The sequence below is a fragment of the Pseudopodoces humilis genome, chromosome 6 (assembly GCF_049639895.1).
Source record: "Pseudopodoces humilis isolate 2021_Gansu_Grassland_sample_001 chromosome 6, ASM4963989v1, whole genome shotgun sequence".
Classification (NCBI taxonomy): domain Eukaryota; kingdom Metazoa; phylum Chordata; class Aves; order Passeriformes; family Paridae; genus Pseudopodoces; species Pseudopodoces humilis.
Window position 1 is genome coordinate 37,064,482 of NC_142205.1, and position 72,089 is coordinate 37,136,570.

Genomic DNA, 72,089 nt, shown 5'->3' on the forward strand with positions numbered 1-72,089 from the left:
TCATTTAGATCCTAATTCCAGCTACTTCAGGGAAGCACAGAACATGCATCAATCTTTCCAAACACCTACTTGTCTCACCTATGTGACAATCACTCCCAAGAGCTCCTGCACACCACAGGAACAAAGAATTTCCCTAAATTCATATGAAAAATTAGAGTCTTGATTCAAAATTTGTAGAATCCCAAGGACACTCTCACAAACACAGCTCATCATTCATAGGCAATATTGCCTGACAAGATCTATCTATAAGCATTGGCAACAGACTATTCCTTCTTTCTTTCTCCCCAGTTCCATGATAAAGACATGGCATTAGCCAGAATTACCCTAAAAATATGGCCTGGGTGTATAAACAGTTACTTCAATGCCGCAGTGAAATTAAGGAAATCAGACATATTCTATGATGAAGATTAACTGTTTTATTGTCATCTATTGAATTTGCCTTATAAATGTTCTTGTTTTCTAGATTTAATTCAATCATTCCACAGTTCGTCTTACTTGTACCAATTTCTGCCTCAGTTTCAGTAATTAATCGGACTAATTTATATAACTTAATTCCTGAGAAGTTAACTTTTGAAGTTTAATTGATGAAAAAAGCACTTTCTAAACCCATTTTTAAACCAGTGATTTATAGCCTTAATGCAATACAAACAAAAGACAAAACAAAAGCAACTGCAGAGCTAAGAGCTTTTGGTGAATGCTAAAAGGCCATTAAAATGCTGTTCATAGTCTATATGATACAGTCAATTTTATCATTCTTTCTGTGAATGCAATTGCTTCCGCTGAATGTGCTGACAGGGAGGTACAAGTCCACAGATTGTTGGTGCTTGCAGAACTGTTTATCATTTTTAAATTTAGTGGTGTATGAAAAAATACAGAAAACAAGTGTGATTTACAAACTGAGATCATAAAAATGAACTTGGCTCAGACTGTCTCTCTGAGGATTTTGAATCATGGCCCAGATAAGCCACAAGGAAAAGGGATGAGAAACTTGTCTGGGACACAAACGCTGAAGTACAAAATACGTTAAACAATGATAGCACAATCAAGACTCACCTGACACAGGAATAAAGCTATTTTACAAAGTGAAAGTGAGGAGTTCAACATCAGAAGAGACTGGATGTACTATTTAAAAACAATATAAAATTAGCTCTCACAGAACTTTTATTATTTGATGATAAATCAATATAACCTTATTCAATCATAATCTGTCATCTTTAAAGGAGAATTTTCCAAGATTACCAGACCTGTAGAACTCATGATTTTGCTTTCATCTGTCTTGATATTCCAACAGAATATCAACATCATTCTGATTGTCCTATGAAAGTTACATTATGCATTACAGCATTAGACATAGCAGCAGCAAAACACTTTGTCACTGCCTAAGGAAGATTTCATTTAAAAAGAAAAAAAAAAAAAGAAATTACCTCATGTAGACAATAAAATATAACCTGGTTATGTCCCAAATATCTTGGTTAAGGATCTCCTCTGAAAAGAGAAGAGAAATTTGGTTTGCTTTAACTAAGAAGCTGTTCCATGTAATATGAAAGAGAATGACACAAAAGGAACTGAGACAATTTCAAGGAATCAATGAGAGAGCTGTAGGTACAAAAGAAAAGCATGACAGAGAAACAAGGGTCTGAGGAACAAAGAGGAAAAAGAAGAAAAAAATTGAGATGATGCCCAAAGATCCCACAGTTCTTCAGCATTCAGACAGATATTAATATACTTCATGAGGAAGGATCACCTTGACCACCTGCATGGAAAGAAGCCCAAGAATCAGCACAACAATACTTATTTTTCACTCTCGGAATCGCAGGACTCAGCATTTGCTTGAATAAGGATTACAGAGTAGAAAAATATGCCATAATCAAAGCAGACTTTACTTCAACCTGAATTAACAAATGAGCATTATAAGAACAAGAGCACATTCACATTTAGAAATTTCATTGGGAAAGAGCAGCCACATGTAGAAATTGTCACGAGGAGAAACTCAGGTTTTAAGTATGTTAAAAGAAAAATTAAAATATTAAGAAAATATTCTCATTTGAAAGAGAAAAGGAAAAAAAAAAAAAAAAAGAGAGAGAGATGGTCTGAGGAAAAAATACCCCTGGAATATCCCATAAGTGAATAGCAGTCACCCTCTGAGTTCTCCCCATTCCTGCCTAGTTAGGGCTTTTTCTTTCTTCAAGGACACTGAAGAACATTTAACCTTTTCTAGATATTAACCTCTTGTCAACATTACAGAGACTCTTTACAGTAAAGAACAGACTGCAGTTTCTGGAGCTTCTATCTAAGGTTTGAATCTCAAAGGCATTGGCCAACAACAAGGGCTGTATAATATTCCCAACACAGTAATGTAGTATGTCAAAGCAACATACTAGAACCTGGGAAAAGCCACTAGGGAAGTTAGGTAGAAGATGGAGTTGATCCATTTAATAAGTCTCTACAAATGAGAAATATGCTTTTTCAACAAGTTTTCCAAAATTTTTTAAGAGTCCTAGTTACATGCAACTATTATGGGATATATCAAGCTAAGTCTGCATATTATGGGATACATAACACAGGAGAAAATTTTTATTCTTCAAAGGCAAAGGCTACATCAGGCAATCTCCCCAGATTCCCTGTCTATTCAGAGTGACAGAAGCACCTTCTGGCTGTTTCAGGAATTCTGTATGATCTCTGGAGCCATGTAATGACTGAAGGCAGATAAGTCCTTTAAGACTGATTGGTATGAGGGTCTTGTTTATCTACACCTGCTTTAATAACACATGTAGACATATGTTCTCAGAAGTGATAATTTTCTTTTTACTACAGATTTGATCTGAATATGAAGAAATATAGCTCTAAAGAACAAAACCTAATGGAACAGAAGCATAATTATATTGCCATTGCTGAATGTAAAATTTGGCTTGCAATAGGATACAAAAAAATAGTCTAAACTATGCTTTAATGTTTATAAAAGCAAGGCCAGAAATTAAAATTTAATAGATAAATTCCCAACTTACTCTCATGACAAAAGGCCAAATTTTAATCAGGAATTAACAACAAAAATGTATCTTCATCAGTTTGAAGACAATAGAAATCCAACAAATTCTTTCATGTTGAATAGACAAACTTCAAAATAGAGAAACGCATCTCTAGTACTGTTTGTCACCACACCTGAAAAGCACATTTTCTCCAGGCAATGACAGGAATGAAGCAACAATTTCACTTTTCCATTATCTCATTTCACCTTTAGAATCATTCCTTTTTCCATGCCACATTTGCACCAGACAAACACATGACCTTGCTAAGAACAGAGGAATATGCAAGGCCAGGGGAGAAAAACACTTTTGCTTCCACTAAATGAAAATGGATAACAAAGGTTGAGCCCTGGGAATAACATATGTCACAAATAATAGTGAGCACCGGCTCCCTGGGAAATTTACACAATAGAGTTCACATGTCAGCAACTGTTTGCCTGTAATATAAATTCAAATTGACAAGACTAAGGTATTATGGAACAGCATTTATCTTAAGATTGTCAGGAGAAGTCATTTAATTTCTTATGATTCATTTCATTTATACGTTAGTGTATTAACTGGACACGTTATTGATCTTTGCGCCATCCAATTTCAGCTTCTACAGCATGGGCAAAGTGATCCAAAAAATATCATTCCTCCTTTGTTTTTTGGGGTTTTTTTGAAGCACAGGGAAGTCTGATTAATGTCTAAGACAAACATCTCACTGGATCAGACATCTTGTTAAAGGAACACATTCTGAAACAAGCAACTGCTTTTGAGGAATATGTTAGTGCAAAAGTCAGCATTTCTTAATATCTAGAAAACTGTTGTTCTAGATACTGTGCTGTCCCCTTTGCTAGATTAGATAAAAAGGCAATGATGAAGCAACGATGATAGTCTTCGTACACTCAAAAAAAAAAACAAGAAAGGAGAATGAAAAAGGTTGTCAATCAGAGCAAGATTGCTACATGTCTGGGTGCCACCACCCTTCAGGCAGAGAGGGCTGCTTCAAACATATTCAAGCCACAGCTGTCACTCTGCAGAGCCACACATCTTCCACTCTAAGACAGTATCATTTGACAGCTGCTACAAATATTATGAATATCACGGATGTCCTGTTATTTTCATCTGACAGTCTCTGAAGCGTAAGGAGCTAGCTATTACCAAAAAAAGGAAAAAGGGTATGCGTGTGTGTAACAACATCAAGAGCAGCAGAAAGCACATCAGGACATCCTCCTAACACTGAGATGGTCAGCAAGCATACCAGGATACTGTTTAATTTTATTCAGATAGGCAGCAGGATTTGTAACTGTGAATCAATCTTCCTTAAGCCCTTTCCCATTCTAGGAATGCATCGAATTTAAAACCCTGGAAAAAGATACTATGCTGTTGCTTAGAGTGGAGAGGAGCAAATGGAGCATTCTACTTCTTTTGCAGCAGCTCTGATTAGGCCCAGCAAGATCAGGGTCCCATTGAAAAAGGCTCAACATAAAAGAATAGAAATGTTACTTTCCCAGGAGCTTACAGTAAAGACAGACAGAAGTCAGGAAATCACTCAAGTAATCTGCAAGCCAAAGAACAACTAACTTCACATCTCTTCCACTAATTGTCTCCAGAGCCAACACACTCCTAGCAGTTTTAGCTTCCCGCAGGAGAACCAGATACTTCTAATGTCTGCAGTAATTGTGTCAGTGGATGTTCACATCCTAGAATCAAACTGTTCTGTACTGCTGAGATCTTCCTGATCTCAGTGGCTGTTACACTCCAGTGATGGTTTGCTGAACACAGGGTGTTCTGCAAACATAAAGGTGCTGCCAAAGTCAGCATTTTTCCTGGGGAAGGCAGCCCTTGGCAGAAACAATTTGCTTCTAATGTTTAAAATGGCTGATCTCACACTTCTCCATTTTCCGGTCTTATGCGATTTTCTCATAGCCAGCCGTTCCAATTCGTCACAATAAAATTCCCACCTTCACATCGTAAGGCTATTTTGACAGCGCCACTCGCCAGTTCTGTCGTCCCCAACCCGCAAGAAGCATTACCGGCAGAAATTTAACCCATTCACTGAAACGCGGGTAGCCATGCTGTTCAGGCAGGACTCTTAATCAGAACTCCAAATTACAGCCCAATAAAAGATGCCAATATGATTTTATCTGGAATTCCTTCTCCAGAGCTGCCCGCACACGCGGTGCTCACGCTCCCCCCTGCGGCCGCCGAGCGCCGCTGCAGGCGCGGCTCCGCCACGGATCGCGCTTGGATCCCCGGATTTTAACCCTTCGGGAGCTGCTCCGAGCCCCGCTCGGGCCTCTGCAGACAGCACCGTGTCTGTCACACGCTCACATTTAACCGTGTGAAATGATCGCTTCAAATAGGGCACTCAAACACTGCGGAATACATGCTATAAAACTAACAAATGTAGAGTATCCCAGGCTACAGTGCAGCGTCTTGGAGAGATTTACACTTACAAAAACAGCAACTGAGTTATTTTTTTTTTGTGTTTACTGTCTCAGTCCTTCTTCCTCCTCTTAAAAGAAATAACCTGAAGTCCTTAGAGGAGAAGGAAACAGCGAAGTAACAACATTTACCTAGTCTCCCTGTTCTTAAATCGAATTGCTTTAGGCTTTTTTGTTCTGCTTGTTGTTTGGCTTTGTAACACATAAGTGGACACAGCACATAGCAAGTTTAGAAAGACATAGTACAGTTCCAGATGACAGGAGACAATAACAACCATATGTAGACCTTACCGATGCTTCATGAAGTATGCATGACTTCCAGCAAATCGTTATTGTTCTAAGTGTGCATGTAATAAAGACAGCAAAGACAGAACTTCTTACACAGTAGTAACAGAGCACTCGACTTGTGGTTGCTAAGGAATATAAACAGTGATGCAGAGAACTGCCAGATTAATCCAGCTGGGATAAGCATCCAAACAATTGTACACTAATTTTTTTATTTTTTTTTTTTTAATTTGTTTCAATAGGATGACACCATAATTGGCTAAGAGACCAGACAAAACCCACAAAAATCAATGGAAAATGGAAAACTTTCCCTTGACTTCCCTGGGCTTTGGTCTGTGTCACAAACTGAAACAGTGACAGCCAGGAAATGAAAAAACAGAATTACACAAAAAGCACTTCAAATTCAATCAGTCTTTCACAGCCAGAACCCCACAGAAATTCAATATCTCTCCACTTGCTATTTCACATTTATATACCCATCTTTTATTTTTTGTCAGTACATCATACAATTAGAAGGCAATTAACTAAATTATAAATTCTTCAGATCATTAAAGCTATTAATAAAATTTGATTTTCAGTCTAAGAGCATTCACACACCAACCAAGGAAACAATTCTTCCTGACTGCAAACCGAACTTGATAGGAACTCCATCTCTATTTCAACCTACTCCATCTAATTAGGAAGCCTCTCAGTAGATACAAATACTGCATAAAGTCACCCAAATTAAAGAAGGGAGGAGAAGAAGAAGGTAACTTGTTAGGGCACCTCATCTTTTTTGTAGAGATGTCTTGCCCTCATACCTCAGCTTTGCCTTCAGCAAGCTTCAGAACAATCCAATTAAAACATGCTTTGAGCACTAGGCACCACAAAACCCGGTGATTTTCTGAAATAAGCCTAGAAATGCTTCAGTGTTCATCCCATCCAATCCTCCTGCCTCCAAGTTAACTACAAAGACCTGTATGCTGCAAAACACAGCTGATTTTGCATGGTCTTGCACTGTTTTTTTTCAGACTACTTGGCACCTAGACCCCTTTGTAGCATTTTATGCCCAGGAGCAAGGGCCATGGCAACCCCAGAGTGAAGTCCAAAGCCATGGCTAGAAAATGACACTGTGTCTCTGCACCTTTCCAAGCAGCAGAGCTACACCAGCAGTTACATGTGTTGCACAAGCCACAGCATGTGACACCCACCCAGCAAGGAGGGACATGTCACACCACCATCCTGCTTTTCCTTCCACTGAACCTACTCATCATACATGGGGAAAAAAGTTACTTGTTGATGTCACACTTACACTTTGCGTCCTTTAATGAGCAAAACCTTTAGTGGAAACATCATAAAGTTGATTAGGATGTGTGACTGCTATCTTTACAAGGGAGGTGATTCTGCCCCTCTACTCCACTCTTAAGGGACGTCCCATCCAGAGTGTTCCCAGCTGGAAGTGGGAGGAAAGGAGGTGCAGAGGAGGGCCATGAAGGCTGGAGCATCTCTTCCATGAGAAATTCTGAAAGAATTGGGGTTGTTCACCTGAAGACTCCAGGGAGACCTTAGAGCACCTTCCACTACCCAAAGGTGTGCTGGAGAGGGACTTTTTACAAGTGCCAAGTGGGAATAACTTCAAATTGAAAAAGAGCAGGTTTAGATTGGATAACAGGGAGAAATTCTTAACTGGGATGAGGGTGATGAGACACTGCCACAGGTTTCCAAAACAAGTTGTGGATGCCTCACCCCCGAAGGTGTTCAATGCCAAGCTGGACGGAACTCTGAGCAACGCGGTCTAGGGGAAGGTGTCCCTGCAGGGGGGCACTCCCGTGGCAGGAGGGTTGGAACTAGAGCATCTCGAAGGTCCCTTCCAAGCCAAATCATTCTGTGATTCTCCTCCGTTTCCCCTGCTTCGCCCCACCGCTGTCTGGCGGGCCCTGGCCGCACCCGGGGCTGTCCATCCCCCGCCTCTCCCCGCACAATCGGCCTCCAGCCCTCGCTTCGCTGGCAGTGTACACACGGAACCGCTGAGGAAGCCGCTCGTTTTCGGGCTTTCGCACGGACCCGCACAGGATCGCTCTCGGGTCCGCGCCGCCCCTCGCTGCCGAGCTGCCCTCAGCGCGCAGGCGGCAGCGCCAGCCAGGGCCCCGTGTCCGCTCTCCGCCCAGCCCGGCCCGGCACAGGCCCACAGCGGGGCCGCCGCTGCCCGCCCTCCCCGCCCGCCGGCTCCGCGCCCTCCGCCGGTAGGTGCCCGCGGCCGCCACCGAACCCTCCCCACGACAGCGGGACGGCGCCGGTCGTGAGCTCGGGATGGCCCTGAGGGCTCCGTGCCCCTTCCGGGGGAGCTGGGGGTGGGCAGCAGGTGGACGTCTCGGAATCGCCTCGGGGAGGGCTGTGAAGCGGTGCTCAGCTACCCCCTTAAAACACAGCCCCAGCCCGCCCTTGTGTACAGCCAGCAGCGCGCCTGTGCCGGGCTGCTGGGGAAGCGAAGTTAAGGGAGGTATTTTTAGAAGGCACGAGATGTTTTTCTCAAAGCGGCCTGGCTCGGTAGATCGTTTCTAGTCACTGCCGGCACATGCGTGTTGCTGTGGTTGCTCTTTGCCCTTCCATTTCATTTCTGTGCTCTCTTTCCCTTCGAAGGAGATGCCTTCTTTTGGCCTTACCAAGCCTTTGGGCTTCCTGCCAGACTGTAGTTCACTATCCCCTGAATCTCTATGTGCACCAGGGAAAAGGAGGAAAACACTCATCAAATGCATTTGAAAGATGTTCTTAATTATCCTTTCCAAAAAAACAAACAAAAAAAAAAATACCAAAAAATACAAAGCCTCTAACTTGACAAGTGTTGTGACTTATAATGATGGCTTGCAATCCTAAAAGCACTTCAAATGCAGTGCTTAATACAGCTAAATAAAGCTGGATTCTCATTAAATAAAAAAGAACTGATGGTTGTTTAAGATCCATCAAATCTTCAGATTTGTAATTTGCCTTTAAAACTCCAGAGCTGATAGTAAAGGGAGGGGAAAGGGGCTTTTTCCTGGTCACTGGCATACCACAAAATCACCCAGATCAAAAGCATTACTTGTAGGAGATGCACATACTAAAAGCACACTGCAGTTCTTATTCCCTTTTCTAGCTTCATGTCCAACTATTTGCTCTTTCTCCATAGATATGAATTACTCTAGGTTCATCACCACTGTGAGTGCAGCAAGAAAAGCATCTCCAATAAGACTGCTGAGTGAGTACATGACCCTTCTTCACAGTTTCTCTGAAAGTATCGTTCTGTGTTCTGGTCTGTGCTGGAATATCATGGCTTAAGACTTGAAAAGCTTTGCAAGAAAACCATGCTGTAAGCTGACAAAGCAAGGCCAGATAACTAGACTTTTGTCAGGCAGAGATGCCAAGGAGCTGTAAAGAAAAGTGAATAGCCTCAAACCATTTCAGAAACCCATCCGGACAGACAAATTAGTATTACCACTTTAACAAGTGTCTGAAAAGTCTGCTACTGTCTCTGAACGCAGGCTTTTGGCACAGTTTGCAACTGAGTTTATGTTGTGTGTCTAGGAACAGGCTACTGCTAATGACTTGAAATTCAGTCCCAGTCTTAAAAACGAGATTTACTTAATAAATTATAAAAAGAATTTAATATAAATAAAAGACAATTAGGAGACATAAGAAATAAAGCAAAGGGTTAAAACGGCCGGGTGCCCTGGCACCTTGCCAGGAACACACCTGGTATCCTAGGGATACCCCTTTTATCCCATCCTTGCTGTGAGGGGTTAATGCATATTCAAGCATGTCCCCTCCTTGGTTCCGCCTTCTTGGATCATGCTCTTGCACAATCTCATTTTCTGCTGGTCAGCATAATTTTTTTTTGCTGGTCATCATTATTCTAGCTGGTCAGCATTCTTTTGGAGTCTGGTTTCCTTTTTTCTGCAGATGGTCAGTTGTTGATAAGGGTCTAGGCCCCTCATCCTTCTTCTGAGGGCAGCTGAGCTTATCTTTCCCCCCTGCCCACGTCCTGGTACCAGTTTTTTGATAACAGTTTGCTCTCCATTTCCTGCTGCTGATAACAGCCTGTTTTCCACAGCTTGATCCTCCCATTGTCTTGCCTTGTCCGGATGAAACACATCCTTACCATTCAGAATTCCTATCTAAGCCTATAACTTGCTAAGAGAGAAAAGAATATAGTGAAAGCATATAATATATATTTATCAGAATAATTGTGAAAAGCCAATATTTACAACATGAATTCACAACACCAGCATGATTCTTTCCACCTCGTTTTCCTGTATCCTGTTCATGCCCATAAATGCCTCACCACCCCCATCAGTATTACTACACTTTCCTTTTCAATATTAATCTATCTTTAGGCTTCCATATTACATTGTCTTCCATGTGTCAGATGGAAGAGCTTAACTGCCTGCTTGTTTACTCAGTTGAAACCCACAGAGACCTGACAGAATCCAAGCATGAGACATACATCACTAGTTAAGCCTTCAGGGGTCAATTTCCCCTCTTGGTAAGGGGCTGGCAGTTGCTGTTCTGCTTAAAATGCCTCATACAGGTACAGCTAAGTCAAGTAATTCACTCTAGGCAGCCTCTTTTTCAATTCATACATTACTATGCATCATAACAAAAGTATTAAGTAGCACAGTTCCTGTAGAAAAACACATCGAGTCTGAAGTTTTGATGACAAAGTAAATCTCTCTTTACCAGGCCAAAAGTCACAGGCATAACACAAATTGGTGAAATAACTGATAAGAATTAACTCCCATGTTCAAGTCTGCTAATAAGTACTGGAAAATAAATGATAACAGGCCACTTTTAAGCCAGATCTGGTGTCATCTGTCCTCTCATATCTGATGTAAAACTGTCAAGCCTGCATGAGTGCCATATTGTGAGTTCTTACATTTAACACAATCAAGTGCCCTTGCTGGATTAAGGTCTGGTCTGCACTGCATAGATTGGATCTGAATGATTGTGAAACTGACTCAAAAGCAGGAAGATTTCTTCATAGCAAATTACTTATTCAGTGCCTCTGCCACTAAAACTGGGCTGCCAGAAACATTTCCATTCCCTTATAGAAAAGCTATAATCATCTGTCAGTATAGATGCCAGATCAGCTGAAGTGAGACTGAATGAAAAACAGAGCAAAAAAACAAAGCCATTAATTTCAAGTCAGTATAAACAGAAGATCATTAAGATTTTAAATTCTTGAAGCTCAAAAGACACCAGTCACGACTGTTTTTATAGTAGTAGAACTGTCCAGATTGTTTCAAAATAAATTACAAATAGCTTTTTTAGCTTAAAATATTTTTTTGTTTTAGTTTGTCCTAACAGTATCTCCCTCCCTGGGCCCACCAAACACCTATTTAATCCAAGCAGAAAGGTGAGTTTAAGAAGAGTTTTCCTTTTGAATTCATGATAGTTAAACACGTAAAATGAAAAATAGAACAAGTTCTCTGGGCCATTATTAAATATTGATTAAAAGATATGATCACCATTGTAATAATCAAATTGTAACCAAGGTGTTTTCCTTTTACTCTAGCTGAATTGATGCAGAAATCACCTCCATCTCTCATCTCTCTGGCTGGAGGGGCACCAAATCCTAACGTTTTTCCGTTTAAGAGGGCAACTGTTGACATTGGACATGGAACTCCTATTCAGATTGGGGAAGATCTGATGAAGAGGGCCCTCCAGTACTCAGCCTCAGCAGGGTATCTGTCACAGCTGCTTGCAAAATTCCAGAAGCTAAGGATCATAATATCCTTTATTATTGCATTAAGTCACCTGTGTTTTTAAATGCTCATAAAGCCCTTTTTTCAAAAAATAGCTTCTTCTCAAAACCCATGGTTCTTTTCAATTTCCCTCACTATTTACATTTGAGTCCAAGTGGAAAATTTTGCAATGAGTTACGTAAAAAGAAAAAAAATACTTAATAAAACCCTAATCCTAGTAATTCTCAAGCTAGATCATTTCCTAGCTGTTAGTTTTTGAAATCCAGACTCCCAAATCAGATATTTAAAAAATATCATTGCATTCATTACAACACACAGTTTCTATGGTTTGGAGCATTTATTTTCATTTGGCAGTATATACTAAAGTTAGTATGTAGAACTTCTGGTAGAGTGGAGGCATTTATAGAATTGTCATTTTTGGTACAAAAATTGCATATCATTACATTACTTTAGTGCTTATGTAAACTCCTCAGCAGACAGCACTGAGTCAGGTGAGGACAGATTTGCAAAAATACTTGGGTACCTACAGAGACACATGGGACATCAGTTAAGAGTTTTCTTAATATTTAAATGAACCTAGCCATTTGTGAACATCCTACAAGATCTTAAGACATTTTTTGGAAAACATGTTTAAGAAATCCATGTTATCTGCAACAGGTTACAAATGGCAAGCATTAGGAGCTTTGTCACACTGCCACATTCAAGTACAGAATGACCATTTCTAGGAGTGGGTATTGTTCAGCCTCCACCTTGTTTCATCCTTGGCAAATAATTTCTGCCCAGATTTCAATATGATAAGTTGGTGTATGGACCACAGATGCCCATCACACTGTCTTATTTTGATAAAGCAGTCATAGCAATTGCATTTAAATATATCTGTGTGACAGCTGAAATCTAACTCAGGACTGCATGCTAGATTTGGCAGAGATTTAGAGGAACAGGCTAGCTTTGGCCTATATAAAGTCTTAGATATGCCTTCTTATTCACATTTCAGGATTCCAGAGCTGCTGTCTTGGCTAAAAGATTTCCAGCGGAACTTACATGATCCCCCCACAGCCAACTACAGTCCTGAGAAAGGACAGATGGAAGTGTGTGTCACAACCGGCAGCCAGGAAGGCTTGTGTAAAGTAAGACCAAAAGATTCATATGTTAGAAGCATTTCATTCAGAGAGATATTTATTCTTACATCAGTTCAGCTATATTCAGCATTAACTGCCCTCTGTTCAGCATTAACTGCCCTCTGTAACTATATGCAGGGTACAGTTTCATGTACTCTTTCTCCATAGATATTAATTACTCTAGATTCATGTACAAGGGAAATAAAATCAGAGTGGCGTTCTAGACTGTCAGGACTGCATGTAAGTTCAGGTAACCGAAGAACCTGTGTAGAAAATATGCTATAAGGTAAACTTTTCATGTTATTCAAGTAGTGCAATAATAAGTGCATAGATGCTTTACCATAACTATTCTAAATATGCTGCTTCTTTTCTTTTTACTTCCTGTTTTTTTTTTTATTTTTACTTCCTGAAATAATTACCCTTTCCAGTCCACTCTCACGGCTGCTTAGTTGATTCTTTAACTTATACAGTAGAAAGAAGGCTTCAGAGCACTGTCTTACCCTATGTCAAGTTGGTAACCTATCTTAATTTGGCTCTAAAGCAGATTTTTCATCCATTTGTTGCCTTTCTTATGGACAGGATAATTACATGGTTAGGGAATTACTAGTATCTAATCAAGATTTTTAATCTCACCAAGTCAAAAGTATGAAGTGCATGTACAAAAACTGAACAATCTTTAAAACAGAATCTTTTCTTTTACAGGTGTTTGAAATGCTCATTAATCCTGGAGACAACATCCTTTTGGATGCACCCACATACTCTGGGACACTAGCAGCTGTAAGTATTCCTTACCTACAAAACATTGTGAATGTTAGATTTGAGCTAAACAGCAGTTTAGTGCCTGGTCTGCAGTCTTATAAACACTGTGTGTATTTGCCATAAAAGCATATCTAAACTCAAGATTTTAGCATCCGACCAGTTACATTCATAAATATTAACTCATAGATGATTTTCTACTAAAAGTTGTATCAAAGCTATTTCAAGTTCCTCTTCCAACCACTAGTTCATTCAGGGGCTAAGATTATATAGGGGACTGGAAAGAAAGCAATCAGGATCTAGTTTGGTTGAATTAAATTTATTACAAGTGGGTATGTTAACATGTCAGCACGTTTACCTGAAGTATTTCATGATCAGAGTATACAATAGCTATAAACAGTATAATATTGAAGAATGCCTATGTGAGTATGAAGAATTAATGAGAACTATACAAAAGCAGCAAAGTTTACTTCTGAAAAGTAGTTTAATCAGTATAAAATTAAGTCAGCTCAAAATCCATAAGAGCTGTGAGAAGGGTTAGCGTAAATATACCACAAATTCCCCTTCCATCAAAATAAATTGTTATTGCTTGCTGTCCTAAATTTGAAAATATAGTCTAAACAGCTGTACTTTTTTGCAAATGTATTTTGACAATGCATCAGCTTGCAGTTTTACTTAAAAATGCAGAGCACTACATGGCACAAATTGAAATTCCACAGAGGAGAGACAGCAAGCTTTTTCATTGGTATTTTACCTATATTTTTTCATACTGTTGTCAACATGTCACTGCAGTAACATCATTTCTTTCTCCTTTGTATTGCTGAATATATCTATTGAGAACAGATTCTTTGCCCTTTGTCAGTGAAGAGTAGCTTAAAGCTCTGACGTTTCTACCAAAGTAGAATGTAAATTGTCAGTAGGAAAAAAAGGTGCAGTGACCTTAACTGCCTGTGGTGAGAGCATGAGAAGTCCTGAGAGAAAAGTTGAGATTTACAAACTCCCTTTCCGCTTGAAAAATCAACTCTGATTTCCTAGAGAAGAGCAGCAATTGAATGTAGGAGTTAACCATTTCTTCTGAGTTGGCTTAGTAGGACAAATAAAGAGTAATGTGCTAAGTTTGGTAAGTCTTACAGCAAATTTAGGCAAACTTTTGACTTAAGAGCAAATGGAGCTTGAGATATCTATAAAATCAAAAAGAAATACTTTTTATTGATGATATTTTAAGGTGCCAATGACAAAAGGAATGCCTTTGAATTGCACAATTATGACAGTTTTGTTCCTTCTATCAACAGCTGAGACCCTTGGGTTGTAATATAATTAATATTCCTAGTGACCAACATGGCATTATTCCAAAAGCTTTAAAAGAAATTCTGTCTGCTTGGAGCCCAGAGGATGTAAAAAATTGTAGCAATCATGTCCCCAAATTCCTGTACACTATTCCAAATGGATGCAACCCAACTGGCAACTCACTGACTCCAGAGCGCAAAAAGGAGATTTACCAGGTATGGAGCAGTGGTCTTGTGAGTCTCATAGGTGGAAATAGATAAATATCAGTCTTCTTACAGTTGAAGATATCCTATGTATGGTATTTGTGCCCATTATTGGTCCAGTAGACATTCCTCCTAGAACTTGTTTCTAGCAGAATCTCTTTCACAACAGCTCTTTAGAGGTACACTATGCCTTAGGTAAACTGTTTTGCAATGGTAGCCCATTGGCAGCTGGTACCTTTGCCATGGGCTTCTACGTGGACTTACTGCACATTGCACAGTTTGAATGCCATATGGAACAGAGCTTCAGTTGCATACAGGTTGTACTACAGGTACCATGACTACTCTTAGAATTTTTTGCTGATATCTAAATTGGGTACTTGAGACCAATTGTCACCATGTCACCATGGGGGCTTCTATATAATGAATGACCAATCATAATATGATGCTATTTGAAAAAAAACACACAAAAAAAACCACAAAAAAAACCTGACTGAATTTGCAGTCTTTTTAACTTTTGTTCCTTTTGTTCCTTTTTATTAATTTATTTAGCTTGCAAGAAAATATGATTTTCTCATAATAGAAGATGATCCCTACTACTTTCTTCAATTTGAAAAGGTAATTTATCTTTCATAGTCCTTAGTAACACCTTATTTTCTGGGAAAAAAAAAAATAAGGTTTCAGGAGAGAACTAAGGTTTGAGCCCTGGGCCTTCCTGCATGCCTCTTCTTCATATCCTAGCACCCCAGGTAGGCCTTTCAGTCATTTTCCCCTTTGTGGTATTTTATATCCTGTTAATTAGTGGTTCAAATTTCTCAAGCCTCACACAGAATAGAATTTTTCAGGAGTCAGAAAATTACTGTTACAGAAATTACAGAAAAAAGACTTTGCATTCAGAGCAAAAGATGTCACTGAAGCAACACTTGAAATTTGCAGCCTCTCAATGTTTCTTTCTCCTTGTGTCTTCTTTCATTCAGCAGAAGACTGCCTACTCTGCATCAACTATACCCCATTTTTATCCCTTTGCCTTTTGGAGAATCTGGGAGTTCTCCCTGATACCGCAGATAGTGGTACTGGATAAGCAGCTTCCTTTCTTTATGTAAATTTTCCACAGATTTCATACGTGAATCTACAGTTACTCAATCTTTAAAAGTAGCTAACTTCAGGAATCAAAACAGGTCTCACAAAGCAGAAAAACATTGGTAGAAGATAAAGGTCAGCACTTTCTCTTTTGAAATATGTTTTTATGGAAGGAGGCAGTAAAACTGCTTCACTTACTCCTTGCATAATGTTGTGAAGCTTTGTAGGAAAATGTAGGAAATGTAGGTGTAAAAACAAAATTCTTGATAAGGAAAAAGTATGCCGAACTCAGATCTTCACAGTTTGGTCATATCTTCTGATTTCATTTTTTAATATAGCAAAGCAAAATGCAACAAGGCTCCATTGTAGAAGTTGCAGTCCCTCTTTCCTCCACAAGAAATCTTGGCAGAAAAATCATTATTTCTCTCTCCTTCTTATGGCATAATACTTAAGTTTAATACTTAAACTGGACACTTGTATGCTGAACAGTGGGCCAAGCAATCATCAAAAAATAACAAAGCTGTTTTCCTGAAAATATTCACAGAATATTATAGTCGTGTCTCAGAAAGCTGGCCTGAACAATCACTTGTCAGCAAGTTACTGCAACGTTTTCCTTGGAATACACATTTGAGAAATTAATTGTGTCTTCATAGTAAAGAAAATAATTCCATTATAATCCTTACTAGCACTTTGAATTTTATTTTCTATTTTTTATTCCAAGCCGTGGGCTCCAACTTTCCTCTCAATGGATGTGGATGGCCGAGTTATCAGGACTGACTCTTTCTCTAAAATTCTCTCATCTGGGTAAGGCCAGCTGCAGACCACACAGCATTGCCTATTCACAAGAATTCATATGAAGTAATGAGACTTGGCATAGTGTTTTCTCATTTATTAACTATCCACTTCCAAAGTAGATAACTATCTTAACTATAGTTAACTTACTATCCATTTCTGGAATAAACTTCTGAATCAACAGCTCTTCGCAATCTACTCACTTTTCATGTCATCTCTTGGCAGTCATTTTACTCCAGGTTCTCTTTCTCTTCTGATGCATATAGTTAAGCTTTTCCCCCCAGGCAGCCCATTCTTACATGCACCATCTAGGTAGAAATACAGGTGCTAGATTCCAGCTCTGTTCCTGAAACTCTTGGGAGCTTCTCTCTTTTCTTTCTTCCATTAACCTTTTTATCTATCTCTTACTATTCCTGCAAGCTCCTTGAATTTGTAATACAGAAAAGAAAGAATGATTCTTCACAAACTGTACATAGAGTTGTAGTGATGTCTAGCCTTCCTGTTCTTTCAGGTTGTTTCCACCTGCCAGAAAAAATAATTTGGCTGTTTTCCATTTCACACAAGTCAATGTATTTGATTCTTAGCTTGCTTTTGTCTGTTAACCTAATAGATATAAAAAATTAATGTGAATTCTGCATTGGCAGCCAATGGATTATAACCCATTCTAGAGAAAGTGAGGAGACAACATAACAGTAAGCGTGATTGCATTTTCAGAAGTGACACTGCAAAATGGCATGATACAATATTATCTTTTCCAAAGACACATATGAGTTTACTGGTTCCATTTTTCCTAAAGTAGAAGCTTCAGCCAGTCTGTAAAGATAGGTAATAAGAATTGAAGCATAAGTAACCATCTAGTTTATCAATTTAAATTCCATTCCTTCTGCAGAAATGAAAGGGAGTAAAAGAGTAAAGCCATATGCCACTTACCTGTTTGTCATAAAGCCTGAGCATTCACAAACTTTCATTGTGGGAAAACCTATCTTTCCTTCCCTTTGATTCATGTAATCTTTATGGTTGCAGAGGACAGTGTCCAAACACAGATTTTGTCCTGAAGCCTCATAACTAAGCAGCATCAAAACCTCTTAAATGTTTTTATTTCGTGACTTTGATACTCAGCTTCTAAATTGTATAACCAAAGGGAAGTATTAAGATACAGATAAATTTGAATACATAAGAGATCCTTAAACTAGCAATAAAATAGTTGCATGTTTTCCCACTTATAACTCGGACAAAATATAAGCACACTGCATTTCTGTAGTAACTCTTTGTTTGTTTGGTTTCCAGTTTAAGAATAGGCTTTCTGACGGGTCCCAAGCCTCTCATCGACAGAGTTGTTCTACACATTCAGGTGTCAACAATGCACACCAGCACTTTCACACAGGCAAGTACCAAGTTACCAAATATTTAGAGAAGACAACCTATCCCAAGTTATAAGAAACCACAAGCAAATTTCTTTGTACTTTCACAGTTGCTCTGCACTTTTGTAGTTTTGCTTATGCACATTCATTGTCAACTCTGCCAAAGGAAAAGAGACCACCACAGAACTCAGCACTAGAGTTAGAAGGTTGTCTCAGTGCATGGATAGTACAGCTGATACCCCTTAACCTTCAGATTTCAAGAGTCAAGATTTGAAATACTTTATCTCTTCCTGGTAGGTTCATTTGAAAAACCTCAATGTAAAGCATAGCATGGAAGAAACATTCATTTATTTTTTATTCTACTTTTCAATTAAAACTATACTGGCAGCCCACAAAGACATTTCAAAGCAAGCTGACAGCTACAGCCCCTTTATGGTTAGTAATAAGGAAAGGAGACACTGAACACATCCAAATACGGCTTCCATCTTCCAGCTCCGTTAGTTCGTCACAGAGATGCTATTAAAGCGGAGAGGCCGATGTGGACAGGAAGGTAAAGCAATATACATTGCCTTCCTCTTTCTCCCCAGTTATTATATTTAGCTCTTCATCCATTTTTCCCTCCCCCTGCCCCAACTTCCAAATACTGCTATGATCCTTGGAGACACCAGTAACATGGACTATAATGACCTTGGCACCTCTGTTTATAAAGGGCTCCAAGAGGCACCGCATGCGATTTCATGTCTGGGGATATGTTGAATAATGCATCTGGCTATGGATCTTTTGATGATTGTGGAACAGTCCTGTTTAAAACATGGTATTGATGATGTGTTTTATTTCTTTAGATTATGATATCACAGCTGCTTCAGCAGTGGGGACAGAAGGGTTTCTTGGAGCATATAGACAGGTAGGATTATGTCATATGCTGAATCGCATCATCTGTCATTCTGCTACTTGTTACATACATCAAACTATCTTTGTAGTAAACAAGTCAGAGGAGGTGCACCAGTATTAGGTCAAGTAGGTAAGGCGGGTCACCAAGACTGTTGGGTTCACACAAGAGCCCTGAAGAGACAGTGTGAAGTTCCACACAGGCAGGTCAGGGCATGTCACCTACTTCTCCAGGCAGACAATCCACTAGTCCACTGCCACAGACATCATGCAACTCTCCCACCTGAAAGGAACTTGAGAGGATCCTGGAAGCTTCAAACCAGTGAATAAAGTTTTGATCCCTGCTAAAGTGTTAGCTCTCTGAGCAGCATAGCCTTTATAAAGGGAGTTCTTGCCTCACTAAATTAGTAGGAATTCACACTTTTGCCATCCTTCATCTCCTGATTTTGGATACTGGTGGGAAAAAAGTGAGGTTTATCTATTAACACTAAACATTGCCAGGACATTGCCTCTCACTCATAGAGAGCACTGGGCTACCATCTAACTCATAAGGCATTTCTCACATAATGACTGACACACATTTAGTTTCATTTATTATGCAGGAGGAGCATAGTTCCCCTTGACTGTCAGTGCCTCATTTTATATGCTCTACTTGGATATCATTAGAGTCCCAAGTTTCTCACTTCAGTAGGAGTGTGCTATACTCTGCAAAGGACTGTAACAACAACATGAGCAAAAAGTTCTTAGATCTCACTGTAACAGCCACTTCTGTCCCCTTGATGTTCATACTGTAAACCACAAAATTTGAAAAAAAAACCAACAAACCAGGCACAAAAGCCTTAGCATTACTTTGTTTTAAGACTTAGGAGCATAAAAATAAGTCTCATGGAGGAACTGGGACCACACTTTATCTCAACTTTGAGTAGTTACCAAAATAAATCCCAAATGTATCTCTTCACTTATCTCTTTCTTGTTGGTCAAAAGGCAGCCTTGCTCAAGCCCAAAGGCCATTCTTGTACTTTAACTAATGAAAATAGGGTTGGAAGGGAGCAGCTGCACTGCTTTATAAGCTTACTGATGAGGCACCACAGCTGGCTGCAATCTCTTCCAGCTGATTTCATTTGTTCAAGGGTGAGTTGTTAGATTAGGCTTTGGAGAAGATTGACTGTTTTTTGGAGTAGCTACATTTTTGGGGAAGTTTTGTCTTGCTAATTGTTTTGATTTCAACATGCAATTAACATGGTAACAGGTAAAAACTTTGTAACAGAATTTGCAATTTTGGTAAAAACTGCACAAAGGAGATTTGCTCTTTTATAGAATGTAGCAATAGATATATCTGAGCCCAAAAACTGTTTAAGTCTCTGGAGGTATTGGTGTTTGTGTATCAGATGTAATAAAATATATCCAGAAATCAAAGCTATTAGTTCAGGGAGTATTTTTAAAAATACAAATGTAAAATTATGTAAATTATGCAAATTACTAAGGATGTTTTCTCAAGGCATGGGAACACATTTGCATTTGAATTATGAGCTCAGTATCAGGCATTTCTCCTGTGTCTTCCATTGCACAGCTGTGTCATTTTCTGTCAACAAAAGCCACTGCACATGACTTGTCCATGGTGAAACTTGCGTTAGAATAATTTTTCCCAGTAAGAGATTAAATTATTTGAAAGCTTTACTTAAAGTATGAAGGAAGTAGGTTTAAAAGTTTAGAAAAGGGGAAGGTGTCAAATAGTTATGACAGTTTTATCATATTATTTGCTTTTTATCTTGTCAAATGATATTTCCATATCAACCCAAATGCACTGTGCTTTTGCATATGTTTAAGTCCCTAATTTTCTTCAGTGTGTGCTTTGTGCAGTAAATACTGTTAACAGGACTTGTATCTACTGCTATAATAGACAGAATGGTTGTAATATATAAAAGGTTTCTATGATATGTGTAAAGCTGAAGAAGCAGCCACACAGGGACTTCCTCTGTCTGGTTGATCAGTGCCTTTTTGGAGATGCAATGAAGCAGTAAAGGCTTTTTTGGATACATACACAAAGTTTTATACACACAGTATGTGTTGTGCCCACCTAGGATATGCCTGTATTTCTATTTAATGTGCAATTGAGTTGTTCAAGTAGAAAAGCATTGTTTCAGCCTTCAGAAACAAATAGACTCTGAAATGATACGAGTTCATGACTCTCAATTGATAATTTGCTTTCAGAGTAGTGGACTTCTACAGGATCCAGCGGGATGCAATGCTCACTGCTGCTGACAAGTGGTTAAAAGGTCAGAGTGCAACACAGATAATCACTTAAATTTTTTTGCTAGCTGTTTGTCATCGTTGTCCTCAAGAAAAATCACTTGTCTCTTGACTGAAGTGACAGATAAGCACAATAAGCAAATCAATTGCATTAAATATTAAGCTTAGGATAAATTCTCTATTGCTGCGTTTTTATGCTTTCTGGTAAGACAGGGAGATAGATGGTAATGAAGAAAGCTCACCACATTACTATTTAAATGAATTTTAATAGCCTGTATTTAACTTCATTATGTTCTTATACTTTTAATGTTTAAAATCTCTTATTTAAAAAGTCTCTGAAATAGTGACCTTAATTTAAAAGAAGATCCAAAAAATCACTATAGCAATAGTGATAATAATGTTTGTATCAGCAAATCCAAAACATCACTGAATCTATGATGTATCCATTAAAAGTGGGGCATAAGTTTCTTGATTCCATTTTCTCTCTCTCTCTCTCTCCCCAGACTTGGCAGAATGGTACCCTCCTGCTGCTGGCATGTTCTTATGGATCAAAATTAAGGGTATTTCTGATACACAGCAGCTGATAATGGAAAAGGCTTTAAAGAAAGAAGTATGACATGTGACTTAATGACTTACGATCTTAAAATGAAAAAAGAGAGGGATAAAATATCTGTATCTATCCACATATGCACGCATAAAAAAGCAGGTGAACTTGCTGTGCACCATCATTAAATCTGCAAGTCAGGCACTGTGGCATAGTTACTGACTAACAAAATATTTTCATGACTCTATTCAGATGTTGATATTTTATCAGTTGACTTAAATTGAAACCAATATAACATATGGTACAATATGTCATTGTATATTACATATATATGATATTAATATTTATATCTATTTGTATGATGGTTACTGACCAAATTTTTTTTAATGAGAGAAATTAAGTTTGGTTTTATTTCTCCTATTTATAAGACCCAGCATAGTGTACTGAGTAAGCTACACCCCACGTGCTTCTAAGTATTGTGATGATATAAGCAAGCCCTGGTAACCAAAACCTAAGACTCATTGGTTTTATTATGAAAAGTCCTCATTTTGAAAAACAGAATATATTACACCATGTTTGGTACAAGTGTGTAAGCACTGAGCTTTCTCAAATTTAATTTAACATAGTGTTTTAAAAATGTAGAAGTGTTAGTAACTGTGTGGTTAATCCATTTTTTTGTAGGTATTACTGGTTCCTGGAGGAGCATTCAATATTGATAGTTCAGAGCCTAGTTCTTATGTCAGAGCCTCCTTCTCTCTGCCTTCTCCTGCCCAGATGGATCTGGTGAGAATTTCTTTTTTTTTTTTATTTATTTTCTTATCAAGAACTTCTCACACAGTAATGCTCCTTTATTTTTACATCTTTCTCCTTATTTTTTTCTTGACTGTTAGGCGTTTTAGTCTGTAGGTGATTAAGCAGTACTTTCACAGCAGCGTTAGCTGTTCCTTAAGCAAGAGACTCATCCAAATGACCTGCAAGGTACCAAATTTTTAGAACCACTTAGAATTTTTTTTTGTATCTCATACATGCAGTGTCTCACACTTCAACCTCCTAAACATTATCTATAAATGCTTTACTGAAGCCAGAGCAAGCAGTAAGACCTGCTATTTGCTGAAGTATTAGCAGGCATCATGTGTCTTTTAGACTTTACATTTCCAAGCTTTTGAGATTGAATTATCAGTGTTCTTTCGCCAAGTGTGTTGGCAATTCTTTGTAAGAAAGAATATTGTTTTTCTTTCATACAATTTACATACATGCTTTATTGTGTTACTTGGAAACAAATCTTTTATGTGTTTTAGGAGCATTTTTGATGTTATTTGGCTCTATCTATAAAATCAGTGGGAGAAAAGATAGGAGACATTTATTTGTCCAGATTTATTTGATTGGGGTGCTTGAAAAAGTTCATTATTTGTAATTGTACTTTCATGCAGTTGTGAAGATTTGTAATAGATTAAGTGCTTCTATTGCCTTTTTCGTTCTTCCATATTCCTTCTATTTTTCCTTTTCCTCTGTGAAAGTGATCATAACCATACTCTTGACAGTCAGGCTGTATTTTTATATGCTTCCCCACTTAACTGTTCTTCCTTTTTTCACTTTCGGAGTCTCTGGGCTGTTATATTAAGTTAAAAAAGATACTCTTTCAGGGATCACTAGTTTTTTAGAAGTTACATCAGAATTCCAAATAACCTTTGAACATCAATATATGCATTTTTCTGTTTCAGAAATCTCTGCTTTTTATTTTCTATCAGGGAATTGGAAGCTTTGTGCAGTCAAAGCCCATACATGATTTTATAAAAGGAAAATGGAGAATATCAGCAGGACTTTGAATTATAAAATATTGATTCTCTATGGTTAGGGAAGTTTTAGTAGCTTTACAGGTTTGATGTGTGCCCTATTCATGTAATGCTGAAATATAAATGTAAACCATATTTGTCATTGCAGGCCTTCAAGAGACTGGCTGACCTTATAAAAGAATCTTTGTGAAAAAGTTAAATAGAGCTCTTGAAGTAACAAAAATCATCTCCAGAAAATATTTACTAACATTTGGATTTCATCAGAACACTTAATAAGCAAGCAAAATACAGTGGATGTTTCCTTAGATGTTTTCAGCTAAAAAAACAGATAGAAAATTAAAGTGAAAAACAGTTTACCAAATCTTTTTTGACAGGACATTGCATTACTAAATTTATCCAATTCAGAAACATTTAAAATACTTAAAACAAAAATGTTCTATTTCCTGTAAAATCCATAGGTTTTTTAGATTTTAATTGATTTTTATTCTGACTTTTGTTTTCCATTTGAGTTGGGAAATAGAAATCATTTACTTAGGAAGTTGCACTTGAGGTGGTCTTAGCCACTATTACTTCTCACTGTTAATCTCAACTAATACATTCCTCCAAAATCTTATGCTGGAATTGTCTCATGTCACTTCCATGTGTGGCATCTGGTTTTAACGATTTGAGGATCAGTATTTAATTTTACTGAAGTTTTGTCAGATAAAGCTGATGTACGTATGCTAAAAAGATTGAAACTGATCTAGAAAAATGAATCTATGATTATAAATAAACTGAGGTCTCTTGCAATTTGCAAGGGCATTGCAGTTCATTCTCTAATTCGTGAAAGGTATTCCAATTGCTGGTTTTTACTTCAGTCTGTGAATAATTACTCCGCATCTAAGTTAGAAAATCTTTGGTTTGCCAAGGCACGTGGATGTGCAAAAGGAACTACTCTTGGTTATTCAATCAGATGTGGTTTGGAATGGAAAGTGAAAGTAACTAAAAGGGCATATGGTGGAATGGACACTACCCTGACACTTCCAGATGCAAACAAAATGAAAAAATAAAGAAATATTTCAGTCTCTTGTCCCTTGGTTATTGTCGTCTCAAACATTTGATACTCAGAAACAAGTTAAAAACCTTCAGAAAGTTCAACTGAACTGATTCTCCAAGGTTTCCCATTTGGATTAGTGACTTCAGTTTTATTTACCATTTGGATGAAAGCACATTGGTCTTCCACCAGTATCAGGTGTCTGTTTCTTTATGTGCAGCTGTTCAGAATTTCCAAGTAAAACATTGTTCAAGGATCTAGTTACCCATTCAGCAGCCCAGGCAACCCAAGCAAATAAGGGCCAGGCACAACCTTGCTTCACTGGAAGTTTCACAACAGGCATTATTTTGATACAATAATTTTAATTCCCTCTTTTCCTCCTAGTTAAAAATCCCATGTGTCACAACAAACTAGTACAGATGTATGCCTTTCTCAGCATCCCTCCCATTGGCAGGATCATTCCAGTGCCTCCAGCATCACTTTTTATGTCTGTCTCAAGCCTTTTAATTTAGTCACACATCCACACCACCTTGAGCAGCATATCTAAGCTCAATCCTTTGCTCAGTTTCCAGATTTTTGCAGCTTTTAGGTAAATCCACTGGACAGGGACTGACATAGATGGGCCAGATGACACAGTAGATGGGGCTGGCTCCCCCACAGAGTCAGGCTGGGCTTGGACATGCAGGACCCATGGAGTGACAAAACACAGGGAGAGCCTGCGGTCCCAAATTTGCTCTCAGGGTGCCAACGCTGTCTTTGAAGACAAACTTATCCCATTTAAATGGTTCGATAGTGCTCATGGGGGATCCAAACAGGCAGTGCCTCCTGTGCAGTGCCACTCAACAGGAAGTATTCACATCTCAAGTCACTCTCATAAGCATGTTTAGAAATTATGGAAACTGATGTTGCTATCAGGAAATTTTTATCTTGGGATCAATTGTGGAAATTATTTTATACAACAACAAATTGATGTGTCTGTTTAATTAAAATAATATTTTTACAGAGGAATAAATGTAAATATCATTTAAGACTGATGTTTGTTCTCAGGTCATTGTCATGCTATTGTCATATTGTCATTCACCCAAACCTGAAATAGATAAACATAATCAAAATACATTATTAAATAAGCCTTAAATTGGTGATGTTTTGAATAAAACACCTTAATTTTCAAAGATCTAAATATTAATTTGGTTGAATATAAGCAAAATGCTATTCCATTTGTGCCACATTACCTGGTTTTGCTATCAGCTAATTTAATTTAGAGAGGAGTTTTTTTCTCCCGGTTGTGGTGAAGCATCTATAATTAAATTAATATCCTGAATAATGCAAATTGAACAATGGCAGTGAAATCCTATATGCACATGCTGTTTCCCTGAACCTCTTAATGCACGTTTTTTGGTCTCCTGGGAGAGAGCTTTCACTGTTATTAAGTGTTCAAGGAGGAAGCCACTTGAGACAAAAGGAAAGGGTGGGCAACATAGGAAGAAATGACACAGCAAATGGGTTTTGGGTTTCCCTTTTAATTTCATCCATCCACAAGCAAATAACCTCTCTCATTCATAGCTGGGTTTAAGCCATCTGATGCAAGTGTCACAATCTGCCACTGGAAAAAAGAGCAGAGGAAGGGAAGGACAGAGCTCGGTGTGGCAAGCACAGCCCCCAGCCCCCAGTGCTGCCCTGGTGGGGGCAGTTGAGGAGGAGGCAGCTGCAGGGGCAGCTCCCCGCAGCCTGGGTCTTATTTGTGAGTGAGCATTCAGCTGCCCATTCTCTTGTACCTGCACTCTGGTTCAACTGCATTTTCATGCTTTTGGCAGATGAAAACCACCTAGAAATTCTGGGCTAACTCTGGACACTTATAAATTCTATTTGCATTTTTAGAAGTATACTTGTATTTTAAAATCTTGTGACTTACAGATCTGCAGTTCTTTTGGTCCTGCCTTTGCAATCTGGACTGTGACCCACTTAGGCAAATATGTAAAAGAAGTCAATTGAGATGTGCTGTGCACATCCTACTCTGTCTTGTTTTCTTTACTGTTTAATAACAGGTTTTGAGCAGCCCACTCTAAACAGGCTTATATGGGAATAGAACAGTTGCAGTGTTTGAACTGTAATCACTCTGAATAAAAATGCAAAGAAACATGCACTTTCATTCTTCTTATACTGTTCCCAGGAATACCATGCTGTACCTCACTTTTCTCCTAATGATTATGGAAGCTATTGTGCAACCCTGAAAAGCACAGAAGTCACAAGGGGATAAGAATAGGGGTCTTGCTGATTCTTTCTGAGAATTAATATTGAGATGTTAACAAATCTGGCTACAGCTAGAAGATTCCCTGTAGCTGTACAGAATGTGGAGAATACCTTCAGAGTTTTATTTTCTTTTTATTTTCAAATTATAATATATCAGATCTGGATTGACATAATAAGTGGATATGCTGTGATGTGGTCTGGAAAAAAATTAACATGAAAGTATTTCTGTTTCTTGATGTACACAGAACTGTGACCTTTTTCTACATTTGGCTAATAATGAACTTAAGATACTTTCTTGTGGTTTCACCCAATAAATCAAGCATTAACAGAGGTAGAAAAAGTTCTTCTGACAATATAAAATTATTTTATTGTCTTATATGGAATGTATAATTCAATATATTCTCTGAGTGTCCACATTTCCACAAAAACCACTAATAAAGTGGAGGGATGGAGAGTTTTCTTGGTGGATTATATTAAATCTTATTTTCAACCCAGTTCCAAGATATTACTTAATAAGAAAATAAGCTAGTTTCTGCATCTGTAAGGAAGACTGGAAAGAGTTACTGTCTTAGTACAAGCCTAGACAGATAAATTATAAACATTTTAGGCAACCTCACATGAAAGCAAACAGCTAAAAGGTTTTTTTAGTAATGCCTAAGAAAGAAGATACTTTATCAAAAACTCAAGCTAATAGAGAACAGCCTTGATTTTTACAGATACTGTATTAACCTTCATTTTTGCATCTGCTTTTTTTTTTTTTCTGGATTTCTTTATTCAGCTCTTTTTAAGGATGTTTCTAGTCCACAGGGTCTCCAGGTGACATAATTTTTCAGTAATTGAAGCCAATTATTTTCTTACAGTTGCCACCATGTCTCTTTTTATCCTTTACAGATATGCTATTACCTTATTATCTGTGTTTGTTGTAGGTCACATGATACATAATCCCGTCAATAACTAATATCTGGCTGGTGGCAAGTCTGACCTGAACACTTTTCCATTTAAAGCAGCCAGGATCACATTAGGAGACCAGCAGAAACTTTAGAGAGATGTAACTCAGAAGGGTATCTGGAATATAATAATGCCTATATCTTCAAATAACAGCAGTTATGCCAAATGAATAAATATTTTATTTCTTTCTGCCTTCTAATTAGCATAATGTTTCTCATTTTCTCATGTATCATTTTATTTCTTTTTATTTAGCTATTCTTGCTTATTACCCTAGTGTATGTGATAAGCCATAGATGTTAGATTAGTTCCCACAAAATAGATGTGAAGAGAGAACTTTTAAAAAGCAACATGCACTGATGGTTGAAACTCTGTGGATATCAGTCATGCTGGCAAGTGGTGTTTACTGTGAACAAGAATTCCAGGGGCTCATGAGTTTCAAAGCTCAAGGAAATCATCCTCAGCTTTTTAACGAAGGTCATGCATTTTCATTACCTCTGAGAAGGATATCCTATCTTGGTTTTAAGACTTGAAATGATGGAAGACCCACCAGAATAATCTGTTGGATTAAAGAGCCCTTCATTACATGGCACTCTCTCCAGTCATGTTACCTGTGCTAATTCAGCTATTTCCCTAAAGCCAAAGGTAAGGGATAAAAAGGATATATTTCAGAAGTCTGGAGCTGCACTCCTAACTAAAGAGTTTTCGAAAGATTTTCCATAAATCTCCTCAAAATCTACCCTAATCAGGGTAAAGATATTTTCCTTTAAGACAGGAAGGTTTTGTAAAGTTGATAAAACAGTGGATGGGAAAGACATCAGTGGAAATAGTTTCTGTATTGGCAAATCACTCTTTGCTGTCTGGTGTCAAAAATAAGGAAATCACATTTTAGCCTTTTATGATTATCATATTATCATAAACAACATAGACATCTGATGTCAGGAGCATTTTATTTAAAAAGGCCATTGGATCGGCCTTGTTTTGAATCCTGGCAATTCAGGTGTTGGGCTACTTTTTAAAAGTGGCATTCAGGAAACTAATTTGGAGTTCCTTGTCTGTAGTACCAAAGCCATAAAGGTGGGATGGGGTAAAAAGTTCATACAATCCCCTCACTGTTTCTAAAAGGTAAACTGATTTTCAGAATGGGTAAAGTGAGGTGAAGTCCTCACCACCTTAGGGAGGTGAAGTCCTACCAATTTTTTATTTTTTTATTATTTTTTTTTTATATATTAGACTCTTGAATGACCAAGTTAGTTTTTAAAGCAGAACTGAAATTCCTAAGACCATTACATGGTTTTGATAAATGCCATATAAAATGTTTCATGATTGAAAACTGTAAAGACATGAGGAAATCTTTGACACATTCTTTTAAGTTTTATGAATGAAATGTTGCAATGCTGTGACTACGCATACACCCACACGCTGCATCTGAAGTCTAGTAAGACTGGAAATTATATTTACAAACTGATTAATAGTGTGCACTGACCTTTCTTTTGCTGTTTAAAATAAAATATCAGTGATGCTCAGGACAAGTGAAGTAAGGAGGATAACACTTGAGCTAAGTTCAGTAGCAGAGGAGGAAAGGAGAGTAGGACAAATTATGTAAGAAAAGGCTAGTGACAAAGGACAAGTAGAAATCTTCCCCAGAGCCACACACAAAATTGTTGAGACTTGCTCTGTTAGAGATGGCTCTAATGGTTCAAATAGTCGTTCATGGTTCTAACCCCACTTTCTGATTGTGAAATGGCCTTCTTTGTCAAGGGAAAAAATATTTTACTTCTCTAAAATTTGCATCAAATTGTATATTAAGGATAATAAACACCAGGCTAAAACAACCATATATCACTATGTAACTACTGGCACTTTGAAGAATCTCATAGAAAATTTGGCTTACTCTGTTTGTTCCCCAGGCTGTAACAGAATTCTTCTAATAGCTTTGCTAACATCTTTGCCTCTAAACTAGGCATTCAATAGATTCACAGCTTGCTTCCAGTAACAGCTTCACAGACCACAGAAAATACAATATGCTGTGATAAATGAGCTACACAAATGTTTTACCCCTGCCAAAAACTGAAACTCACAACAAAGCCTTGCTCTTGTACCTTAACATTACACAGGATTTTGTGCAGGCCAAATATATAAATGGATCTGAAAAGGGGATTAAACACAATGATTTGGAACAGGACCATGAAAGACTTTTGAACACAATGATCTGTGTGGTCCATACCAGGATTTCCTAATCCAATGATTGCCTGAATGGGAAAGGATATCAAAGGATCGCTAAATAGTTCCCCATTTTTTATTCTGTTGCTTTGGCCATTGACAGACACATTACACTGGACAAAAGAAAATTGGTCTTAACTAATACAACAATACATATGTTTATGTTGTCTCTGATTTAGCAAGGACTGTTCAGCTAAGACTTATATTGTGTAGGAAGTGAGTGACAGTGAGAATTAAAATCTAGGGCCAAGCTATAGAGCAATTCGCAATTCATGCATAGGCACTGAGTCTGTTTACTGCTAAATTCAAGCTTTTCTTAAGGTCACGTATTTTTTCCAGTCTTGTGCTCAGCTCAGGGCACTGGCTACATTGTCATGCAGAGTCTATACACAATGTCTCATTTCCCCATTGCAACTGCACTTGAATACAAATGTACTGAACAGCAGCATTGGAACATGTTGGTTATTTACCAAAGAGAAAAAAATCCTGACCGTGTCACCACATGGGCAGAGGATTCTAAAAGGGTTTTACCTGGATTTCCTGCTCCTTTCTGAGTAACTTCAAATGAGACCCTTTAGTCTCTATATCTCCATGGTGATAATGATAGCTAACATCCTTTGTAAAGGACTTTGTTATACAATGATGCTATTGACATTTCCAGGTACTTACATCATCAAATTACATAGTAGAACGTGACAAAGAATGCAAATTCATGTGAGATTATCTTTTTCATGGATGAAAAGAGGAATATTATCCATTTTATCTTTTATGATTCAAAGAGGTAAAAATTATTTTGTGAATTTCCTAGTATTTGGGAGAGTGAAGAAGAGAAGATTAGAGTATACATCTCATCTTTAAGAATCTAAATTAGTAGCCCTTGTATCACTTCCATGCTAGGAGGGTGATCTCTCCAATCACTCTGAGGGCAGTGGAGAAAGAGAGGTATATCTAGATCAGGAGGCTTCATTGCTCTGGGTCACTCTAGCTGCACTCAAGGCAATTGCCCCATCTCTCCCCAGCAAGGCAACAGAGGCCAGGAAGGATAACCTGCTGACCCAGGCTCCCATACTGCCCCAGCCTCCTGTACTGCACTGGTCTGACCCAGAAACTGTGACATGCATTTAGGTGATCCTGTGCTAAATAAGGCAGCTGGATAGTACATGTTTCTAACCTGCCACAGTGGTTCTCACATGCTTAGGCAGATTGATTTTGAAGTCACATTTGCCTTAAAAGTCTTATTATGGCAGAGCATCAGAGTTGTCACTGAATCACAGTGCCTGATGTTTGTAGATCCTTCCATAAACGCTTCCTACAAACATCTCCCAGACTGGAGCTATTGCAAGAACTGGTCCTGTGTTTTCATTTCAATTATATTTGAAGCATAGGGCAGGAAATGGAAAAAACCCATCAATATAGTACCCCTCATCACAGTAATTATGAGGGGTTATTAATATTTACAAAGCTTTTTAAACTGGCTTATTTACTAGATGTGGCTCTGGGAACTCATCTACAAAAATATCAATTTATGAAGGCCACAATGTACATATCTTCATCTGAATTATTCACATTGGTTGATATAATTATTTTTTTCTCTAGGTGAGGTTTAAAATTGGGTCAAATTAATTGTATTACTAAGGTTCCTTTTTTCTTCTGTAGCCAGTGATTCACTTCAGTATAGAGGACTTTATTTTAGTCTGTGAGACTAAAGCTCTGTGAGAAGAATCTCATCTTTTAAAGTTCTTTTCATGACCTTACATTCTAGTTGTTTCAAGTCATGCTGGATCTCCTGCTAGAGATGTGTGTTAGTTGCAGCCTAGTGGAAGTTTTTAGAAATTCATGCCATTTTTTTTTCTTCATTAATGACAGCAGATAATAGTAGCTTTGGTGTGAATACAACTCACTCATAATTTTATTTTTCCCTTCATGCCTTAAGCACCAATATTTCTGTTAGTGGAAGCTGAGGACCTGATACATCTGCTATTTTTCCTCCTGGGTAAGCTCTGCTCCAGAATAGTGATGAGGAAATAACTCCACAGTGTGCAGACAGCTGTGGTTCCCAGCACTCTGTGATATCCTTCTCATGCTACAACTATATTCTAGCCACACTGGTAAGCTCATACACTCAAACTCTCATCTTTGCAACTAAGGGTACCTGTTTACACCAGGCCTAAAGAGTTCACTTTTCTACCTAGCTGAGATTAATTAAAAATAAAATTGGGCCTTTTAGCTTATCCCAACTTTCTGTTTATCAGCACAGTTCATCAGAGAATGTAGATCTCAGAGAATATCTTGGCACTTTCACACAGATGCGTACCAAATTGCTCTTCCTTTCCACATATTCCAGCTTCACTTTCTTGCATGAGGTTAAACTGCAGCAGGGTCACAGTGCTGTCAAAAGCAGAACATGTAGAAACAGTATTTTGCTAGTAAAGGAAAATTTTAAAGGAGAAAAGCTTTTTATGTTAAGTCTTTTTCATGTGGTCCACATGGTTAGAATATGGTCCACTGTGTTAGAAGAGCATGAATATGTAGAACTTCAGTGTGTTCATATGAAAAGACAAAATGGGCTAGAAAGCAATGAGTGGTCTCAAACTAGAGTGTCATTCACCATTCCAGTGAAGAAGTGGCAAGATAAAATATTTTAGCAAGTCTTTAGGTAGAGTTTTACCAGTAGAACTGCTGGCCAACCTCTCAAACTGTAGACAAGATCACTAAATGAGAAATCAACATTCAAATTATTAAGAAGTAATAATGATGTTTCTTGCTTGGGTACCATTATTCCAAACTTTAATATGTGAAAAGAGGCTTCCTGCAGCATGTAGGTAGCTGATGGGTTTGTATTACTACATAAAATTTTGATTTTCCATTGCCAAAACTAGCATAGGCACATAAAAGTCAAAGTAAAAATAATCATGGCATAGTGCTGCTGAATATGAACTGCCCTGAGTGAACAGATTCATCTGATAATGTTTTTCAGGAGAAGGTGTTTGCATTTATATTGTATTTTAGGGCCCACTTGGTCTTACCAGCAAAATAAGATTTTATTTTCTTCACAAGATAGCATCAAACCAGGCCTGGTTTGCTTTGGTTTGAGGTGGTAATAAGTCAGCTGCTGAAACAGCTATGACTTCAGGAAGGTGGTTTTATACACATGTATTTATTGCCTTTATTATTCACTGAAGCTATGCGCTGACCTACTTGAAGGACCACCTTATCCCAGGGGCTTTTCAAGTGAATTTATAAGCAGCTGCCACATTTTTTTTATCCTTGTCTTTGTCTGATTTTTGATGCTAAGCTCTGGTAAGTATCTGTTAATATCTAACAGTATGAGTTTTTAACCAGCATGCATTTCAGGACCCAGGTTTAAAATTTATAAAATAAATGGTCCTTTATCAGCACATATCTCTGTTTCCAGCCCAAGGATTACACCACTTTGCTATCTAGTTTATACAGACAGGTGAAGCAGCCAGGAAAAATGATCGAGATAAGAGTGATGGTAAGCATGGAAAGAGAAAACATAATTAAACACTTTATGGGAGAGGTTCCAAAACAGGGAGTAGAACACTAGCATCCACTGCAGTATTTTTACAGCAGAAACAGATAGGATGCTTTTTGACAATTGATTTGTGAGTGATGTATCAGGTTTATTGAAAACAAAGGAGCAGTTGTCCTGTTAACAAGAGAGAAAATATCCTATTGAGAAAGAAAATAACAGAACAGTGAGAGCACAGAGCATCCAGGCAATGTGAAGCTTTAGAAACCCCATCAGTGAGACATAGCCAATGTCATGAAGCCTGAAGTGAGGCCACATGGGATCTATTTCATTAGACTCTTGAAGTGAAAAAATATGCACTCTCTGGGCTGTGAAACCAATGAATACAAATTTAAGTTCCAGTTTTAATTTTCTAGAATATTTTCAGAAAATTTAGCAAATGCCTTCATGAACTTAAGGACTGGGCTCATAATAACATGATGAAACTTATGCCAGCTAGAAAGAAATATACAGTATGTCCAGAAAATAAACCAGATTTCAGCACCCTATGAGTGTTGCAGAAATTAAAATTATATCTTTTTGAAGTTCTTATGGAGAGCTACTGCCTTGAAGTTCTTGATAAAGCAAGATGGAGAGACCATTTCAGTATATGGTCAGTCTATAATGCATAATCTAGTTTAAATTGTACCACATCATAAGACTAGAATTTAAAATTTCATGAAAATTCATTCTTTTCCTCCTGTACAAAACTCTAGACACAAACCACAGTGAAGACAACCTCTGAAGAGACACTGAGAGACAGTAGCTGGCACTGCTGAATGCACAACTTTCTCCAGCAAGGTCATGGACACGCTAGAAAATTTTGCTTCTATAAATTTTATTGACTTTCAGCTTCTGATAGCACTAAGTGAAAGCACACTGAACTCTGGCATTGTGCCACAAGAGACTATTTAATTCTGACAGCCAAACCCCACAATTTGCTGAGTCACAGAAAACTCACAGTGATAAGTCTGTGTAAATGAAAGGCACCTTTTGTCAAAGACAACTTTGTAATGTAACTTTGACCAGACTTCGGTTTATTTTCTGTCCCTCCTACAGGGAATTTAATCAGAATATAACTTAGAGAGAAAAATACAGGTTCCGCATGTGAAGTTATTTAAAAACCCTCCAGTTCACCTGCTCATAACCATTCCTTAGTTTTCCTAGTGTCTGTATGATGAAAGGAATAAAACAGCTCCAGGAGGAATACAATTTAAATCCACTTGTTCTTGTTGCACAGTCACAGGTCACACAATGTCTGTCAGTACACTTTGGTGGAATGAAGAAAATGTAGAATATAGCTACTTTATAAATACATTTTCCTTTTTGCTTGCATGACTTTGATTTCCTTATGACAGAAGTTGACCCAAATTGTATTCTTCAGTAGGAATAGGTAAGTTTAGGTTTTTAGTATTCCTAGTACACAATTTTTCTTTCAAAACGAGCAATGTATTTTCATCTGCCCCTGTTAAAACATGCAAATAGTAAAACATATTGAAAGAACCCTTTGCTTTTAACATATTTTGGTAGTTAGAGGTGACTGACCCAGGATGGCATTCACCACTGGTCAAATCTGAACTTACAAAACTGTCTTATACTAAAGCAAGAATGAAATGTATTCAATTATTTTTATCATAGAATCATTGAATGCTTTGAGTTGGAAGGAACCTTCACAATCATCTGGTTCCAACCCCCCTGCTTTGGCAGGAACACCTTCCACTAGACCAAGTTGTTCAGAGCCTCAACCTGGCTTTGAACACTTCCATGGATGGGAAAACCTCAACTTTTCTGGGCAACCTGTCCCCAGTGCCTCACCACCCTCACAGTAAAGATTTTTTTTCCTAATTTTATTTCTAAACCTACTCTCTTTCAGTTTGAAGCCTTTTTCCCATGTCTTGCCACTCCATGACTTTGTAAAATGTCCCTATCCAGCTCTCTTGCAGGCCCCCTTCAGGTACTGGAAGGCTGCTTCAAGGTTTCCCTGGAGGCTTCTCCTCTCCAGGCTGAACAACTTGACACTGAGTCTTTCTTCACAGGAGAGGTGCTCCATCCTTCTGATCACCTCTTCACCTTAAAACTCAGTTTCTCTGGAGCTCTGTTCCCACAAAAATTAGTTCAGCATGGTGAAGTTCTTCAGTGCTTCAACTGGCCATCCACAAAGATATGAAGTCAAACATGCTAACTCCTAACACTATCCCAGAAAAGCTATCCAGGCTATTTTTGTGCCATCTGGTCAATTTTTAAAAGAATATTAAGATGCTAAGATGCTCTCTTTTCTCTCCATGAATATTAATGGTAAAGAAGTTGTGTTTAATTTTTTTTCCAAAAGCATCTCTGCTGGACAAGCACAGCTTAAAAATGTTTTCTCGTACTATCAACTTCCAGAATATGCTCAAGATTTCTGTACTGTTCAAATGAGCAAAGAGCCTCAAGTCCTCAAGAGTCTTGTTGAAAAATTGTTTAAAAGCTGGAATTTCATGTGCTGTATAAAGCAAGCCTGTAGTTACACACTGAGATCGGTGGAGAAGTAGTGCTTCATTACACAGGTCTGAGAGCATCTTCCTTCTCTCCCTTGCACAGTGCTCCTGAGCAGTGTGCTCTTTGTGAAGCTTCAAAGTACAGTGGCTGATTTCGATAGCCCTTCTCCTTTACAAGTCCTTGAGGAACCAAGCACCGCTCTTTCTCAATTCACCTATGAGTGACCACAGAATGGCCTCTTACTGATTGTCTTTAAAAAAGCAAATCTTAGATCTGTGATTTCTCTGGGTCTTGTCCTTAGCAAGCTGGCTTTATATTATTTAGCAAAAGCAAGCATTAAACTGACACCCCCTCTCAGTCTTACACTCCATGTGCATGAAAACTCCTTCTTAACTTCTTCCTTGATTTTTATCTGTAATGATCAATGATAAAGCAAATTAAGGCAGAGCTACTTCACATTATGTGCAATGTGCATATGATGAAATAGGAGACAGTCATTTAACCCACAAAGATCCACTCATCACAAGTGCAGTGACTCATCAACTTCCCAAAACCATGATGAAATCTAGCTAACAGATTTAAATGAAGCAAAATCACAGCCTAATATATACTGCTGCAGATTATACATATTGTTTTTGATGCTTTTTCTTTATGTCACCACAACATCAGAGCAAAAGTAAAGTATCTATTTTCAGGTAAGAAAGTAAACTATCCCATGCCACAGCCCCCAAGCCCAGAGAAATGCAACATGTTAGCTACCCAGAAAAAACATTTTATTCTAAGATCCTCTTCAAAAAAATGTTATATTTATGTCAAAGTGTAAATATTTTTATTCTGTAGTTTGGAACATTGAGACACAAACATAGTGAGTTGTCCAAAGTTCCTGAAGAAGTCTGCAACGAAGATGAAAACCTGGACCTGACTTCCAGTTTACTGATTCAGCCATGAGATCTTCGTTTGTCATGCAATAAGAGTGGTGCTTTCAGACTGAAGTCTACCCTGAATTACACTTACAGAACACATGGAAAGTACAACAGAATTTTACATTATCTTTTATTTTATTTATTCTATTTAAATAACACTGTAAAAAAAACCAGCTATTTCCCAGACGTGTGCAGCTCCATCACCAGATGCAAGCAGGCTGGACAGTTTTTCCAGTGACCAGGTAATAGCCAGCTACACTTTTTTACTTCCCCTCAAAGCCAGGCATTCAATTAACTTATCAGCTACCATCAACCACCAACTTTGTTCTTTTTTTAAAGCTTTCATGAAAAAAAAAATCAAAGGATTTGTGAAAAAAGTACTCAGAAGAAGCCCCATCTAGGATAGCACTTAAAATTGATTTCCAATGAAATCATGGTTGGGCATGACAAGGAGGGTAGTAAGGGATTATGTCCCTGTGACTGACTCATGTGTTTTGCTATTCTTTGAAATCAAGAGCATGGATTTTTTTATAGTTTTACTTGAGTTTGCTTTCAGCATCCCGTGATTCTCCAGGGCCCAGAAAGATACAATGCTTACACACAGGAAAGCTGCTGAAAGGTCAGTGTGCTCAGTACACATTGGTAGCATCTGTGATGCTGCTGCTATATTTGCCAAGTCCCAAGCAAGATTATATTTGTTCCAAAAAGATTATATTTGAAGAATGTTTTACCTGAAGTTTTTCAGCCTCCTGAAAAATACCCATAATTTCTAACTTTTATTTATATATCTGTGCACAGACAGTCCACACAAGTTAGAACAGGCTGGCATCTGAGTTTTTCCACATTTACTTAAGCAAACTCACTCTTAAGTACAAGCCTAGCTTTTCCCCTAAATTAGTGAGACCATCCAGCTCCACGTGTAGGAACATCACAGGAGCACAAACTGGCACAGACACCCAGTGCAGCCTGGGCAGCTCTGTGTAACCAGCTTGTCAGCAGCATTTACTGGCACTGGCAATGGCAAATCCCAGCTTCTACCCCAACACTGACTGATCTTTTCCCCAGCCTTGCAGTTAAGCCCCAGAGCAAAAAGTGGCTCAGAAGCCAAATGTGGAATAATTCCTTAAGTCAATGTGAAACAAGCCATGGCCTTAGCATTGACTGAATCCCAAACTAACCTCTGCCTTTTCACAGTGAGATGTCCTTGCCTGCCACTGACCTGACAGGAGACTATCTGTCTCCATTGCAGACACTCTCCTTTGCCCTGGAGCTATATGAATTCAAGCCCCAGGTCAAGCTCCAGCCTTTTTACCCCACTTCTTTTCCCCAGAGAGGGTTTTTGCCCCTTTTTTCTTCCAGGCCAGATAAAAATTAGAAGTAGTTTTATGGTGGAGTTTGGATTTATTTGTAGGTTTACATAAATCATGGTTTTACTCAGTGTAGCTTTTCACCTTCATCCCAGCCAAAGCTGCTCATAACCTAAAAACTGTTTTAGGATCAGCTTTTTTCCTGAACTCTGAAAAGCTTCCCCAGTAACCTATGATGAATACAAGCTTTGCCATTTTCCTTTTATGTCTAGAGGTCTAACCCTATTTTATCCACCCAGTGTTTATGTTACCCAGTGATCCAACCTTCCATCTCAGTTTATTTCCCAGTAACACTGGCTCACACCAGCTTCCAGCTTAGTTCAACAGGTCCTGTTAATTATTATATGACTTCATAAATTTACACAAATGACCTCTAGTTCCATGCATAACTGTTTACTTCCAGACGGTTACATAACTTTAATTTGTAAGAAAATACACAAGCATGAGCACCAGCCTTTCATATCTGCCTGTCTTGCTGAAAACTGAGTCTTTTATTAAGGCAGAAGCAGTACCAAGAGAAATTCAAACACATTAAAATGCTCAGAGCTTGACAAGAATAAGAGATTTTATTTGAATTTCTATGAAATTAACTTATTTTTCTTGCAGTAGGGATAGAGTGGTGTTTTAGAAATGAGACAATGTCTGCTGTGCACATGCACTGTCTCATATTACTCTGGATGCCACATTTCCATTTACATTATAGCTTCAGAAGGCATTCTAACTTAAAAGTAATAATCAGAAAGATTTTATGGGGCAAGTCTATTATGATCTGATGACAAATTGACCTATTTTGTTTTATTTTCTTCCTACATCTAACAAGACTAAATTATATCTAAGAGCAATTGGTAATAGGTGAAAATGTAATCTGTTAGCAGCAGCAGTGAGCCACATAATCAGATGAGGGAAAGAGGTGATGCAGCCTCTGCCTGTCTTTGGAAATGAGTTTGCATGTGAATACTTAGACACATGTGGAGCCAAACTTAAAAGGTTTAAATTAGCATGATCATCACTGGGTTTAAACTTATAGGTCACACTTGCAGTAACACCTCACCAGGCTACCAGAAATCAGCCTGACAGAGAAGCCCCTCTTCACCTGGAGCACAAGGTCACTCTAGAAGAACAGAAGGACACTACAGAAGAGGCAGATGCTAAGGACTACACACAGATAAACTCCAGGACAATTTTCACACCTTTCTGAACATGAGAGTTAGGGAGATTGCAGCTGGGAGCCCATCCTGAAAGGGATACCCTGCCATGCATCTTCAGTAAACTCCTCACAGAAAAACTTGGCCTGGTCAGAGGCAAAGAGCAGAGAGCCTCAGTAACCCAGGTTGTCACAGACTGTAAGTGAAACCTGCAGTTTTACCAGAAACTCTCAGAGAAGTCTGCAGGCAGGAGCCAGGCATGTAAACCCAGGCATGTAAAATCAGTCTGCAGTGCTCACAAAGCTGGCGACTCATCTGCAGCAGGAACATCACAGGGATCTGAAGGCAAAATCACCCTCAGCTCTGCCAAGGGTTGTCCTGCTGTCTCTTAGCTTAGTGAGGAAGTAAAACACTGCAGACAGCAGGAGCCTCACAGAGAGAGCAAAAACTGAAGGGAACAAACTTCAGAGCCACTCAGGTGATGGGAAGTGGCTGCACTCTGCTGTATTCACCTCTCTGTAGGTAAGTCATGGCTTTCAGATAAAGCATGAAACATGAACTAATTAGACATTTATTTTCTTTTCAAATCCAGATTATGGTTTTTGGCAGAGAAAATCATCAGTAACTCAGAACCCTAGCAGCTCATGCAGTGAATAAGTTTTGTGCCTGTCCTGCTGCCTTGGGGCCAACAGCTGCTTGACTCAGAGTTGTTCTGTGTGATAAGAAGTGTCTCAAGTGTACAGCTAAGGCAATAGTCTGCTGGTTTGCAGACTATAAGCTTTATAAGTAGTAAAGTAGTAAAGACTAAAGTGGGTTTATTTCCTTTAGGGAAATATTTTTTCACCTGATAAACTGTAGAGGTGCTCACTAACTGTGGAGTAAAAAAAAGTTATGCAAGCTATTTGTTGCTAAAACTGCTGGACTTTCCTTTTGAGAACTGCAATAAATATTAAAGCAATTTAGAAAGATTTCTAACTGCATTAAGCAACTCTGCAGTTTAGATTTATGTTCACAGCATATTTTTTTCAGAGGTAATTACACAATACATGTATGTTCTCAGGAAGATGTTTTGTGATGCTGTCTATTTTATTTAAAACACAATTAACATGCAAAATTGACTTGGGAAGCTGGGCTTTCCACAAAACATTTTAACTTTTTTGACAATAGGCAGAAAATGGACAAGAATGAAGGAACAGTAAGTATTCAAACAGCTGCATGTGCCGATAATGAAAAAATTGATCAGTTAATGAGTCTACAGTCCACCACTTCTGTAAAAGCCGACAATAGCAAATCAAATTAGCAGGCCCCCGCTGAAAAGTGCCAGTTGCAAATAGGCTGTCTGGATATCTGGAAGGATGGGGATTTCAAGAGGGTTACAGCTTCAGGCTGTAACAGTGAAATACAAGGCAAAGCAGCACCAGGATTTGCTGCAAATATAATGACTTAGCAGCAGGCACAGATCACATCATGCAATGATGGAAAGAGCCAATGTACCAAGCTGCTGGACTCTGTGTCCAGAGGGTGTACACATGCTCCCTTGCTTACACATACACACAAGCTGCAGAGGAAATGGTCCAATTAGCACGATTAATACCAGTTCAAATGAAGAGAGCATTGCTGCATTTCTCTGCATTTTCTGCCAGTATACATCTGGTAGTAATGGAGGATAAATATGCTTTCGCAGTTATTTTAAAACATTTACTTTAAAACAAACACTGATTATGTTATGCTGAACTGCATACATCACTGATTTGGAATATCATTGACTGACAAAAGGAAATCTAGCCCAGGTTCCAGAAAAAGAGAATTGCTCGGTCGTCTCATAAAACATTAGTATAAAAAAAATTTGTAGTAATGTACCCATTGTATTGCAGATGAGATCTTGCCCATTTTGAAGCTACTTTCAGTGTGACAGTGTTGAAGACCTGCAGGATCAATAAAATATTGATTTTATATATTTTCTTTTGCTTGGCAGAGAAAAACTGTCCTTCCACTGGAATGATTTCAAGGATTACAATTAAGGAAATATTCAAAACACAACAGCTGATTATGGAAGAAGCCACTGAGACAGGGGTGAGTAAAAACTGTCCTCTCGGGGAAAAAATTGTTCTGCAAGTGGTTTTACCTGTATTGTGAATTTTTTATGTTCTCAATATGCTCTGAATCGAGTGATGTTTTCTTTCAGAAGACAATAAGGTTTCAAGGGCTGTGAATGGGAAATCACATGGCTACCATGATGATTTGGATCTGATCCATTATTTGTATGTCATTACCCTTGGAATGTAATATATATAATAAAGTTCCATTAAATGTGATGGACATGGACAATGCCTACAAAGAGAAATGCTTGTCCCTCCAGAATGTATAATAACCAGGATGGGTGAATCTTTGTATCAGTCTTTTTCACCTTCAAGATTAGCAAGACCAGGGTGTGAACTTTTAGCAGTTTTACAGTTTCTACACTTAAATAGGTGAAACTCTAGAAGAAGCATGAATATATTAACAGGACACCATGAATCAGTAAGATCTGTGTAACCACATTCTTATATTCAAAAATGATGTCTCCAACACAGTATTTTCACCAGTTTCTTTCAGCCCCAATTGATGCCTGGCCTGTACCTGATGCATAAGTATGAGAAATATATTTACCCAAACCATAGAGATTTTTAAGTGATGGGATCTTGTTGGTTTTCATAATCCCAAAAATTAATTTACTTATTACTTTTTCTTTATGAATAATTGTGCACATTATGCAATTTGCAACCATTACGGAAAAAAAAAATAGAAAACAAAACCAAAGGAAACTAAGAGAATCTTTTTAGAGTGGAGAAAAACCCAGATGGTCTAAAGGCTAGAAGATATTCTGGTGATAGTCTCAGTTTTCTTTCCATCTTTAATTCTTATTCTAACATCAATTACACTTGTTATCAAGCCACTAACTTACTTATTTTTCCAGAGCAAAACACATTCCCAGTCCTACAGTTACCATGGATCACTTTTCAATTAACAGAAAGGACTCTAGAGGACTTTTCTGTCTGCAGTATATCCTCCTTCACTAGAGTATTGGCAAGAGACATCCATGCAATAACCAAAGCAACACCTTTTTTTCCATTACTGACCAGTAATTTTCTCAAGACTGTTGAGGCAGCTGTTACAGAACACATGAACCTTCCTTTCCACTGTCAAAGAAATACTCTTAAAATGCCTAGTGGCCTTCAGCCTGTTGTTGGAAAGCCCATGGAATCTTAGGGTGTGCAAACCAAAGTGGTCAGTAGTAGCCAAGTCAAGGCACTGGAGATCTAAGCAGTTGCAGCTGTAGCAATGGACCATGGACATTCACACAGTCAGTCAGCTCAGACAGACAAGGGATTTGTCTACACTGTCCAATACTAGCTTGAGTACCAAAAAGCAAGATAACAGCACGTGGTTAGATTTCTCTCTACTCAATGGGCCCATACAAAAAGCCATATATTAACCCTTCACTAATGTGCCATTATTTTCATTATCTGTAAGCAGTCAAATTTATTTTTATCATACTGGTAAATTCATAATTTTTAATGCCTGGAGACTTTGACCTATACAGATTATAATTACATAGTTCTCTGAGCTGTTTTGGTGCAAAGCATACAGTGCAGGTAGCGAAGAGAAGGACAGAATAAGCACTGGGTGTCAAGTTCCATTGCACAGAAGGTGCAGAGCAAAATCATGCATCTGCCCAAGAGAAGGGAACAAATGCAACATGACAAATGCAATTTTCCTGCTATACTTCAGTGTTTCCATATGCTTTTCCCCAGAGCTGAACTATCTCTCACTCATATATGATTTGTGTATCTCACCAGACAGCTTTCAGAGACACTGTTGTGTTTCCTGATTACAGATGTCGGAGACTGTCCCAGGCAAGTAGAAGTGCTGCCGACTTTTCCCCCATTCCCATTTGGTTCATTTCAGAGCAGAGTTATTTCCGACACAGACAAGTCTCTACACTAAAGAATTAATCCTGTAGCCAAAGATAGTCCATGTGCCATCCTAAGCCAGTGAGTCAAGTCAATTGTGACTTGAGAGACTGAAGGCTCAAAGTCAAGCAGAACAGCATGGAGGGGAGCAAGATGGAATGTTTGCCTGGGGCTTTTAAACTGTGTAATGTCTCTACTGCCTGAAGTTCCTTACCAGCACAGTATTACAGCTTGATATTAGTGGTCAGTGTCTTTGTTGCTGGTATTCAGATTAAGTCAGCTCCAGCATCTCTTTTATGACACTTGTTTTACCTGTTTTTTTCTATATTTTCAACAGCAGTATTTTAGGACACTATGAGAAACTGTGGGAGAAATTGCATGAAGTGACCAAAACAGAATTCTCTTGAAAACTGGAACTTTTTGAAACCTGCCTTTATTGATGCATGGAAATAATGTATCTATTTTTACTCTGACACCAAAGAAAGTTACCTTCAGCAACTATCAAGAATAACAAAACAACTCTGAATAATTATATTTTGCATAGTACATGCAAACAGCAGAATATCCAGCAAAGATCTCCTGCCTGTAACCTAATCATGAATACACAAACCACCCTGTTGGAGGTGTGTAAGTTGTATCTCAGAGCAAACACTTTAAGCAATTTGGTGAAGGATACACCATGCCCTCCTGAGAGACCAGGAGTTGAGAGCATCCAACCCCTTGGACATGTAATTAAGACTATTATTGGCTCTCTGTGTGAACAAAGTGCACAATGATTTTTTTTTTTCCCTTTTAATAAGTCTACTATGCTCATCAAGAAACGGCCCAAGAAGATACACTGGCTGCTCAGCAGTGTCACTTCCTTGTCAGCCATAAAGTTTGTCAAACCAAAGAACGTGGCTTGTCCTTTGGAATAAACCCAATGGCTTCATATCCTTTTTATATAACTCTGAGATCCTGAAATATAAAAAAAGTAGACCCAAAATGATGAATTCTATATTCTCCATGTAAAATCTGAAAGCAGCCTGAAGCCATCCAGCAGCACCTCTACATAACTCCACACAGGACCTAAGCAAGTCTGATGCATTAGCTTTACATTCCATAAAGAATTGTTGACAAAGTTAAATCTCTTCCACAGCACAGAAGGTGCTTCAAAAGAAAGTGTAGTTTGGAAAATGTCTTCATAAACCATTTAAAAATCAAACAAATAATAGGAAACCTATTCAGATAGACTGAGTTTGCTTTATGAGAATGAATGGCATTTGAGTGATAACCATTTCATTTAATTTTTATATTTTAAAAGTCTCAGTGGAGTTTAAAATCAATAGATTTTACAGTTAATTCATTTTACCACCAATTTATATTTTCCAAATAAAATAAGAACACTGTTTATTTCTAATACATCTTCAGTTCCTCTCTATATTTGTAACAATAAATATTCTATAGTCTATCAAATAATTATTTATTTTTATTCTTAAATACTGATTTATTTTATAAGCCGTGTTTTACCCATGTTAAGTTACTCTATAGACTATGATATTTTACAGCAGTTTCATAAATTAGCCTTCTAAAGTGATTAAGCTCTTCTCTGGACTCCAGAAATAAACTCCTCAAACAAAATGATGTATTTTTCATCAGAAAATAAACACCCACAGTGGAAGCACTTTATTTCTCCAGAGCTGCAAATATCTTGAACAACTATTTGTCATCAGTACATGAATTATATATATATATATATATATATATATATCACGCAAAGAAAAACCAATTACCCACATATCAAGTGCAGTGAAGAGAAAGCTGCATGCTCCTGTTGCTGTTCCAATTATCTTGAATTACCTATGTCCTTGAAATGCACAGTTACATCTCCCACCAAATATCTGATGTGGATATCTTGAATATATTTGCCTGACTGGACCTGTGAGGTAGCTGGACATGCCTCACACCAGCTGGATTTACCTATGATGGCTCCTGGCTTCTAAGTGCATGAGGAATGGGGAAAAGAGCATCTCAGGATGAACTGCCCCTGCCATAGCATTTGTCCCTTCCAGAGCATCTCTCTAGTAAGCAAGAGCAGACACCATCCCCCTGTTCAGAGTGGAGAGACAACCCATTGCCACTCAGCACAAGTATTTGGGTATTTGGCACCAATGAAAGCAAGAGACAGGATAAAATTCTACAGAACACATATGAAACACCAAATACACCCTGTTTGTTCTGCCAGTTGGAGCTACGGTGGTCACCCTTTCCTCACCATGTTCAGTGTATTCACAGCAGCCATTTCCACTTCACAGCAGGAAGGGTTACTGGTGGAAGGCTGGGCAGACAGCCCCAGCTTTGTTCTTCCTGTTTTTCAAATATGTTTTGTAAGTCTATCTATTCTAAAAAGTCCATAGCTTTCTGCAAACAAGACTAATCCTACTTAACTCTGCAAAATTTAATATTTTGGCAGTCTATGAGTCTTTGAATTTCTTGCAAGTTTATTTATTCTAGTAGATGATACCATTTTCTCCCTTCTAGGCAATCTATCTGTTAAGATTTCTCCTAGAGTGTCTCATTAATGCAGGCTTGGGAACAATAAAGTAGGCAGTAAAATCAACCTCTGTTGTAGACAAAAGGGAAGTTTTATAGTGCATAAATATCTGAGTAGTTTGAAAGGGAAGCAGTTTTAATAAGCTCTTAAAACCTACCAAAAGAAAAAGGAGGTACGTATGCGAAAAAAATAACACGTTCTGAATAGGGTACACAGTAGCTGCTCTTTCAGGGTATGAAATGCAGGGTAGGTGGAAGAGACTTTCCTACTACTGCCACATACACTATGATGATGTGACAGGAGAAGCTAAACCAGAATATTTTTGGCTCCCTTTGGGATTCAGTCATGACTAATTGTCCTTCTTTTGTTCAAGAAACACTTCTATTTAATATGCAGAGATACATTGTAACTGAAGGAAAAAATAATCTAATACACACCATTTGGTGGACTGAGACAAAGAGACGTGGTGTTTACAGGTGGGTAGAGCAACATCACAATAACTTGTCCCACTCCATCCCACCCATCTCTCAGCCTAAGGACAAGCAGTTCTAGCTCAGTGCTGGAGCAGAAAATTAGAACTTATTTCCTCAGCAGTCACCCAAAATATCCTTCTTTCTTGTCTTCTGATCATGAGAAGCTCAAGCAGTTCCTGTGCCCTCACCCTCTAAAACTGCCCTTGTTTATGCCTACTGCAAAGACTCTTCTGCTAAGGCCAGAGTCTGACCCCACCAGTCCCATCTGTGGTGCAGTACCTTCTGCAGCTCAGTCTAGTTAAGTGATATCCTGTGTCTGGGGCTCTGAAACCTTGCCGTCCATTATAGCATAGGAGACAATCCTCCATAAAACTAAAATGGTTTTGAGCTTAAATGCAAGTATTACACAAAATCGCAGTAAGCCTATGAATGTGCCAAATCTCCTCCCTTCTAATATAGGGTGGGAATAAGTTATTTTTTCAACAAGGTAAAACTGAAATATTATTAACATACAGCCAATGTGCTGGTACAAATTATTTTTTTCTCTTGATATCTGGAAGTAATACGACCCCTATTCAATGTCTTTCTGTGAGGAGGTGAGCTGTAAAATGACAATTTTAACAGAGAGTAGATAACAATTTTGGTCTTTTCTCCTATCAAAGAGAAAGTTACATAATTTCATCCTTAATAGAAAGGTCTTCTACCAAGAAATATAATTTCTTTTGAAAACTAGTACATAGAGGAAAGAAAGCATTAATGAGACTTTGATTGCATCTCTGCTATTGCTATTATGCGATAATCTTTAAAATTACTCACCTGTTGTATCTTGCTTTTTAATCTATTCTTAAAATGAAAACTGAATCGGATACTTAATATACTTCATCTGCAAGCTGTTTCCACTGAAAAGTCATTCTGCAGAAACTTCTGCTTGCTAATGTGGAGCTGTCATGGTTGCTACACCTGTTGCTGCTAGGAATAGCTCATTGCTGGCACACCTAACCTAGCTCCTGCAGAGAGCCACATCCAGTGACACAATCCCAGATGTCTGGGAATGAGTCTGACCAAGCACTGTGTCCTGCTCAGCACAGCTGAAGCTGCTGTTGGATTTATTTGCTGGGACTGAACATACATTAACACGTGTTAACATGAGTTGTGCAACACACACAGCTGTACCTGAGCTGGTGAAGTCATCTGTATTGTGTTCAGGGGTACAGACCCCTGTACAGACAGCTTTGGCTGTGAATCAATGCACAGCAGTTCACTAAACAGGGACAAAGCTTCCAGTCCTTGCAAACCAATGCAAGATGACTTAATTAATTCCTTCAATTCTTTAATGAAGCAAATTTTGCTTTACTGTTTTGCATTGGGTTTTCTTTCTCTGTCTTTCAGAGGAGATAATGTCTTATAAAACAACCAAAGCAAAACTCACCCACAAAGATGGTATAGGGAGGGTATAGGAAGAAAGGATACAGAAAAAGCATGACATGGAGTGATAATTAGAGACCATTAGAGATAGATATCTCTATCTCTAGAGAAAGCTCTGATGCTTTTGAAGCAAGAGGCTCCCAGAACCACAGTTCTTTGCAACCCTCAGCTACACAAATGCACAAGGCAAGAAAATCAAGAACTCTGCAAACCAAGAGGAGCCTTTGTCTTTTACTAAACCCAGTATTTCCAGATGCCAGCAATCTACCAGTAACTTACAGAGAAGAAGACAAAACAGGACCAAGTACCCCAGAGCCTATTCTACAGCATCACCCGCAAGCAGAGATTGGCAACACTGATGTGTCGCCCTGAAAACTCAGCTTCTGAGCTTGCTGACATAGTTTTCTAAAGACTTTCTCAGGAAAGTAACTGTAAACATAGATATGTGTACATTCTTTCTGTTACACGTCTTGTGATGGGCATCTCTCATGGCCAGTGCAGTGAGAAAGTGTTATCCTGACCATCCAATCCCTGGCTGTGGTAAGAAACCTATAAATCCTGGGAGGAAAAATAAACTCTGCTCTTCTTTTCACCACACCTCAACCTGTGTCTGCATGATCTATTCATCTTCAGCGGTAACACTGATGCACAGCTGGTTTACTACACTTGGTCTATCCAAATGCTTCCTTCTTTCGTCCCTCCAGATGAAAACCTGGTAATCTTGAGGTCATCATGCAGCTGAATGCTCAACTAGAAGTCAGACTCACACACACAAAATCTCTGAGCCATCAAAGAAGCTAAGCACCACCTGAATGCCCACTCCCAAGCTTTCCGATCATGCAGAGAACTGAGGCCTACCTCACTAGCCAGCCACCTTCCCTAGTCCTGGGACACCACCCAAAAAGTAGTGGGAGGAAAAGATGAGAGATCTGATAACTTTTGGTGCAAAAATGTTGACTGAGAGTGAAAAGTATGTTTTTTTACTACATATTTGATCCATTTCCATGTATATCTGTGCATTTCAGGTGCATGTTTCCACTGAACAACAGGGAACCAGCCTGTGTTTCAGAGTAGAAGTGGCCTTTTCAGTACATAAAATTTGTAGACATCCCCACCCCAATTTTAACGACAAAAAAACATTACTAAATACTTTCCAGCAGATGGCAGGGTTACATTGTGACAACGCTGAAAATCTAAAGTTGAAAGTGGTTCTGGATAAAGCTTTAAGTACTGCTAAAGTAAATTTAATTAGCAGAATGAACTAATATCTGAAAAGACATAAATACACGTTGGATTAACTGATAGAATGTGATGCTGGAAATGTAGAAGTTATATTTTAAGGCAGTGAAAGCTTAAAGCTCAACACAGTATTAAAAATTAACTTTGTTAAAAATTAGCTTCATTGAGATGAGCATTTAAACCACAGGACTGACATGACACAAACCACAGTATTTAAAGTGAGAATCCACTGAATTTACCAGCTGTAGAAGACAGTCAGGAAAAAAGCAAAAAGCCCTGGAAAATATTACTGGAAATGATCCACAAAAGTGGTTTTCAGGACCAAAAACGATTCAGATGGACAATGTAGTGTTTGCCTTTTCCAGGGACTGTGCAAAAATGAGCACCTGATTAAGGGAATTTAGTACTGCTTTTGTCAATTTGAGAAATCATTACCTCAGCAGGGCAGAGAAAAGCTTCACAGCTTGGGACTCCCCTCAGAAACAGCCAGGAGAAAAGCCTCATGCACCCTAAGGATCTCAGAAATGGTTTTTTACTTGCCAGGAACCAAAAAATTCAACCCAGGATGACTGGCTGCAAATAGATGAGGTTTCACTTTCTTAAAACTACAATTATCTGAATTTACTTTTCCAGCCACGGCTGTAAGATGTGCCCCACTGAACTTCAAACTCAATGACTCTAGTGAGTGACTTCCTTTGTAAGTGTCCCAAGGTTGTATGGTCTTATCCTCCTTGAAGGATAGATGATTTACATGAGGTAGATAGATATAAATGTGGTCATTCTGTGTCATCACTGGTCTGAGAACATTTGTGGGCAATTGCTAATGTCAAACCTCTGTACAGTGCAGGCCAAATTAAATGGCTGCAGTGAAAAAATACCACCCTACTTTATTTATATTTTCTTTAGCAGAAAATATTCAGATATCAGACATTCAATGCTTTTACTTCTCATTCAGTGTATGCTAGTTTTGGCATACTGAAATTACTCATGTATTTAATTTCACTGTTCTACTGTGGAATTATAGGATTAGTTGAAATACTCCATTTATAAAAAAGAAGTTACTTTTGTGAATGTCTAATAGGAAAATTGAAGGGCTGATGACACGTGGTTTCTGAAAGTAAAAAGGCCCAACCTGGCACACCATCTCTGTCGGGACATATTCTGCATTTATTGCATCAGTGCCTCTGAACAGTGCTGCTCAAGTTCAGACCAAGCTGAAAAGCAGAATTCTTATTCCTAATGATAAGCAGTATCTTCAAAGACACATTTCCTATTATTTCCTGTAATAATATACTCAAATTCCTTTGGTAAGTATATAACATCTCTAAAGAACATAGCTACATCACTGGAAACAGTTTTGAGTTTTGTTTTCATTTTATAAAGTCATTAATAGTTTGTTGTCTTTTTTTTTCTTTCACATATCAATGCCTGATTATATTATATTCTTTAAAAGTTTCATCTTATAGCCACCTTATTGATGATTCACACCTATTGATTCACCTTGTTTCTGAAAAAATTATTTGTTTCATAAAAAAATACAAAACAAAAAAGAAATAAAACCAGTATTGGCTGATGCTCTAAAATCCTATTGTATTATTGCAGTTGGATAAAACACACAGGGCTTGACACATTCCTGAAACTCTGACTCTGGTGAGAGTGTAACATAAATGGTAATATTAACATAATCATCTTGATCTTTTCCCCCAAGAATAACATAATTCTAACTGTTCTAAGATCACATGTTCCCCCCTTTCAGCCTCATGAATAATTTGGCTCATCTTTCTCACTGACATAAACATTGGATATTGCTGAAGGTCATGCAACATGCCCAGTATCTTTTCATTCAGTTGCAATTCAGCACTGTACTCTGTGCCTTGTATTATTTTACACTCATGGCATGCAGTTGTAGATTGTTTTCATGGTGGTGTAATGCCTGATAGTCAGTTCATGCAGTGAATGGTAAACACTGATGTTTCAAAAGCTAATTAGATTTGTTTTTTATTGCCCTATCTCTATTTATTCAGCTGGAAAGTCATGGGCCAGGCAAGGTCAGCAAAGGCGATTAGAGAAATGATCTTTGTTTCATACAACAGAAAGTTGAATTAAATAAGATTATTTGGTAAGAAAAGAAAATAATTAAAGAGTCTGATGCATCTGACATTATTGAGGTAACAGTTCTTAGGCCTTTGGCTCATCCAGCATGCCCACTAATCCATTTGTCATCCAATATATCTGTCTAAAGACAAAAGGTCTCGCAGGTTTTACAGAGAGCTGAAATTCTTCTACATCTGGCTCAGTGACTTCATTTCCAGCCTTGAGCTTCATCTCATCAGTGTTCTCTGAAGCAATACTCTGTCTCCAGTTTTCAGTAGCTAGAAGGAAAGAAACGTACAGGAAATCATGGGGCAGAGAAGTGGTACAGGATCCAGAAAAAGAAAGGAACCAAAACTCTTTTATCTGCATGAAGTGTTCTCAGTTAGCCTCAGCTTATACATGGAAAGTTTTGTGCTGGGGGGAAGGATGGGGATAGAAATGTTCTCACCAGACCTTCTTTTATTTCTTCATGTCCTAAAAAGTTTGGTAGCTTTTTAACAGTGGTGCCAAACCCTCTGAATCCAGTTTTCTGTAACATCATTGTAGAATTTTCCCTTCAGATCACAAGATGTGTGGGTTTCACCCTTTCCTCAGCTGCCAATAATTTATGCAGACATATCTGCCCTTGCCTTAGCACATCAGCACAGCTAGACTTTCTGCAGCACACATCACTGAAGAGCCTGAGCAACACCATTTTCAACACAGCTACAAGCGCATGCAAGAAACTGTCCACACAGATGCTGTACAACAGAGAGAGACCTTTCCATCAAGAGAATACACTGCAAAAACAGGAGAACCTCAAAAAGGAAATTCAACCACAATTAGCTGCTAATTTCAAGAAGAATCATATATGCATTTACATAAGATAACGTTATAGTGACCACATAATCAGTGGGTTTGTTTCATGTACAGACTGTGTATGACACATTACAGGAAAGAATTTCCCCCAGAAATAAGGACAGAAGTGGATCACTGCAGAAAATATCATCCTCAAACAAGCTGAGAATTTTCCCTCCTCTGGGAGGAGCAAAGGCAGGAGTCACAGAAAAGATATAAAGTTATTTTTGTAACCCCATGTGCTAAAAAATAACACATAAGAAGGAATAAAATGTAATTGTCCATTTCTGTCCACTTGTAAAGGAAAAAAAAAGGAACCACCACAGGAAAATAACAAATCCAGAAATGCAGAAGATAAATAGTTAGTACTACATGTTATTATATACAAATAAAAACCACCAAAAGTTCATGAGCTTCATGCCTAATATTTTTTTTTAATTCAGTTTGAGTTGTTTCAAAAGGTAAGGAGGAGAAACAAGAACAACACACAAGCCACAGTGCTCTGGGACACATCAGACTAAGATATTTCTGAAAGGACGAATACAAAGCTAAGTACCAAAAGAAGGGTGTCCTTGCTGCAAGAATGTATGCTGGTTAAAATCCATTAATAAATCAAGTGCTTTAAACTAACACCCAAGCTGTCTCGTTCAAGGTAGGAACACCTATCCCCTTCTGTGACACCTCCTCCCACACCATCCTGGCATATTTGGTGCAGGCCAGGGGTTCCCAGGACCATACAATTTCTCCATCTCCATCCCAAGATCACTTCCAAGCCTTTCAGTTGTCCACATCTTCCCCAAAAAATGGGATGCTACTCAACAAAGAAAGCAGTGCTGGTCTAGCTTGGAATTTCAGTCTTTCTGATGGGAATAATTATAGTGACTAAAGTAACAATCTTGGATAACAGATATAACTAAAACTAAAATGTTTTTGGTATTTCAGAAAACAATTTAAATGAGGTAAAGTAGCATGCTGAAGATATGTATCCTAATTAATAAAGTTATTATTTTCTCATCAGCATTCATGCAAGATCTAATTATACTTGGGTCTAGAAATTTTTAATAAGAAACAAACGAGTAACATCACCATATTGAAACACGATATTTCTCATAATCAAAATTTTCTTTTTACTTTATGAGAAATATGGCAAGCTAATTTCTAAATGGAATATTCTCTCATGTATCTATGCTGGCTGGCATATTAACACAGCTGGTTTGCTCAACACTACTTAAAAACTTCCTTTTTTCCTTAGTTTCTCTGCTGTTACCTTACATTGTGTGGCACGCAAGCTCGTCTCAACCATTCCTGTATGCCGCTCCACCTAGTGGATGGAGGGACTGTAACAACACAAAATGTACAATTTAATCTTATCTTACATTTATAACTGCATAATTACAAGGCTTCCCTGATTACACTGTTCAGATAAAACTGTTAGCAATACCAAAGTTCTATTTGCTCTAAGCTAAAAGGCTGCCTTTAATCAATGTTATTGTTTTTAGGAATAGAATCTGGTCACTGTAGCACTAAGTATAAAACAACACCTACAGCAGGTATTAAAAAACCCAAAAAAAAAAACAACACTGCAAATTTTATCACTCATGCACTTTCATATATCTATAATAATATTATATAATGATTTAATCCCAGGTAAATAAGGGAGGTTTTTATATCTTAACCAGAGCTCAGGTATGCATCCAGAAGACCTTTTATACTCCTGCTCAAATCAGTGGGCCAGTCCTTTGCATGCAGCTAGTGCAAGTACTATTAGAAGGTGGGATGGAAAAATGCCTCACTAAGTCCACACGCTCATTTGACAGGTGATAGTGATCTCCCAGGAAAGGGCATGGAGCAAGTAATGTGGTGGCTGGCTCCTGCAACACAGGCTTATGTTCACCGAAACCTGAGGAGTCTGAAAGGATAGACCCTTTCAGAAGGAAAGATGTGTGACTTTTCCAAATACAAAAATTCAGCCTCGTATCACACACAGATCTGACAGGAATCCAGTGGCAGGGTGTTACCTGACTTAAAGAAGTTTGTAAGACTGGTGACTCAACTATCTAACTGCTCCATCATTAACTGATAAATAAATTCCATGCAATTGTGTTCAAATCCTGTTCTTCAAGACAGGAAGAAGGAAAAACAAGTGTGATCAAGCTAGCACAAATTGCAAGTCCGTGGCCAACAAGGACCTATGACTTAAACAGCTCCTCCCACCAAGTAAATGCATTGCTGGAACAGTTAGTAAGAAGCACACACCTTGACCTATTCCCTCAGCTGCCAAGTTTGATAGCACCAAACACATCTTCCCCACTGCCTTCAATTTTCTCCATTCTGGAGACACTGAACACAAGAAGCCCTGGCTTTCAACAGCCTGATCTCACCAGCACCCGCACCACTCACTCCCAAGCACTGGATGCACCCATGTTCAACCCCTGCACTTCTTACATGCAAGGTGATGGGACCAGGAGCCCAGGCCCTTGACATAATTAACTCATCTCCCTGGAGTTGGTTTGCCTCCCTCTTTCTGAATCCTTTGTTCCTATTCCTCTTTAGTTTCCCCTGGGCAGACTAGAGATCTGCTTTGATGTATACCACAGTGTACTTCACATACACCGCCCCCTGCAATGAAATGCAGTCCTAACCCAAGCTTTCCTGGCAGTTTCAGCAAATGCTCTCATCTGATTACTCCTCCGTGAGCAGAGGAGCTTCAGCTACTACTCCCTGGAAGCAGTCAGAAGAGGATATTAAGAACAAGGTCCAAGCCTGGCCACAAAAGTACTACAAACATCTGGAAATACAGACCTCTACGGTTTAACTCACTGGGCTTGCCACTAAGCTGAAGGTCACTCTGCATCCTCCTCTTCGGATGCCACAAAGTCAGAGAGGAAGCATGGGAGAGTGGCACAGGACAGCATCGGCACACACCATGTCCCTGCCAGATTCCTGCCCGCAGCTTTCCACACACATCCTAATCCCTTTTTTTGGCAGCTGCACAGCCTGCACAGATAGTACCAACAAAATTCGAGCAGTTTTGCTCAACCTAAAAGACAGCTTTACCCTCTGCTAACAGAGCACTTAGACATCTATAGTCAGTGTCAGCTTCCTACAGGCTGGGACCTCGTCAGACTGAGCTTAAACTGGAGTCGGGTGCTGCAATCCCGTTAGGAATAAAATCCTTGGGGGAAAGCACGTGTGTCGTTTCTTTGAAGCGCAGCATTTTGATTCTCAAGATGATCTAGGTGCGCTGGGGTGTCACACCTTTCCTGCAGCACTTGCTCCCGCAAGCGTCTCTGCGATGACCGGCAGGAGCTGCTCCGGACTGCCGGCCCCGCTCGGGCAGAGGGGGCTCGCATCCTCCGCACCCCTCGCCTTCCCCACGGCGGCCCCGCCGCCGCTCGCTCCCTTCGGGCCCCGCCGCCTCGCCTGCGGCCGCCCCACGGCCTCGGTGGCCCCGTCTCAACCCCGCGGCCGAGGGTTCTGCCGCCCCCCGCACCCCCCGCGGGCCCCGGGGCCGCCCCCCGGCCCGGCCCCGAGCATGCTCAGTGCCGCCCTGACCTACTTTCCCCGCCGGAGCCGGCAGCGGCGGAGCGGCGGGAGTGCACGGCACGGCACGGCCCGGGCACCGGCACGGCGCGGCACTGCGGCAGCGCCGCGCTCCGCCCGCCCCGGCCCCGGCCGCGGCCGGGGGCCCGGCCCCGGCATGGTGCTGCGCGGGGCGCGCTGAGGGGCGCGGCGGCGGCGGCGGGCGCTGCCGCGGGGCGGCGGCAGCAGCGGCGGCAGCGCAGCGGCAGCGGCAGCGAGCGAGCGGGAGCAGCGGGCGGGCAGGTGAGCGGGGCGGGGGGCGAGGGCCGCGGTTCCCCAGGGGGCGGGCGGCGGTCCCGGGGAGGCGCTGCCGCCGCCGCCTCCATCGCCCGCGCCGCCGGCACCTGCCGCGGCAGCTGGTGACCTGCGAGCTGGCCCCGGTGCCGCGGTGGCTGCGGAACTCCGCGATGAGCCCCCGGGCGAGCTGTCCCGCCGGCGGCCCCGGCGGAGCCTGCAGGGCCGGAGCAGGGTCCGGTGGCCGTGCCGGGGGAGCGCTGCAGCTCAGCCAGCCCGCCCGGCGCTTCTCCCGCGGGGGCTGTCGCTCGCGGCAAGCCCGGAGTGGAGCGCGGTATCTTCCCGGCGCAACGGGAGCGCAGTAATGCTGTGTTCAGCATGAAAGTTCAGGAGATTATTTCAAATCAGCACCGAGTCTTGAAGGAAAGTGGGTTTCGTTAGGCAAAAAAGAAAGCTAATGAGCACAAGGCTTTACTGGAGCCTTCCAGCTCCTGCGCGCAGGATGCTCGCTGCTGTCCCGCCTTGGGAAGGGGAGTTCGAGGTGACACCTCAGTGCAGGGACCTCTTCGATGGAGCTGACTTCACAGAGAGGTTAAGTTGTCCTGCCTTAAATTTAAAATAAAGGATGCCTCGTGATATTTTGCTTTAATTACCCATTTATTTCACAGGATAGCCTCATAAGATAACACTCAATTTCATAAATGATCTGAAGGAACTAGAATCTAACACTTCAGAGCGGTCTTGAAACAATCCTTCGAATCCTGTTTCTTAACAGGGCCAATTTGAGCACTGGACAAGGGAGCTTAAGAGAACACAGAGCGTGTCTGAACAGGCACTTTTCTAGTGCATCTGTCTGGAGAGTCTTGTAAGAGACTACACTTCCTAACAGCCCTCTTTCATTTGTTAAATTGAAGCATCTCAAATGGAGCTACCCTGATAACCCCGCTTGGGGAAATAAAAGTATCCACTGTGGCAAAATTCTAAATCAGACCTCATTTGGTACATGTTTGTCTGAAGGACCGTAAAATTATTTCAAAAGGAAGAACACAAAGGGTTTAAGGGGGGGAAAAGTGTAGCATTTTAGTTCTTTGGACACATTATATTGTGAAAGTGTTCCTCTTTTCACTGCAGCACGACAAAATATGGCAGATTTTTTTCAGTGCAAATGAAGTTTTGCATGGCAGGGATCCTTTGTCTGGTTTAGTGTGTACCATTAGCAACAGCACCATTGATATACTTGTGCTTGCTGTACTAGAAATCCTTTTTTATTAGAAATCTCTCTCATTCAGACTGCAGCATATCAACATTATTTGGTGCTGAGTGCAGCTCACACAGCTGGAGTGCACGTTGTACACCCTTTTTTTTCTGAAGAATTTGATTTTCAGAGGCCTGGACAAACAGCAGAACATCCACAACAAACAAAAAAAAATATGTTTTGTGTCCACTGTGTATTTCCTGTCCTGAAGGTTCATAAAGTTTAGAGATAAAATCAGTTACTCTTAAAACATTTAACACATGGTGAGAGTGTGGTAGTGAATTCTGAAGTGATCTATATCATACAACTCCAGTTGCCTTCCTGCCCCGTCCCCTTTGCCTCCCTGCAATTAGACAGGTTCTGCACAATTTTGGAGGAGTAGGCTGGAGTTGGCACAGAACCTGGCTAAAGCACATTCATTGCTTTAACCAGGGGAACAAAACCCAAACTCAGCCAACTGAGGGTCACATTTGTGACACAATGACAGGGGCTCCTGGGGAACGATTTAAATGGAAAAAAACAATCTCCATTTCAGTTCTTGTCAACAGAGCTTGGAATGTGGGGCTGGCATTTCTTTTATAGTTTAAACTTCTTGCCCAGTGTAAAGTACCAGTGAGTTGTGGATGCAATTTACAACAGATTGAGTGAGTTCACCAGTAGCTAAAGTAACATGTACCAAGCTCTGCTAGCAGGGTCTTCTTTCTCTCTCAGCAAATTGTACCTTTACTGGAAGTCTTTGCAGGCACAAATGCCTATGATCCTACTTTAAGATATCCTGGGTTGTATTAATATGTCACCAAAAGATTGGCATAAGACCAAGGTCTCAGATACTTCCTGGATTTTTTCATTCCTGAAATTCTGAGCTGCCATCCATTCATGCAGACCTGTGGGCTTTTGCAAATATTTCTCCGTATCCTTAATTTTGTTATTTAGTTTTGGCAATTAAAACATTGGCATTTTTTGCCCATATACAGACCCACTTTAGAAACATAATTTCCAAGACAATGGGGAGGTTACCACTTTTCACCAGTTACTGTGATAAACATCATCCATAGCAGCATTTAAAGCATTTATCAGCAATAACAACTTCTGTACAGATGTGTGTGAGTAACTTTATTTTGGAAAAGGGCCACTATATGTGGAGGAATTTCTTATTGAATTAATAATAACCTACCTAACCCAGACCTAATATTTATTAGACATGGGTATGCCACACTGAGAGTTTCATTCCAAGAAAAGATTCTTGCTGATATTTTTAGTCAAGCAGGCGCCAGGGCACTGCAGGTGTGTGTGTGTGTGTGTGTGTGTGTGCGTGCACGTGGTTCCCAGACCTATGTGTGTGACTGTGAGGTACACACACAGTACTGGATGCTAAGAAGGTTATGTACCTTTACTGTTACACTTTTCAATGCAGCATAGACATAACAGGCACACAAGTCTGAAATTATGGAGGTTCTTTAGTAAACTCTTGAGGGCCTTCAGCTAAATTATTGCATACACACAGCAATAGACAGTCATGCTTGGAGAGGGCTGAGTTGATCATGTTTGGGTACAAGCAAGACTTAAGCTGCTGTGTGGTGCAGGGCAAACTTTTTTGAATCCATCTTCTGCCCTCTTTGTTACTTAAGGAGGAAAGAGGCACAGATACCTTTAACCTGAAATAATCACTTTCAGTTGCAATCAGTCATGAGTACTTAGATTCCTATAAATTCCCCCTCTGACAAGGTTAATCCTGTCCTAATCATGGTATCTATGTGTAACCTCTTTGCCCCGTATCCCAGCAACCAATAAATGTGAAAGCTAATCATTAAAAATCATATCCATCTTGCAGTTCTATAGGGATAGGGAAGAATTAGTCATACTCAAATCTGTTTTCTCCTATTCTTTTTTCTTTTATATCCCAAATAATATGTGAGTCTTTTGTTATAAGAGCATAATATAAGCTATATTGGTGCATTGAAAACATTCAGTTGTTCAAAATTTAGAGTTTAAATAGAATTTTTAGCCTGCAAAGTCCTTCATATCTTTGTTTAAACAAAACTTAATTTTTAATTTTGTGTTATATTTAAATATATTCCTACATCTGGAATTTTCCTTCTTCCTTTGGAGAAAGAAAATCACTAGACATGCTTAAGGAATGGTTAGCTTTGCAAGCAGAGCTCAAAGGAGGAAGAGGAAGGAAGTGAACTGGACCACATTCTGCATTGCTATGTTCTTAGCAGAGTCTCATAAGCCTTGCCAAGAGCATATGAAATCTGTTGCATTTGCTGACTTTTGTTATTTAAACTATTGACAGAATAATGCTTACAGAGTGCTGGAATAAATAAAAGATACAAGGTGCATAAAGAAAATGAAAGACATGTAGAACTTGGTGAAACCAGGCAGAGCTCTGATGTACATGGAAGTGTGGGAGGGATTCTCTGTGCATCTTCATTGTTCCTCCTTTCTCAACAGAGGGATGACATTGATGCATCTGCATTTACTGCAACAGCAAACCAGCAGCTATGCTGAGTTTGCAAGGAGTTAAGCAAGGGACTCTTAAAGCCGTACAAATGTTTCTGGTATAAGAGCTTTGTATACAAAACTATTTTGAATGGTAATTTTACAGCCTCCAAATAAATACAAACATTGAGTAAATCTATATAATTTATATAATCTATATAAATTAATATAATTTATATAAACAACGTTTTTATTTCCAAGAATAAAATTCTTCAAAACATTTATGCTGAATCAAACACAAGCTGGGCCTTGAAAAATCTCCACAATCAATAGTGTTAAATTTGCTTCATGATCTGGGTAACCTACAACTCAGTAGGACATTTTCACTACTATACCTGCCTTGATGAAAAACAGCAAGCTTCTCCACTAAATATAGAGCTTTGCTTTTGCTGCAGTCATTAAAATACCACATAGAATGAAAACTCTGATTTCTCAGTCGATATAAGAGTGCACAACTGAATTACAACTTCTTAATGAGAAGTTAAGCATCCAAGTTGCCCAAGTGCTTTTGTTGCTTCAGTGTATTTTGCAAAAAGTGGATTTGATATGGCAGAGATGCTGGAATTACAGAAGCTGTAGCATCAAAAGGGGATGTTCCAGAGGTTTGGTATTCTTAAGGTACTTTTAAATAACCTCTCCAATAATTACCCTCCAACACTCATCATTCCTTTTTTAGGTTAATGCATTAGCATCTCTGAGTGTTCATTGACATCAGGGGAGTGCACATCAGACTGCTCAAAGACATGGTTAAATCAATGGGTCCATTCAAATATTTAAAGTGAAGTTCTAGGATGCCATGTGGTTGCTAGCTTTGCAATATTGAGACATGAAGTAGGATAAAGAGAATAAAGAAAGTCATGACATAGATAAACTGAGAAGAAATTTACAGTAAAAGAAATCTAAAACATTTACAGACTGATAAAGGCAACATGAAAATTCTTTCATTGTACAGCTGCTGAATAGAAAGGCATATGCTTCTTTCCCTAAATAAAAAGTCTGGATGTAACATTAATTTTCAGTTGCACATCTAAAATATGTAATCACTTTATTGCTTGCTGCTCTCTTGCTGTAGTGTCTTGTTACACTATGGAACCCTGAAACTAAGACAGTTGTGTCTTTATGATGCTTCTTTCCTTTGTTATCCTCTACAGTGTTGTGTGTGCTCAGACAAAAATAATTGTAGAAGAAAAAAACTTATAATGACTAAGTTTTGATCAGGTTCTGCCATTATAATGGTAGAATAAGATACAGCCCTTGATTTTTCCATTTTCTTTTTTTTTTTTTTTGTTATTTATCATTTGTCACCTGACAAAATAGATTGACAAATGTTTGCCTGTAAAAATTTACCAATGCCTGCAAAACATACAATTAATTTATAGGCTTCTTTGTTATAATGTTTTTAAGACAGGAGTGCTAGAAAATGTCTCCAGGTTGCCATACTGACAGCCCTTCCTGTTCACTGCCCAGGGTCATACACTTATAGGATACTGCATATACAGAAGACCTCACATTCATCATAGGCTGTCATAATCTATCAATCTGTACTTGTAAATTATATAGAGTCTCTCTTGAATCTTCACAGATTCCCAGCCCTTATTTTATCCTGTGTCAAGAAATTGAGACAATCACCTTGAAGGGAGATGATCCTCCCCCTCTCCTCTCCCCTTGTGAGACCCCACCTGGAGTACTGCATCCAGGTCTGGGATCCTCAGCACAAGAAAGATGTGGACAGGGTGAAGCAAATCCAGCGGAGGGCAACAAAGATGTTCAGAGTTATCTTGGCTGTAAATAAGGTTTCTCTATATGGTAAAGAGGAGATGTACTGTTCTTATCATGTAAATACAATGCAGAAGGCCAAACACTTTTTTTTTTCAGGCTGTAGTCAACACTCTCAGCCTGTCTTATCATTCTAAAATGCTGCTGCTCAAAAAATTATGGAGATCATGATGGTAATTTCCCAGCATCCCATATAGCAATTTTTAAGATCAGATATGTTTTTTTTACATTGTCTTGCCCAAGGCAATTCTTGTATTTGTGTTTCTGGAGTATTAGAGTTTCTTTAGATTGGGGGAGGTGCTCTGGGGGCCATCTGATTCAACAGCCTTTTCAAAGCAGGGCCAGTATATACCAGCTCAGTCAAGTTTTCAACTTCTCAAAGGATGGGGATTCCATAGCCCATCTGGGCAACCTATTGCAGGGCTTGACTAACCTCCTGCATAAAAGTTTTTTCATAAATATTCATAATTTCTGTTGTTGCTGCATGTGTCCCTTGTCTCATGTCCTTTCACTGCACATCTCTCAGAGGAGCCCATGTCTGTCTTCTCTACACCCTCCCATCAGCAAGTGTGACACCAAGTGACTGAGCACACATTGCCAGGGCTCTGCCCTGTTGAGAGGTTTCCTGAAGTTCCCAGGCAGCTGAAGGCAGCTGAAGAGACTAAACAAGCATATAGCTGGGGGCTGCTTCCAGTTAGGAGTCCCCAGTCTAGATGTGCAGAAGGAAGCTCTTCATCTCACAAACATCACCAGCAGGTCACCTATTCAACATAGCCAGGGAAACAGAAAGCCATGAAGCTATGAAGGAGAAATTCCCCAGTCCAGTAGAATGAGCAGAGCTCTTCTGGAACTCAAGCATTAGTATTTTATCAACTGACAAATGAGGAGAAAAATAAGTAAGAAATTTTCTGCTAGTTGTAAATGAGTGACATTTCTTTTCATCTGCATGTCTGAATCCTAATAATTAGAACTTTTCAGTAGGTGGTTCTCACTCATAAGCCTATAAACTGGCAGTGAGCTTCTCACCTGTGTGGCATAAGTTCTTTCATTTGCATTCCTGTTTCATGAACATCTCTTAACTTTTGTGACAGACATTAAAAGGTGTCGCCTATAGAAACTAGGAAAAGTAGCAAGTAGTTTTTGAATAATAAAAAAACTAGCCTTAATTTTGTTGTGTAGCATCAGCCTTTATACTTCTTTTAGACAAGTGAGAAGTAGAATGTAAATAATTTAATTTTCTTGGTCACTTACAAGCCAATGAAGATAGCATTGGGATGTTAAAGCTATAGGAGCACAATTTATGCATTATGCAGTAAGTTGGCTTCTTGTGATTCACTTATGAACCGAATAACCTCACAGTTAATAGGATTACACATTATTCCGAGAACAAGAACAGGCCAGTCTTACAGATGTGATCAAGGCAGGAAAAGGTATGCATCATTGCCCTCCTTTTCTGTTCTTTTGTGCTCTGTCATCATGTTGTTCTGCACAAATGCAGCACTTACAACCCATCACCCATTGACATTTTCATTGGTGGGAGTAATATGGGAAGCAAACACATCTATGACGTGAAAAGATAAATGGTCAGTCAGAACATGTCTCTGATTAATGTTCCTAGTCAGTCCTAGATGTGTCTTCTGTTTAGACTGATGCCTGATTTTGGACAGAGAAGTTGTAGCTGTAGCTTTTGTCCATGTTTCACATTAATTATGAGTAAAACTATCACACTACATCTCTGTTTTTTCTGGAGCACATTCCAGGGGACTTCTCTGGATAGAAATGCATAGAGAGCATGCTAGAGCTGGCTATCACGTCACTTAGAAGTAAAACTTGTCATGTGTTCTCATGTGACTCAAGTCTTTCCTTGGAAGTTAATCTCACAAGCAGTAAATCTGTTACTACAGTATTTTCAATTTACACCATTTGGGTTGGGGAATTAAAAAACAAAACTATTTAATCAATGGACCACTGGCAAGCATTGTTGAGCGGTAAATGTTGCTCCAGATACAATACTGCGGGAAAGTTTCCTATATACAAGTTCTAGGTGCTGGAGGAGAGTTTGGGGATTCCTTTCACTCCGTCTTTGGAGGTAAGCCTGTCTCTATCCTACAGCTTTGGGAGGAAAACACAGCTCAGAATAGCCAGGGATGTTCTTTTTCCATTTCATGCAGCACAAATTTAAAAGTAAAAAAAAAAAAAAATAATAATAATAAAAAAATAAAATAAAAGTATATGTAAGCAACCACACTGATTATATTATATAGTTTTATTTTTTGTAAGTATTTTACAGGTTGCTCATATGCTTTGACGATTACATTCTTTTCATGACCAGAAATTAGCTCTTTGTTTATAGTGACCTTTTCATGGCAAAAATACTCCATGACTCAATCTGTTCCTACAAAGCAAGTCTCGGGATTGCAGATGTCCTCCTTCTTTAGAGTACCATGTTACTCTCAATATCGAGGAGTTATTACAGGAATCCTTGTTTTAGTCTAGTCAATACAACTTTCTCTGACTTAGGTCAGATTGAAAGGTTACATTTTTGGCTGCTTTCATCAGGTTTATCATGGGTCACAGCTAATTTCTGCCTCTTGTGGCCAAGATCCCGGGTGAGAGCACTGTACCCACTTCTCCAAGACTCCAGATTTTCTTGCTGCTTTGCCAGATATCACTAGCAGTCCAATTTGGTCTCAGTCTTCTCCCCATTTAGTTGTGTCATTAAACCATAACTTGTTACATCATTTATGTTTAGCACAGCAGCTGGCTCCCAGATCTGTGTTCCCCGATATCCTCAGGGCTATCTCCTGCTCTTCTGCCTATGGCAAAGCAGTACGACAGGAACTCAGCAAATCTTCCTTTGCATCAGCATCTGGTATGAGCACATTTTCTACCCTTTCAGTTCTCTGTCTGCTTCTTCCTGCTTTCCTAACCTGACTAGCATTTTTGGTCATGCTCAGCAGGTTTGCAGAGGGTCCTGGACATTCAGGTCCCAGCATGGCTACCCTGTAACTTTCTTGTGTCAGATGGGGCTAAGAAAACCTTTGCTTTCTTCCATCTCTTTTTGTTTCCTGGTAACATTGGAGAGGATGCACACCAAAGGAAAGATTGCCTACTACTGCTTCCTAGTTGTCTAAACTTGTTTCTTAAAACACTGTCCTTCAGAGAGATCTCTCCTGGTCTCCTCAAACATACTCAGGCACTTCCCCGGATGGCATATGAAAGCAGCAACCTTCATTTCCAAACATTCTGCTCTAAACCTACTGCCTGATTATTCCTCGTATTATCCATCAAACTGTAGTTAATAGTAGTAGTAGAAACTTCAGTTTCAAATAGAAAAGTATCTACAGAGGTATTTAGTGTTTGCTTAATATTCTGCATTCCAGGAACATATATGAGAAGGTACATTCCAAGGAGTAAGACAAAGGAGTAGGTAAGAATCTTACACAGTAGACATAAATTATTCATCTCTATTTCCTCAAATTTCCTGCAACTATTTATGATTCAATATTGGGCCAGAAGGAGGGAGTCACCGTTACCTTCAGACAATCAGAGTTATCAACCCTTTGTCTATATTGTGGACCAGTCACATTTGCTATCACTACACAAAGGCACAGTTTCTGCCTCCATATGCTCTGTGTTCAAAACAGGTAAACATACAGAATAGGCAACGTCTTATTGCTATCACACCTTCCAAACTTCCGCCCACATCCCTGTGCTGTGCAGAATCAGTGAGCCATCAGCTACCTTGAGCTTCCTAATACACTGTTGGTCCCTTCCTTACAGGTTTTCTGTTCAGCCGCTGGAGAGATGCTATTACATTTCCTTCTGGAATGCAAATTGCTCTCCACAATAAACACCTTTTTTTGATTGCTACTGATTTTTCTGCTGTAAAAATATATGATAGACCCAAATGTAGTAGCAACAAGCCCCAGACGGTAATTAGAACACAAAGCTTAATCAATTTATATTGTTATCTTTTGTCCTTCCCATTGTCTTAATCCAGCCAGTCTCTGTTCCTGCTTCTTTGCCAGGAAGTGTGATTTTGGCTTTTCTGTATGGCGCAATGCAGATCTGTGACACTGTACAGAAACATTTTATAGACTGAATATGTGTAATCATGAAGAAAGTTAGTCTCCAAGGTTAATGTAGTAGAAATGAGATGTAAATAGTTACTGAAGTGAATAGGCAGAACTGAAGGGTTTTTTCCCAAACTGCTGACTCAGACAGAGTGTACCTTCAAAAGCACAGACTCTACATGCTTTGCATAATTGGAAATAGATTTCTGAAGTCATTGTTTATATAGCTTTTTATGACAAATGAGATTTGCATATTAATTTAAAGTTAAAAATTATTCTGTCTTATCAAGAGAAATACTTCCATATTCAGTAATTATAAAAGCAGAGAAAAAAAAGGACAGGCTTGAAGCTGGGACAGACCTCTACATCATGCCAGCAGTTTATCTAAAAAAACATAGGTTTTCATTTTTAGTAATGATTCATCCTGTAAAATGGAAGAATTAATTTGCTTTTTCAATAACACCTGTATCTATTTGTATGAAAGCAAGTTCATTGCTTTACAGAGAAGAGAGGATGCATAACAAAACAACCTAAATCAAATATTACCAATGAAAGACAGTAATGTTGCTTTCTTTCCTTTTTGAATACAGAAGAAAATAAGGAAGGGGATTTTTGGTTTGTTTCTTTTTATTTTAGTGTTTCCTTTAAGTATAGAACTAATCTAGGTAATTCATCTTGTCAGCAGTTATTTTGTGTGCTAAGGCAGATGATTTACCATGGGCCAAATGTATATTTAAGAAAAAACGAACTTTTTTGAAATGGAAATGTTCATTTGGGGAAAGTTCATTAGATAGTTTCCTATATTTGGATTCCAGATAGATTCCTCTATCTAATAAATTTCACTAAGTTTTGGTTATTTACCTTAGAAACACGTGAGTAAAAGCAGTATAGTTGGACACTCTGTGATTTTAACATGATTTGTGGTCTTTAGACTCTTGAGTGAAATTTTCCAAGGTGCTTATTTGAGGCCAACACTGTGCCCTCAGTCAGTACTGAATGCCAATTGTGTTCACTGGGAGCATAATGAGGCCAATAGAGAGCACATTTGTAACACCCTCCCCCCCCCCGCCTCTGTCCAGAAACTGAAATCACTGCTTCAGAAAGGCCTCATTGTGGGTGATTAGTTGAGGGAAAATACTGAGGGAGAGTGTGCAAAAAGTACACAGGCAAACAGCTTAATGCCACATAAGGAACGGAAAAGTCCCAACTTCATTGGTATCTCAAAGGGACATTAACCATAATTATGTCACTAGCAAATACTCTTCTTTACAAATCTGCTCTAAAAATAACAACACTGAAATTACTTCATCAAGCATGAAATACTCTCTTTTAAGAAGAGTCTTCCCTGCTATGTTTTATCTCAGACAGCAGTAGCTTAAGAAAAGTGAATGGTCTGAGATGTTTTGCTGTATGTGCTCCTGTGTTTGGGAAAAAATGTCTATATCAAGGATTCCAGCATTAGATCCAAAAACCCTTTCTGGAATGGTTCTTTCTTACATCATGTTTCACAGTTCATCTAAGACCATGTACATGATAGAATTGCAGCACCAAACTGGTAGTGACAGTTTTTAATGCACTATACCTCCTTTTTTCCCATTGATTTTGCAACTGTTTTTTTTTTAAAAAAAAATTTAGTAAAAAAAGAAAGTCTGTTGAACTTTTGGCATAAAACTGTGGCTGCTACTGTAGCTAAACTGCTGCTAAGTGTCTAGGTGATAAAAGCCTTCTATGCCTGTCACTCTGAGCAACACCATTGTCAGAAAAATGTATGCAACTTTTTCCAGTAAGGATAAGGACTGTGATAACATTAGCATTTAGGCAAGACGTTGCGCTGATGATTGTGAAATGCATTAATGGATGTGTCACTATTTTAAAAGAGCATATCTAATGGATTGTTTATATATGCTGTCTCACTGTACTCATTTATTCATTTTATAGGATATTTTAAACATAAAATCGCACAGATCAAAGTAGAACTCTCCTGTGAGCTGCTCACCTCAAGGACTTGCATTCAACAGAACCAGTTCCCTGCCAGCTGTGTACAGCACTGAAGGAAAATGGACATACTGAACAGCCGCCACGTTTTGTACTTTCTGCCTACCACACGCCTTGTCATCTTATTAGCAGCTTTGACCACTGCTGAGGATGTGAGTAACAGCACTTTCAACCGCACTGACACACACACGGGGGCCGCGCCTGTGGTGATCTCCCGCATCGACCACATCATAGTCAAGGAGGGCAGTAGTGCCTTGATCGACTGCAATGTCCAAGGGAGTCCCAGTCCACGTTACAGATGGTACAATTCCAATGGCCGCCTGCTCCAAGAGGAGGAGAATAAAGGTAGGATCTTAGTAATAGCACTGATGTAGCCTCTCCAGAAACACTTCTGATTTCAGCAAGTTGACAAATAACCTGAATTTAATGGCTGGGCTGTGGTATTTTCCTGTGTGAAAAGAAATGAAAGCCTGGTGGCAGTTATAAATTTTTTATGCACACCTTGGAAGAAAACAGTAACTTTTTATGTGTTATTTATAGCAAGACAAAGCAAGAAGCTGAAGCAATTAACAGAAGGTGTAGACAGACCTCTTTTCATTGGAAGACTTCTGGTTTGTTCCTGTTTCTCATTCTGTCCTCCTTTGTTCTTCTCTGGCACCAAAAAAAGATTAAAAAGCTGTTTCCCAGCTTAAAGGAGGATTCTCATGACATATGAGAATAGTTTGTTGGCCTGAACTCAACACAGCTAACTCCATGATATGCCTGCTGTCTTTATGTGCAGTGCCATGGTAGTGTAAAAAATAGGAGGTGCTCTAACCAACCAAGGGCAAAACCTATATAGGGCATCAGTCAGAAGGACAAAACAAATTTGAGCCTCCCTGGCTTTAGTTAAGACTCTTCAGTAGCATTTGACAGAGATCATAATTACACATGAGCTTGTTTTCCTTAAATGGAATGTTTGGGTGATAATCCTAGTTATACTTCTTGGGAGTGTTTGAGGGGAATGTGGATATATGAGAGGTGTTTTTCTCATGTAATCCTTCCATAGTGACTGCTTTGTTCACTGCATGATGAAATAAACTCTTAATTGTAAGATAGCGTGCCTAACTAATGGCTGATGTGACAGAGGACTCTGCTGTGACGGGAGTAACGATTGACCCAGCTTGACATGAAAGAGCAGTGTGTATCTGTAAGAGCTTTCTGCATAACTAGTTATGTTTTACAGCACAGCATGTTATCATTATCTGAGTAAAGCTAGAGAAAGGAACTGCTTGAGCTACTAAGCAGACTTTTGAGCATGATTTGTGTGGTTGTGGCAACATACAGCAATTAGTGTGCTGGAGTGTTTTGCTAAGGTTCACTAATAGAAAATATCCCCTTTAGTTAGGCATCTAAATTTAGGTCTTTGTGTAGTCAGCTGAGAGAGGTAGCTAAAACAAACATTTAGGTAGGCAAGCAAACCCTTTGACCAAATCAGTAAAAAGTGCAGATGTAGTATTAGGACAATTCATTTTAATTTAGAATTTCAGCAGTGCAATGCCTCCTTTAAGAGACTGTCTTTCTATAAGAAATGTTTCCTACCTTGAGCCCTTTCTTTGTGGTGTTAAATATGGCATTGAATTGTTATCAAACCCATCAATACCTTTTCCAATCATTGTTTTCTTATATGGGTCAATATGTCTGTCAGGATCCACTGGCACAGACCCAGTGAATCTATGAGTCACAGTTCAATGCCATTATGTCATTTATAATAGCTGGAGCCAGGATACATCACAAGACATCTTGTCATTTCACAATTAATAGAAACCTACTTTGCAATAAGGACCAGCTTTCCAATTCAAAGAAATACTGAGCAGTGACTACTCTGCATTTTTTGTTATGCTGGAGGTGGAGGAAGTGTCATCTGTTGCAGATGCTAACATTTCCTCTGTAAAGGAGTTTTCCTCTGAGTTTGCGTAACTTTAGCAGGTTGTTGTGATTTTTTTTTAATGTGAATGTTGGATTTACACTAAGCTTTTATTTATTCTGCATTTTTTAATTGCAGGCAAAATGATTCAGCTGTTTTCAAGAATTAATGTAGGGTAAAAAATATTGTTTCAGTTAAGTTAAAACTTCTAAGTAAGAGGATAAAAAGATGTAATTAAGAGCTATCTGTACACATGGACTGAGGCAGGGATCTTGTGGGAATACTTTCTACATAGGTTTCTACTAGAGATAATGTAAAAAAACCAATTTGGGTTAGCCATGTTTAATTAAAAAAACTTTGAACATGGTAAAATCCCATAACTACTCTGAATTAAAGGGCTTGTTAACTAATGAGTTTCATAATTTCCCACAGTTCCTTCCTTGAAAGAAATAAGGGGGAAAAAACCAGAAAAATCTTTCTAATAATGAAAGAACTTCTGTGAAAAGGATAAAATAAATAGAGAAGTGAGGTATACACCAACCTCCTGCAGTCCTGCCTTGTGATTTACATGATTGCACAGGGATTTTGTGCATGTTTAGCTCTCTCATTACAGGTTCTGTGTCTTTTTCAGCTGCCTTAATAGACTTAAATAGCAGTTGGTTAGGTTAGGTTTAAGGAGAAAAAAATCTGTTGGTAAAGAGAGGTGAACACCTGACATTCCTTTTCATGGAACATTATTTAAATTCCTTTACTACATTAAGCAAATATCTGTCAGGAATGGCTTGGGATTGTGTTACAGAGACTGTTGTGTTACTGAAAACAGTTGAGTGTCCTCTGTGGAGCAGTATGTACTAGCTGATCTTGTTGGCTTATATCAGCCTTTGTTATTGCTTCAAAAGGAAATCTGTATGACATCTCCCTGTATGTAGTGTTCAGAAGGCACAGAGGCATTCCACTTTCTGGCTGTTCTCCACCATGTGAACACTTCCAGGAGTAGGTTTACACAAAGGAAATAAGTGACACCAGGCTTTCCTGATTGAGTTGACTTACATTTTTTATAGCAAAGTTGCAATTTAAGAAGTTATATCACACCAAATAAAGAAAAAAGATACATCCTCAGCTCTTAAATAGTGTAGTGATATTTGAATAAAAATGAAGTTCACTTGAGGATGTAAAAATCTTAATTCATTACCTATATATAGTGGCAAATAAATAAATAAGTAAATAGGTGAATCTTGAATCACTTTAGTGGTGACAGGAGTGATGGCTTTTTAACATGTTGTTTCAAACGCAGTTTCATACCTGAACTGTTCTGCTGTGCCAGGTTCAAAGAATAGGAAGTGTTCATGCACATGAAATATATATGTCCATGCAGAGGACAAAGTTAGCAATTATATTACATTGAAAGAAATTACCTTTAAAGGCAAAAGAAGTTCTTTTGTGGTGTGTAGAGGTTCTTACCAACAAACAAAGTGTTCCCTGTCATGGCTCTTCTCCTTCCCATCTATTTTACTCCTCCTATCCTACTTCCCTCTCTTTAAAATCATACTTCATAATCAGTTAATCAGCCTCAGAGGGCAGGCAATGTAGTATATTATGTCTGAAATGTTAGGGGGTTTAAAGTTTACGTTAACAGAATTATATAAGATACTGTTACAAAACACCAAAAATAACCCAATTGTATGCAAATGCATTGTCAGGGAACAAAATAAGGAGGGTTTTCTGCCTCATAATCCCATTGATCCTGTTCTTTGAGGAAGTGTGACCTGTGTTTGGGTGGCTCTCTGGAGTAGTCCTATCTTTGTAACTTAACTGACCACAAGATTGAGATAGGTGTGAAGCATATTAGCACTTTTTAATGAGACCCTTTTAGGGCATGCTCTGACTACCCAGAGTTGATGTCAGGGATTTGATAGTAACACAGCTAGGATCTCAGGCCTTTATGATGGTAAATTCTTTTTCTTCTCATGAACATTATTTCCTTCTTCCAAAACCTGAAGCCAGTTTGATAAAGCTGATGTTTAATACTGTTCTGATCTTTTGGCAAAACACTTCTAAGTTACTCTGTTTCCTCTCCAACAGGAAAATGGTGGTTTCTTGACAACGGGCTACTAAACATTACGCGCGTGTCATTTGAAGACCGAGGTAAATACACGTGTGTCGCATCTAATGCGCATGGCAGTGTTAACAATACTGTGACACTAAGGGTTGTTTTTACCTCTGGAGATATGGGAATCTATTACATGATTGTCTGCCTTGTTGCTTTTACCATTGTTATGATACTGAACATTACTCGGTTATGTATGATGAGCAGTCATCTGAAGAAAACTGAGAAAGCAATCAATGAATTCTTCAGAACAGAAGGGGCAGAGAAACTTCAGAAGGCCTTTGAGATTGCAAAGCGTATCCCAATTATCACATCAGCCAAAACGCTCGAGCTTGCCAAAGTAACCCAGTTCAAGACCATGGAATTTGCTCGCTATATTGAAGAGCTTGCTCGAAGTGTACCTTTGCCACCTCTCATCATGAACTGCAGGACTATAATGGAAGAAATTATGGAGGTTGTTGGTCTGGAGGAGCAAGGACAGAATTTTGTACGGCAGGCGGCAGAAGGCCAGGAAACCACTGAAACAGATGAGCTTTATATGATCCCAAATGCTTTGACACGCAGTGAATCTCCCACAGCTGACTCGGATGCATCGTCACTGCATGAGCCACCTCAACAGATTGCAATAAAAGTGTCAGTTCATCCATTGTCCAAAAAGGACTGCATGGATGGTCAGTCACAGG

At 39.0% G+C, this 72,089-nt stretch overlaps 2 protein-coding genes across 4 annotated transcripts in view; both read left to right on the forward strand.

The window, feature by feature from the left end:
* The first annotated feature begins 7,834 nt into the window (after positions 1–7,834).
* AADAT (aminoadipate aminotransferase) lies at positions 7,835–24,587 on the forward strand. Of its 2 annotated transcripts, none has more exons than XM_005517622.3 (14): positions 7,835–7,959; positions 8,883–8,951; positions 11,265–11,433; positions 12,449–12,581; positions 13,275–13,349; positions 14,621–14,830; positions 15,368–15,433; positions 16,617–16,699; positions 17,975–18,071; positions 18,891–18,952; positions 21,148–21,212; positions 21,690–21,796; positions 22,412–22,513; positions 23,672–24,587. In XM_005517622.3, the coding sequence occupies exons 2-14, from the start codon at positions 8,885–8,887 to the stop codon at positions 23,711–23,713; spliced, it is 1,278 nt and encodes a 425-aa protein (XP_005517679.1). In that variant the 5' UTR covers positions 7,835–7,959; positions 8,883–8,884; the 3' UTR covers positions 23,714–24,587. The 2 variants fall into 2 exon arrangements, with proteins under 2 accessions (XP_005517679.1, XP_087913071.1); XM_088056945.1 differs by lacking the exon at positions 7,835–7,959 and adding an exon at positions 11,044–11,105 and having other exon boundaries at positions 8,936–8,951.
* Positions 24,588–55,727: 31,140 nt separating this feature from the next.
* MFAP3L (microfibril associated protein 3 like) overlaps positions 55,728–72,089 on the forward strand; it is a 20,879-nt gene continuing 4,517 nt past the window's right edge. Inside the window, exons 1-3 of one of the 2 annotated variants that reach the window (XM_088056846.1) lie at positions 55,728–55,798; positions 67,337–67,738; positions 71,382–72,089. The exon at positions 71,382–72,089 is cut by the window's right edge and continues 4,517 nt beyond it. In XM_088056846.1, coding sequence (XP_087912972.1) covers positions 67,456–67,738; positions 71,382–72,089 — 991 coding nt within the window. In that variant the 5' untranslated portion in view covers positions 55,728–55,798; positions 67,337–67,455. Of the gene's footprint in view, positions 55,799–64,167; positions 64,195–67,336; positions 67,739–71,381 lie in introns of those variants that run through there. The other variant, XM_005517620.3, reaches the window with a different exon arrangement.

What these genes read in the sequence shown, in the direction of transcription:
- AADAT (XM_005517622.3), top strand. Translation starts at nt 8,885, where the DNA reads ATGAATTACTCTAGGTTCATCACCACTGTGAGTGCAGCAAGAAAAGCA. An exon ending in GCAAAAAGGAGATTTACCAG is followed by an intron (nt 14,831 to 15,367) that starts GTATGGAGCAGT and finishes TAATTTATTTAG; the next exon opens with CTTGCAAGAAAATATGATTT. An exon ending in TGCTGACAAGTGGTTAAAAG is followed by an intron (nt 21,213 to 21,689) that starts GTCAGAGTGCAA and finishes CTCTCTCCCCAG; the next exon opens with ACTTGGCAGAATGGTACCCT.